The 72,089-nt window shown below is 38.8% G+C and overlaps 2 protein-coding genes across 2 annotated transcripts; one reads left to right on the forward strand and one right to left on the reverse strand.

The window, feature by feature from the left end:
* Positions 1-5,546: 5,546 nt before the first annotated feature.
* Positions 5,547-51,665, forward strand: HIBCH (3-hydroxyisobutyryl-CoA hydrolase; the record flags this gene model as incomplete). The annotated part of the gene is made up of 14 exons (XM_082001210.1): positions 5,547-5,578; positions 6,575-6,617; positions 7,404-7,544; positions 9,006-9,090; positions 9,993-10,073; positions 12,162-12,214; positions 29,265-29,343; positions 34,622-34,767; positions 35,700-35,786; positions 37,829-37,887; positions 38,678-38,759; positions 45,119-45,238; positions 46,455-46,488; positions 51,550-51,665. 14 exons carry the CDS (start codon positions 5,547-5,549, stop codon positions 51,663-51,665), a joined length of 1,158 nt encoding a protein of 385 aa, XP_081857336.1.
* A 5,651-nt stretch (positions 51,666-57,316) lies between these two features.
* Positions 57,317-57,658, reverse strand: LOC309406282 (small membrane A-kinase anchor protein; the record flags this gene model as incomplete). The annotated part of the gene is made up of 1 exon (XM_082001396.1): positions 57,317-57,658. The coding sequence occupies one exon, from the start codon at positions 57,656-57,658 to the stop codon at positions 57,395-57,397; it is 264 nt and encodes an 87-aa protein (XP_081857522.1). The 3' UTR covers positions 57,317-57,394.
* Between the last annotated feature and the right edge of the window lie 14,431 nt (positions 57,659-72,089).

Genomic DNA, 72,089 nt, shown 5'->3' on the forward strand with positions numbered 1-72,089 from the left:
GGCTGTTATTGCATCTCTTTGAATCATTACGGACCACATCCTGATATACGATTCTGCATCAGTAATATACGCGGAAAGTCTGATGCCCGTGAAAAATCTAGTCAAAAATAAATTTATGGATAGAGTTTTGGTTTGAGAAGAATGCATGTAACTAACGCAAGTTAGGACAAATTTGATTAGGATTTCATATTGCAAAACCTGTATTCCAGATAGCTAAGTCAAACCAAGTCAGAATATGAAAGCTGTTCTGTACCCTTGGTTCTTAGAGGTTATCAGAGAGATTTCTTAAGAAACAGCAGTGCCATTTTGCACTATATAGCACTAGTCTTACAAGTTCTGTTTTCCTATACTAGTTTCACTGTTATTTTCATGTAATACAAGCAAAGCACCTCAAATAACATCCTGTTAACATAAATAAGCTTGAATTTAATTTCTTATAGAAGCACAAATTTAGAGTAAATCTTGAATTAACTGGTATTCTGGGATAGTGCTATTTCAAGTCCAACAGGGATGGTATTTTGGAATACAAACCCACACTGTGTGAAAACCACATGCCTTTTTCTCTTCCTACATACAGGCAGCTCTGACTCTCACAGAATCAAGCACATACATCGGGAGGAGAACAAAGACGTGATGACACAACGGGATGCAATACAAGTACAATTTGCTAAGCAGACTCCTGAAGTCTTGTAGGCAAGCTTCCCTGAGCAAGGAGTCCTGGCTGCGACTGTACCATCACTTGCACTACCAGGGAAAAAGAAGCTCAGTTTCATTCTTTCCAGACAGGGAAACTCAACCTTAAGAACTAATTACACACCCAAAGACACCCTCAGCAGTAAGATATCCTTGGGGGATTTTTTAGGTCCACTAGAAGTAACTGTCCTACCAACAGAAAATTCACTTTCCTCTGGCCCCATTCCCATACACACTCCCTACAGCTATTTCCACCCACGCTACAGCTCTTTTTTAACTGTGTTTAAAAAGCTGAGAGAGAGAAATGTGCTGCTGCTGCTAGTGCTCCTCCTCCTCAGGTGGGCGGGTTGGTAGCTGGTCAGTTTTCTGCAGCATTTCTCATTGCTGGATGCGTGGGAGGCCGAGAGCAGGAAGGGAAGGAAGCGGTCCTCTTAGGAGGGGGGGCAATCAAAGCAAGTGGGAAGCAAATAGCCCCTTCCCACCTGCACATGTGCAATTATATGCAAATGAAAACCTAACACAATAGATCTGCAAGCAGAGCTCTCCAAGCTGTGGTCCTAAAAGGTATCAAACAGCTTGGGTCTCAAAGCCAAATGAGGGGTGACCAGATCTCTAGGAAGATGGCATTTTTCACCCACGAAGAAGAACAGACGCGTGGGGAGGGAAGGAGAGAGGGCGTTCCTTACAGTTACGGTTTTGTACGTAGGTGGAGGGTGGTTCAAGGGGAGGAGTGACAGATTGCTTGTGGCAGCAGGGAAGAAAGACGTAGGAGGGTGTCTGCCTAGGGTCCCGTCTCATCTAGGGGGTACTGCCAGGGTAGATGCAGCATGAGTGGTATGTTTAAGCTGAGGTGGTGGGAGGAACCCACTGGTGGATGGACCTTGCGTGGGGCCCCTCTCCCGGCCTCATCAACATGGCAGCGCCTGCAGCAGCACCCAGCCACCCCCACGCTTTCCCCAGTGCCCTCTGAGGCCAAAAGAAAATGGAAACTACTTCACTCGCACAGTTTCATTATGGATTTGCTTTCATGCTTTTCCAAACGCTTCTAGTTCTCCACTGATAAGATGCAAATTAACTGGTAAAAAAAAAAAAAAGGTGTTTTTTTTCCCCCCTCACTCTTGTTACAGGAGAAATTCACTACTGCATGCCATTAATTGTGCCCTGATCTCAAATCTATGATCTCATATGTTATTTGGATGCATTATCTGCGAAGTCTCTGACTAAAAGCCCTGGGGAAGGCACTCTGCTCCCATGAGATTACTCACGTTACAGACAGCAAAAATTTGCTTCTCCATATTACATATGTTTCCTGTGTTTCAGTCCTTCCCTGGCCTGGCCCATCGTTAGAGAGTGGAGAAAGAGATTAGTTTTCCACTTGTTTCAAGTCTACTTCTACTCCCACTGATGTCAATGGAAGACTCTCCACTGCAGTACTAGCACTTGTCCATGTTGTAGCAAGGAAATTTCAGCCTGTATCATGGGTGGAGGTGTTTTAGAATATTGTCAACTGAGACTGGACTAAGAAAAAAAAAAAAATTGAGGATTGCTTGTCAGTACAGTAATAACCAGTTAGCAAGGGATGAACTGGAAATTTTCTCATTCTATTCCTCAAGCCTTCACAGACTCATTTTTCCTTACCTTCATACACTGTAAGGATGCACTTACTACCCACACATACAGAAATTAGATGCTAGCTGTTAGACCAACAGAGGAAAAGATTAAATTTACAGCAAGACTGGACACAGGAGCATGGGACATGACGGAGTACTTGTACTATTTATTACCCAGTCTTGGTGAACTACACTGGGAACTCTCAGAGGCAAGTAAGTGTGAGGTACAAATTCATGATTAATTGGGGGTATATAGGTGGCATACAGAATGCAACTGAGCTGCTCTTGGAATCTTTCTTGGGAGCAAGAGCTCCCACATCCTGAAGTTATAAGTTTTTTTGGAAAAGAAACCAAAAAAAACCCAGAAACAAAACCTGAAAACATCTGCTCAACTCTAAAGTCCTCCTACAGTCTGCAATTTGTTTTCTCTTTCCAAACCTGCTGAACACACTGCCAGGAAATTTCTCCAATGGGAGGAATTACAGCGTGCCTATCCTTCTGGCTATTGCACTTACACTCCCCAAGTTCTTGGCTTGGTTACTAGGGGCGTATATCCAGTCTCCTGCAGCTCTCTTTGCTAATAGTAGTATCATCCATAAACTCCCAAGTTAAAGGTCATCTCATTCCGTTTATTCTCATGCAACTCCATTATTTTAACTCTTTTTCCTATTTTTACTTACAGAAGTCTTATTTACTTTTTAGAAAACATTTTCACTTTGATATTCCACTCTGCAGAAAATGAGGTATGCAAGAGGACTATTAAAAACCAGGATGAGTTACTTTTCGGACTGTATTTGAGTCACTAAATGGCTTTCTGTGAGAAAATTACATTTTCTAACACCTACCACCCCTTCCTGCCCCTCCACTCCCCCAAACTATAGGTAAATTCAAGCCATCACCAGCATGTTTTAAAGTGAAGTAGAATGCTTGGCTCAAGGAATACTGCTCTTCTGTCAGCACCTCTTCTTCTGGAAACCAATTAAAAAAAAAAAAAAAGAATTTAAACATTAAGCAGAAACTTAGTGTCAGCACTGTGGAAAGAAATCAGTAGCTATTGCAAGACAATGCTTGCTGTTACTTCCTTGTTTAAAAACGAGCAGGCCCCACGCTTGTTCTAAATCAGACATACAGCTGGATGACAATAAAGAAGGGGTCTACACCATTATTCATACTGAAGTGGGGGCAGAATAGATTGCAGGGGGGGACACAGATTAAAATCAGCGTTAAGTAAGAGATGAATCCGACCACTGACTTCTATTTTGGACTCTAGAAACAGACATCCTATATAATCGTGTCCTGATCACAGCCCTGCTTGTGTGCACCTTGTGCAGCTGGCATTTATTAAAGAGATTTCTAAGGGTTTCAAACAGCCTCCACCTGCTCTTACCCAAGGTTAGCTTCCACACACCAATTTCTTAATTTCCACAACACTACAAGATTACCCTGCAGAAAGATTCTGTTCATATTTGTCTCGGAAATGTATAGACTTTTAGACATAGGATATGAAGTACAAAAATGTTATCTGCTTATCAAACTCCCCATAATTTGGTTACACCTGGATGAGAGATTTCTGAGGATAACTGATAAGGGTTCAGATTTGGCAACTGTAATAGTTTGGTGTCATTTAGACTGGTTTAGGTTTAATTGCATGGTACTTGCTGGGAAACAGCATATAGGGCGGTACATACTCAAGATGACACTAACAGGCTGCATCTTTGATGATCACATAATCTGTAGGTAAAAAGCTTGAATAGTCTGGATTGCCTAGTGAATTCTGCAATTACTTAGTTCACAGTAGGCAGTCGCCCAATGCCTGCAAAAGCACCTCATGTCCTGTTCTCAGTTATTTTTTGTTCGCACCGTACAAGACTGAAAACTGAGACTGCACAATACAGAAATGTTCTGTGTCTTTTTTTTGTGCCCATTTAGTTTAAGATTTTTACAACTAAATTTAATACACCCTGAGAGTTACTGCAACGGAAATGCCAATACAGATGACGCTACTGTAAGCAGGGGCTGAATCATTTCTTGAAGAGCAAGGTTGCCCTCTGGAGACTTCTCTAGAGTGACTCTGAGAGGTGAGATTTTTCTGCTCCAGGAAAATAATTTTGCTACAAGGTTTTAAGATTTTTTTTTTTTAGTACAAATGTGAATCAAGACACCCAGTGCTAAGAACTTGCTACACTGAGAGATGATGAAGCTGCATCTCTACCTAATGCACTGTATTGTCATTTACTCCACAGTTCATCATACTTTTCGGTATGTCTCATGTGTCAGTCTAAAAAAAATCTGATCAGACATAGTTACTGAAAGAAAAGTGAACTTAGTATTATGGACTCCTACTATGATGTCCATAAACTCTCAAATGCCTTAATCTTCTATTGAAAAGAAAAGGCAGTTTTCTGGTTGCAATTTCTGAGCCCATTTACACTGAACACATGCTGTGTTTGAGCTCACAGTTTGGTCCCTTGCTACCGTCAGGGAAGTAACCACATTAGCTGCTTAATCCCAGTATTTACCTTCTAGGATAAGCAGTTTTTGGGTGGGATGTTACCTTAGGGCAGCTCCTTAATCCCAGCTCACTCATCTGTGTGTCAGTAGCTAAGAGGGCAGCACAGGTGTGGCAGCAGGTGTAAAGGACGAGGAGAAACGGGGAGGTCAGAAATTAAGAAACCGGTTTTGCTGCTGAAAACAATACATCGTCAAAATGCAGTTTCAGTCCACGAAGTTCGGCTCTGAAGGTGATCTGGCAACCCGGCTTTCTCCACCTTGGGCAGCAACTGCCATGGTTTATGTTATCGCTACAGACGGCATAATTTGCTTCACCAACAAAGGAACAGCTTCACCTCATGTCCTCACACCTCCCGGCCTCATCCAGGACGGGGAGCAGCGCAGCTTCAGCCCAAATCCTGTCAGGGTAAGGAAAACTCTTCATACAACTACCGAGCCAGGGGCCCGCAGCCTTACTCACAAACGCCAAGCCGCCGCCCGGCTGACCTTCTGCCTCGGTTAGTCGCTACGCTGACTGGGAAAGGGCTGTTCAAGGGGGCAGCCGCGGGGGGCGAGCGCCCCTCAGAGCAGGCCAGGAGCGAGGGGCGTGGGGGGTGTGTGTGAGGGGAACGCAGCCCGGCCCGCCGACCGCTCGCGGCCCCCCCCCGCGCATGCGCGCTACCCCACTCGCGGCGCCTCGCGTCCTGGCGTACCGGCATCCGATGACGGCGATCGACCGCGCCGGCTGCCGCCATGGCGGCCCGGGTACTGAGGCCGCTGCCCAGGTAACGGGGAAGCGGCGGTGCCCGCCCTGAGGCGCGGCGAAGCTTCTCCTGCGCTCCTCCCGCCGACGGGCTTTAAATGGCGTCGGGCGGCCGCGGCTGCAGCTTGGCGGTGTCTTGCGGCAGGGAGCAATGGTCCGGGAAGGCCTCTAGTGCCGGGTTGTAATCCCCTGAGCTGGTATAAAATATCATTTAGGCCGAGATTTGCCAGGCCTAGATTAACTTTCCCATTCTAAAACGAGCATATACTTAAAAAGTAGCTTAGGGCGCCGGGACGTTAGCATGTAACATGTTAATTGTCTGTGTTTTATAGCTGAAAGATAAAGCGGCTTGTTAATATTGACGCACGCCTGGTGTCAGAAGTCCAGCAAATGCCGTTGTTTACTGTCTTCCTCAATAGAGTACAGTGACAATTAATGAGTAACGGCCACATTACTTAAAGTGAGTAGCATGTTGACGAAAAGGCCCGGCATGAGTATCTGCTGTCAGCAACAGAAGCATAAGCTGCCTTCAAGCTGTTAACATAAACCCTGCGTAAATGTACATGCACACAAGGACATGAGGGCAGGCTTGGCGTAATGGAAACTTTGGAAATGCACAAGTTTTGACAAGACCATTTTTTTTAAAAGATGCTAGTATTTAAACATCCAGAAAAAGGCTGTAAATCCTTAAAAGACACACACTGCTACATATCAAACATATCCTCCAAACTTTTTGTCTTACTATTTCCAGGTTCTCCTTCTAACTTGAAATTGAACGCATCGAAAACAATTAGTAGTTGGCGTTGGTATCTGCTATCTATTTACTAGTAAGCAAAGAGGTTTCCAATTGTTCTGATATCAAAATTGAACTCTTGATTTTACTTGATTTTAAAAAGGAGAATGTAAAACAATTGTGTTCAGAAATTTTTCTAAGCGTTGCTTAACTCAGCAGTCATATATTTGGGGATTATGTAGCTGGTTTATGGTTTTAGCTGTCTTTTTAATGTTTCTTTTTCAGGCTGAAGCCATTCAACAGACTGCAAGTAATATTACAACATTTGGTAAGAACAGCATCTTGTTTGACTGAGTTGGAAGCTTTTAGGACTCTTAACTACCCTAAGACAGACAGTACATGCAACTTCTAATATGTCTGCTCACAGTGGTTCTGAATGCCATCATTTATTGCTCGGGCATAACGTTGCCCATGTCTTCGAGCACTTTGTTACAAGTTTCTATTATACTCTTAAGTTAAAGTTTAATTATTTTAGCCTTACCTACTTCTACAGTTAGTTTCTATCTTAGCATCTGTATATTCCTTAAATATCATTCAACCGTGAATTTGAAATCAATTGTGAAAATAGTTTAGTGATTTGTTCTCTACTGTTAAAAGTTACTTACAGACAAAGCAATGTGTGTGTTTGGTTTTGCAGTGTCAGAAACTGCCAGTAAGTACACATGGAACTGTCATTGTTAGAATTGTTGCAGGTATTTTCAGAATGTCAGTCTTAAAGAACCATGGTTTTGTGTTTTGTTGGTTTTTGGTTTTTGGTTTTTTGTTTTTTTACATGAACTCAAATGTCATTGTCAAAGAGTGTGCGGCTCAAAAACTTGTCTGAGGGTTATTATGCTGAAGGACTCAAACGTAAAGTAGTTTCAAAAGAACTGTTTAGGAAATGCAAATAAATCTTGAAACACAGTAGGAAAACCTTAGCATACAATTCCAAAATGCATGTTTTATGATCTTAAATAGTGCATTTTGAGAATATATTTCCATAGACACTCTTGCAAGTATGTTACTCAAGTTATCTAACTGATGACATTTGCTTTACTTGTTTTTGCATGTACAGAAAATGTCTAAGCATACAGATTTGACAGCTGAAGTGTTGTTGGAAAAGAGAGGAGGTGCAGGAATAATAACTCTGAATAGACCCAAGGCTCTCAATGCGCTAAATCTTTCTATGATCCAACAAATTTATCCACAAATAAAGGTTAGTACCTCTGTTTCCACCCATCCACTATACATATGTTATCCAAAACCAATTTTAAAATTCAGTCGGACATTTAGTGTATTGATTTAAAGAATGAAAGCCTGTGTGAGTGCATTGGCCAGTGAGCTCAGATTTATAGGATGGGAAAGAACAGACAGTTTCAAGCAAGCTAGAAAGAGGAGAAGACACGTCAAAGAAACAAGCTGTCAGACAAAGTTAACTTTAGCATCTGGGTAGATAAAGAGACACCCATATTAAAACCAGGACTGAATTAAAAGCAAGCAGTGTTTGACATTTATACGTCCCTTTTGGCAACACCCAGCTGGTCAGTTGGCATGCACAAATTCCAAGCTATACAGTGGTGTTGCCTTTTGATTGGGTGCATGTTTTGCAGGGAGGCTACATGTCTGAAATAAGACACAAATCATTAGCAAGCAAGGTGCTGTTAGTGTCATTCCTTAAAGAACTTCTTCACGGTTTTACAGGTGCTGTTTCTACAAGCTAGTGAAGTAATGTGAAATTTTAAGCATGAAAATAGTGCTTTTTAATTTAATGATATTATTTATCATATGCACAAAGTCAAATTTAGTACATACCAGTATTTGTAGGATAGTTGCCTGCCTTTTGGTATTTTGGTAGATGTTTGTGCTGCAAATTTATGCATTCTTTGAAGAACATTTAAAGAAAGAAATACTTAATCTGTCGTGCTGAGTACCAGGCTTTATTTGAAGCACAACCTTAAAAGGTGGCATAATTTTAAGTATGGTTGCAGGTATACAGAAATGTCTTGTCTGTCTTTTATCTGAGTACACTTACTTGAATAAGGGATTATATAAGTGTAGCTTAAAGGGCAGAAAAACCCTGTAAAAGGCATCTTTTTCTCAATATGGTTGCACCATTGCTGAAGTCTTGTACCAGTATATTTAATTCAGAACAACAAAAAAACCCAAACCCAGTCTTTGTGCTTAGCAAAACATCTGTCCACAAATTGATTTGATCCAGTCCTTGATTAGCATTGGTTGCAGTCATTTTGACAAAATGACAAAATCCATCAACAATTTAAATGCTGTTTTCCTTGCCATGCATCTTAAACAACTTTTATTATTTGCCCTGAAATGTTGTTACATCTTCCATATTCCCAGCTTTCTGCCTCAGCATTGTGTTCCCATTGAGATTTATGTCAGGCCCTGTTTTAGGGAGTGCTTCAGACATTGGGAGCTCTGCATAGGCTTTTTTGTAAAATACAGAAGACAACTTTGATGAGCTTTGACGTCAAGGTTGAATAAGCCACAGAGCCGGCTGAAAGACATTTAGCTCTCAAACTTCAGTTTAAGACAGACTATTCTAACTATGGTTTGATTTGCTTTTTGAAAAAGTAAAATAAGAATTATAGACAGTATACAGAAAAATATTTTTTTGCACAGACTTTAATCTTACATGAAAACATTTACTTCTTTTTAGACTTGGGAGCAAGATCCTGAAACTTTTTTAATAATCATAAAGGGAACTGGAGGAAAAGCTTTTTGTGCGGGGGGTGACATCAGAGGTAAGGACTATAGTCACTTAAACATTTGACATATCTTTGCCAGTTACTACTTTGCATTGATTTCCCTTATTTGGTGTGACTCAGGTAAATGGAGGCTTACTACACAACAGTAGAAAAGATTAGTTGTGCTGACTTCTTATGACATCTTGATGTGCAGATGCTATTTAAGTTATTTGTCAGGAGACAGCTGTTGGAACATTGTATAAAAGAGTAAAAATTGGGTTTTCTGTGAATAACTGGTAATGGCAGCCAGTCATTCCTGGGAAAGAGGGTTCTTGTCTCTACCTTCATCTTCCCAGATTTTCATTACTGACAGCTTCTTTACAAGAAATTTGAAGGGTCCTAATAGGTAGCTCTGTTACTGTTGGATAATTTGTGTCTGATGTTTGAGAGAGCTAGATACAGACAGCTGACAATGGTGATCAATGTATCTGTAATTATTTTGTAATTATGAACTGTAGGAAGTCTCCAAACTGTGAAAATTAGCAGTTGTTTTAAATCTTAGGTAAACAAGCAGCCCAGATTATTGTTAAATTATGACCAGCTCTAACTGACTTCTCATTTTTGTTATTCAGAGTCTTCAGTGTAATCACTTTTATGTGGCTGTTCTGAAATACCACAAACAAGACTACCAGACATTAGGAGGTGTTCCATAGCATAGAAAATGGACTGCACTCTCACAAGTAGTATGTGACAAAGTCTGCATCATAATAGAATTGACTCAAATTTGAAACTTTGTGTTCATATTTAAGTTTGAGCAAATCTTCTCAAATAAAATAAAGCAGGATTAAGTTGCTGTTTGTTTGCTGAAGGAAAAAACTGTTACGTGATTTTTTTTTTTTCACTTGTTATTGTATTTTCTATTAAACTTAGTTATCTTTAGAATTTTTATTTCTCTTAAGCCATCACAGATGCAGGAAAAGTTGGAGATAGACTGGCACAAGATTTTTTCAGAGAAGAATATATCCTGAACAATGCCATTGGTATGTTTAATAGCAAATTCTGAAGCAGTACGGTTTTCCTAATAGTGAGTTTGAATGTAAATTCACTTTCTCTCTTTGCTAACCTATAAAAGACTGTGATAACATAGTAGTAGTAACATAGAAGTAGTAATTATTTTTTGTTTTAACCAAGTTCAGTACCAGTAGTGTAACATACCTCATTTTTATACCTTGCATGCAGAATTTGCTTCTTGTGTTTAAGCTATTATGACAGCTACCTTATCCCATCCTTCTGGGTAGTTATCTTTGTGCTATGGATGAATTAAATCTTAGATGCAGACAGTGCAGTTCTGTTTCACTGATTTACTTCAAAGACGACCTGAGATAAAAATAGATGCATGGAAAATCAATATCACTCAGAAAGCAGAAGATCAAATAATGTTAAAGTTTTTCATTTAAATAAACTGCATAAATGAATACTCAAGCTAGGACTTAACTGCCTTAGTTTATGGCAAAGAACCTAGGAGTATGTGGTCTTAAAATAACTAACAGCAAAGACACTGGGTAAAATTTACCAGGGTAAAGGGTATTAAGAAAGGGTATTAATTTTGTAGGATAAAAGTCAAGAGTTGAATGTTTTGTTCAGAAGAAACTTCTCCAAACATATTTTAATTGAACACAGTTTGAGTTTTTAAACATCGTATCCAGTGTTAGTCATTACAGGAGGAGAGGTGAACATCTTGCGTATCAACTTAGGTTGACAGAAGAGCAGAAAGTTATTGGAGTAAGAGTAATTTCTGAAAAGTTATTTTTACTTTATTTGACAGAGTTTCCAGTTTCAGCATTTGTCATGCCCTTCTTGCCTTCATGAAGAAAAATAGCTTAAAGTTTCACATATGTATTACCATGGTAGTTGGACTAGATGATCATTGTAGATCTCTTCCAACTAACTATTCTAGTCTATTCAAATATTGTAAGGGTACATACTTAAAGTTTGGTGTTTTTTAAAGTCATTAGGGTGTTCTGTATCTATAATGCATGTAATTACAAAATCTAGATTAACTTTGGTATGATTGTATTCCTTTAAGACTGAGATTTCTGCCAATAGGATTTATTTGTATCTTATAATTTACAACTTAAAAATACACAGGAGAGCTGCTTTCACAACATTTGCTATTGGAAAGGCATGCTTCTGTAGAAATTTAGTTCAAGGGCTAGCATCTAGAGCCCATGCATTAGTTTATAAGTTCATGTAAGAACAAAGTTAAAAATGCAATTCTGTTATATTTTCTAACTACTCATTTGAAGGATTGAACTGCCTTTTAAAATAGTTCCTTTTTTAAACAAGGATCTATAGAAAGCTTGCAACAGAAAAGCTAGCAACACGGTTGCAGCACTTGTATCAGCAATCTGACTGAACAATCTGACTGAACTAAGTCTGACCTGAAAACACTGAATATCAGGCAGCAGTTTCATTCACAGCGAACTCCTGAATCTTTCCATGAATGGTAGTTGAAAGCATCATGTCTTCAGTTTTATGCCTCCTAAAGGCACCAACAGATGAAGTTGGTAGATAAAACTGTGGTACTTTAGGACATTATCATCTCAACCTGCCTGCGCCACATTCAGGGTTGTAACATACAACGGAGTTGGCAAGACAGAACATGTTTGCATTGCAGTAGTTTATTGTCACATTTTGGCTGAAGTCTACCAATTCATCTGGCTTTGTAGTAAAGTACTGGAGCGCTTGTACACACTCTGTGCTGTTAATCCAGGCTGTGAGATGGGTGAAACAAACTGTTGTGTTCCAGCATCCTACAAAGCTATTTATAATAGCCAGATGTGGCTAAATTGTCAGGTACTCACATAGCAAACAATCTTACATTTAATGGTTGTATAATGTTCTCTTACAACAGTCAGAATGCAGTAAGTCAGTAATTGGTGTTTCTTTTCATTGCTTAAGAATTACATAAACTACCTTCATTATAAATGGATATTTTACTGTTTAATTTACAGTTTATTTTCTGTTGCTCTTTCTGAAGTAAGACATGGGGAAATGTGTCATGTATACAGTTAGTCACAGGTCCACTCTTTCGAAAAAATGTACAATTTTTTTTACATTTCTTACAGGTACTTGCAAGAAGCCATATGTGGCACTTATTGATGGCATTACAATGGGAGGGGTAAGTTAAGTACCTTTGTGTGATATCTGATATAATTTGGTTTAAAATAATGTAATTTCTGTACTTGAGCTGAATGAATTGCACATGTAGCATTTCAAACATTTCAATTCAAGAACAAGCATCATAATCTGAACCTTTGTCTCTTGCTTGTCTTAGTAAATTGCTGCTCTTCTAGTGCTTCTGCTGTTCTTTGATAGCTAGTGCAACTGCTTTCTCTGAGGATCTGGTGATTGCATTGAGAAAAAGAGCAGAATCCTGCCACTGTAGGAAATACCCCTCACAAAGGTTTTCAAAATACTGAAGTGTGAGTTTGTAGATCATAAAAGAGCTGAGATGAATTTTCCACTCAAAGTGTATTAAAAAATAGAACTATATAAAAATACAATTAAAGGACAAATCTTTGAAAAATTGGAAAAATATCATTCTAAGCTATACTTTAACAGACATTCATGAGTTCTGTATTTTTCCAACAAATAATCTGGAAAGGCATCTACTTTCTCACCTCTGCAGTACTCCTAAAACATGAGTTACAAGATCCTGATTTCCCCCCCAAGGCCACACCTTATTACTAAAGCAACATGGAGGATTATCCATCACCTTGCTAGTTATACTCAGTGCTTATAATTGTTTCAGCAACTCTTGGCTCAAAACACCATGAGTAGGTAGGTAGAAGAGCAATAGCATGCTTTTCTACATGCTAAAATGCCGTTCTCTTCAGTTTGACATATGTTGGATATATTTGCACCATAGCAGGCAGTAGAATACAATAATCTTAAGGTCTTTTGAACAATGAGTTTGACAGTGAAGTCCATCTGCCATATTGTCACTTAGATTTTTATTGTTTTCTTGCATGTCAGTATGATATGGGTGTACAGTCCATTTAAATTAAAGTCAAAGACAGGATGCAAGAAGTGGAACACTATGTGATCCATCACCTGTCATGACTCTTACTTTTCCATCTTTTCTCACACATTTAATTTTGTCTATTTTGGTTGTGGTCTTTTCAGCTTGTGATCTAAACATGCAATTCTTCCCCTTTGCTTCTCTGCTACCAGCCCCAAAGATCTCAGCTAGATAGCCATTCCCTCCCTGCCCCAATCTAGTATACATAATTGTTTCCAGCATAAAGGGGACTAGTCTTGTAGCTCTTCTTGCAGAAAAAGTTTTTTATTTAACATAGGAGACCTGAAGTTTTGTGAATAAGAGACAGGGAGTCTATTTATTTTAGTGAGTTTTGAATAACTGCATGGATAGCTATGAAAGAGCAAAACTGCCCAGCAGCTGATGTCTTTTTTACAGGTCCTATAGATTGCTCATTATGATTGTGTCCTAAGCAGGAATAGAATTTTGTCCTTTTTTTGTCAGTATTTTTTTGGACTGAGCAGAGCATAATGCATTACTAAGATTCTTTATTGGTTTCCTTTCTTTTAATGAGCTTTTAAAAGACAACAGTTAGTCTGAAACTTTAGTTGGGTATCCAAATTTTAGTATAGCATGCCCAAATTTCAGTGGGACCTTGACTGTGTTTAACTGCCATTAGAGTTTGAATGACTAAGTTTCTTGCTTATCCTCAGTTTGATGATACTAGTAGCAGTTGTCTTCATTTGAGTGTAGGGAACCAGATTTTGATTGAGCAAGTATGCAGCTTAACTTAAGGGAACAAGCAGGTAGGTCTCAAGTTCCAGACTACTTTTAAACTTTTTTTTTTTTAACCTTGAGTGCTATTTAATTTGCACTTGTTCATACAGCTGCAGTTTACACTGAGATAATTTTCTTCCTACAGGAGTGCATGTTTTCATCAACACACTTCCCCCCCCAGCCCGCATTGGCAGTACATGGAAGTATCTGCTGATAATTTAACAAAGGAGATCACCAGTAGTATTTCTCAACACTGATTAATTTATGTGTGTGTTGTGTTAGTTTTGAGTTGTCTTCTATGCTTTTCCTTTCAGCCTCCTCCCCTGTCTTTAAGATTTGTTTTGATTCCTCTAAATGGGCTAATGCTTACATAGGAAAAGTGCATTAGCTCCCATCTTGCTCCCACCCTCTTCTCTCATCATTTTCAGCACTGGGAGCCCCATCACAACTGACCTTAACCAAACTTAAGGTTTGCAGCAGCTGTTCTCTATTGTGGTACAAATAGCTTCACTGCAGTGGTATTTTATAGATGAAAACCTCTAGAACAGCCCTTGAACTTGTCATGCTCATGTTGTTATCTTGTTCTGCTTGCCGTATGGAAGTACTCTGTCCTACTGTAATTATTCACTAGAACTGCATTCATATGAAGGAGTTATTCTATTCATGGTACAATTAGATGCTTTGTTTTAAATCACTCAAATGCTAGGTTCTATGTTTTTAACACAATCAGGTCATATTTCATCTATTTCAGATGCTCAGGATCTGGCTATCATCTTAGTCCCTAGAAATCAGTGGGAGCTAGAAACGTTTGTCATTTACGGACTGCAGTAAATGCCGTTAAAAAAAATACACATTCAAGCTCTTGGCTTTAGAAGCAAGTGATTTTACCTTGGACTTAAAAGTCAAGGGACACCTCTTAAACACTGCAATTTCACTGTAGACCATTTATCTATGAAGGAAAATGCAAGCAAGTCAATCTCAACCTTGCTTTAAAAAGCAGCACTATGCATATGAAGTGCTCTGTTGTTTTAATTTAAAATAATTTAAAAATCACACAAGTGAAACTCGGTTGTGTGCCTAGGCAGTAAAAGTTGCTGCTGATGCACAGATATCATTGATTGTGATGGTAAAACTTGGAATTGTATCTAAAATATTAACTGGTTCCACTTCAGCATTGCTGGCTAGATGCTGGTCGATGGCTTTCTTGAGAACTTAATTAGCCAACAGATGGGGCTGTGGAGCTTGTTTTCTGCACCATCTTGTCTATACTCCTGTAGTTCATCAAAAATTGATATTCAATATAAATGTATCTTTTCATCTTTTTGTGCTTGTTGAGAGCAGTAAGTTCAAGTGACAGGTATGTTTGATGAAGCAAAGATGGCTACATTTTACTAAAAAATAGTGAACCAAGCTATAAATACCACCTTTATTGCTAAAGGGTATATACTGTTGAAGGGAACATTAGGCTTGTGCTCTCATGTTGCTAAAAACTACTATTCAGATTATTTTAGTTGTCTCCTACCCATATATTTTTATTTCCTTGAAATGAAATATGGGAACAGTAGACAAGAAATGGCAGAGTATTTAAACACACTTTTTTTTTTTTTTAATATTATTGTCTGTAAATGAGGTCCTAAGTTTGGGCTTCTTGGTTCTAGAAAAGTCCCAATCTTCTCCTGACTTCTTTGGAGATGAATAGAAATGTGCTTTATAAGCTCAGTCTAAGTCTATGGTTTTAAATAGGGCTTTGGCACAAAATATATTACTGTGTCAGATACTCTCCCTAAAAGACTAAAAGAATTAATTAAAACGTATTTGAAACCTGTTTCAGAGCCAGATAAAGTACACTAGACAAATTTGAGTGGTGGCTTTCAGATGATTTGGCTTAAAATTCAAGGTGAATATTTGACAGCAAAAAAAATTACAAAAAAAATACAGGGCATAGCCTTTGGAAGTTAATGAGTGTGGTCCAGGTCACTGGACTAACTTTATGTAAAGCATACTTAAAACTTCAGTGGCATATATTGCCAAAGCGTAAGTATATCATTTTCAGGAGCAAAGGCCATTGCTTTTAGTTTAGGGAGGAATCTACAACAGCCTGTACAAAGTACCCTCTTGCTTCATATCATATTCTAGAGCATGCATGATGTAGAAACTTCTTGAGCTAGGCTTTATTTCAGAAACACGGTGCTAAATATCCATCAGTAATCATACTCACTTCTCTATTCATCTAGTATTTTTTGACATTAAGTAGGCTTGATCTTCAGAAGGGCTTCTGGACAATTATATACAGGATTTAATGCTTTAGTCTGTCCTTTTACAGAGTAGATTTGCTAAGTTTATTTTAGCAGGTTACAGATTTATAAAGGTTATACCATTATGTTACACTTCTTTCTTTAACAATTAATACCTTGAGTTTTAGGATGAGAAAACAGCTTCCTGTGGGGCAAGTAGATTTTAACTTATATGGTAACATGCAACATTTTCAGTCCAGAAATGGAGTTTGGTAGTTGCCAGCTGCCTTAAATCCTTTGCAAAGACCTGTACTTTGAGTTAATTACAGGAATCTTATTTTTGAATCTTCATGTTTAGGGAGAGTAATAGGAAGTGGAAACTTTAATATAGCTCGCAACTTAAAGAAATAAAGGTGACCCAATCTTATTTCCATCCCCAACCCCCTCAGATTCTAGGGCCGGTTTGTGAGAGCAATAGCAGTATCCAGTACTGACTGCTTTATTCTCTCCTCAGTAGAGAAGGACCTCGGGTATACGGACTGGGAGTACGAGAAGACAACCTGTTAATTGAGTCTTTGGGTTCATGAGTGGCTTTCTATTAGTTTTGTCCATGCACATAGCAGTATAGTTTTTTTTAGACAAGGTCTTAAACTGAAAGTCTACATCTAAGTTACTTACATTTTTAAGGTGACTATTAGAGAGTACAATTTTTTTAAAGAACTGTTTGAGTCTTAGTTACTCAGGTAGTAATGTCAAATATGTTAAGCTTTAGACTACACAGAAGTATAGAGCTGAGAGGAGCCTCAGGATTATTCTTTCGCACTTGAAGTGGGCTTAAAGAGAGCTAGATGACTGCTTAGCATATTTTCACCTAACGTGTTCAGAAGTCTCCAACAGCAGGAATTCTTTTTTTCTAGATATCCCACCTGAATGCTTAGTTATTCTTTCAAGTTAAGATTTCCTAGTGTCTAATTTAAGTCTTTAGTATGTGTAATCAATATATTCCTTAGTCACAGCTCTCTAAGAGCATTTTGAGACACTTGCATTCATTGCTCCCAGCCATCTCTCTTTAATAGGGATAAGGATAGTTATTCAGCCTTTACTGTAGATTAAATCTCTTGGTCTTCTTGCAATTCTGTAGAATCTCTCCAGTTGTGTACTTTACAGTTCATTACCAGGGACCAGACAATATTTCAGCTGCAGGACTCATCAGCACTAAGTAGAGCAGAATAATTATCCCCCATATATTACACAGATATTCTGTCACAAATAGCTCATGTAAATAGGAGCCTCTCAAAGCATCAGGTGCTAGGCAGCTTCCACTTCTAGTTATTCTTAAAGCTATTACTCTTACCTCTTTTCTCCTTGCATAACATGAACTTCCATAACAGTACATTTCTTTATCACTTACCTTTTACCAATTTTTAAATCATCTTCCTCAACCAGAACTTGCTTGTCAAAGAGTCAGTCTTGGTAGAGCTACCTTTCTCCTCAAAGACAAAAAAAAAAAAAAAAGAGAGAGAGAGAGAACTTACTTCCTACTTCAAGAAACCCAAATGCCATATCAACTGGCATTGCCTTTTATAGCTCCACCACATCACCCTGATGAGGCTTCCTAGCTGTATTGAATCTAGGCTGAGTGGGTATGCTTCAACCCTTTGGTGCCTGCTGGTAGAGTCTCTGCTGTAGTGTGATACCTTAAGTAGTTCTTTTTGCAACAGCATTGTATTATTATTTGTATTAAGTTCATGGTTGCTATAAACCCCTGAAAAATGTCTAGGCATTTGTTCCTTAGAAAACTTACTTCTAATGTCTGCATCTGATTTTGCTTTCTTAAGTGTAGTTCTTTTCATTTCATTACTTTCTATCTGATCTCCAAAGTGAGATGGTTTTGAATTCTGATCTTGCCCTTCAAAGTGTTTGCCTTCCTAAAAAGTAATCTGTAAATTATAGAAATCCTTGTTATTTCATCATCCAAGCAGATAATGAAAATATCAAATAAAACTTCATGAATGATTGGCTTCTCTATGACCTCAGCTAGGGTGCCCTCTCAGTTTGATTACAAATTGCTGGTAGCTCTTAATGTGCTTTCAGATGATTGTGCCCTCCATTTCATCCTGATATCATCTAGGCTATGTTTCCCTAGTTTGTTTATGGAGGAAACTATGCTCTGTGTGTGGGAGCATCAGAAGCATCACAGTTCAAAACATGAAGCTTTTTCAGAATGCTGCTTACTGAGTGACAATGTCATTTTAATCAGGGGGTTATGTAGGGGTTCCAGAGAAACAGATGCAGCCAAATTCCTGAACCTACTCTATTGTTTAGAAATATGCCTTCTATTGTGCATCTAACTGTGATTCCCTTCTGGACTACAGATTCAGAATTACTATGTCTTTTTATGTTGCAGCAGAAGAATGAACGGCGTACCTAATATTTAGCTTTACTTCTTTTTTGTGCCACTTCATTTTCAGCAAAAGATTCCAGAGGCTGACATTGTTAGAGAAATCCGATTTTCCCTGTAAATCAGATTTGCAGACCTGGTATGTAGGTCTTTAAGGCAGAAATTTGCTTAGTTGAAGTTTGCATCTTTCCTCTGTAATTATTCTCTGTTGCATCATGTAAAGTCCATTTGTCTTAGTAAGGGTTTAAGAAGATTTGACTTTTGGGGAAGGACAACATTTTAACCCTTTTCCAGAAAAAGTAGAACACTTCTCTGTTTTAAGCTTTTACTCTGCTTTAATCAATAAAGACCTGTCAAATTTTTAATTAATAATTTTCTGGAGGAAGTTTGCAGTGTTTTGTTTCAATATTAGCCTGGCATATTTGTGAAATTTTACCTCACAACATTCTGAAAAGGTTTTATAATTATAAAAGTTTGTTCAGTAATGCGTTGTATATTTCCAGTGTTAAGTCTTTATAATAATGTTCTGAGATGTATGAAGAAAGACTTGGTAGAGATTTACATCAGATGTGTAATTTTTCTTGGTAGCAAAGTTCTTCAGTAGGTGAAAGTAAATGCCTGAAACATAAAATATTAGATTTACTGCAAATAGTAGTTAAATCAATCAGCGGGTTTTGGAAATTGTTTTTAAAAAAATTAATCCCTTGTGCTCTTGTGTGTGTTTAGGGATGTTTGCTTCCAAAAAATGTATGTTGGCACGTCACAGTAGGAATTGGCCTACTTCCCATGGTTGTCCTGTACGGAAAAAATCATATTCTTTTATTTCTTAGCTGTTTGAGGTTCCTGCATGGAATAAATAGCCAAAAGCTGTGCAGGATTTTGCTCCAAAGATACCGTATGAAGTTGTCTTTTTTCAGGAATCGGTATTTCTAGTAGAAATCATTCTCAATCACAGAAATACGAAGAATTATGTGAAAAGAAGGCCAGTTCCTAAAATAAAGGAATATCTTACAAGGAGAGGTGAAGTCAATTTTCAGGAGTATTTTTAGGAGTATTTTTCCACTTTACACTGCTTGCATGTGATTTAAGCTGTATCATTTTTTTCTAATGCTTATTTGAATAGGAAAAAAATCTAAAAAAATTTCCCATTCAGTATTCAAAATATCAGTTGCATCTTGCATTTTTCTAAACTACTTAAATGGAAGTGTTATTGAAGGGAAGATGTTCTGTCATTATTTTGTTTACTTAATATATTGGTTATTTATTAGCATGACTGTATGTTAACTTACGTAACATAATGCCTATATACGAGTGCTCTGACAGATCTGGACCTTCATTGTGAAAGAAAATGAGGGCTTAGATATACAGTACAAGTTTAAGAGAGTTTACTGAGACTAGAACTGTAACTTACAGCAAACACTTTCCAACAGCTAACTTAATATGATGTTCTCTTGAACAAAGTTGCTAGATGCTTGCTTCGGGGTACCATAGGTATTCTACCAATATAGTTACAAACATCTAAACTTACACTTTAGCAGGGTTTGGTCAACAGTTCTTATTCCATTCATATTTCTTATCAAGTAAATTTGTAGTGATGCCGTAAAAAGCTTGTACATTATACATTTTAGTCAATAGAATTCCAGTACAGAAAGGAGCTAGAGTTGAGCAATAGCTATCCTTATGTTGTCCCATTTTTATTCAGATTGTGTGGCTGTAACTCTTTAGGAATGTTCATTCCACTACCAATATATATGTAAAATTTCTGGCATATGTCTGCAAATAACATTTTTTTCCTTGTTTTCTTCCAAAATATGTTTAAAAAAGTGAACATCAATGTTGAATTTAAATCACATATCTGTAAAATGGAATTATTTGGTTTTTTGATTGCCTGATCTTCTGTAGTCAGGGCCAAAGCAGCATAAGGAAAAACACACCTTTCTTACTGCTGCAGATAAAAACCACAAATAAAATTCTTTATTCCAAGCTTCATGAGTTAGCCTCTGAGTTACAACTAGCTGGGCTGCTGCAGTAGGTAGGAGAAGAGGGGAGGGAATGAACATCTCAAAGATTCAGTGGTCCACAGCCTGAATCTGCCCACTAGCAAAAACAGTTCCCAGTGATCTAAGAGTAGGAGAGAAGGGTCTGCCCTCGCTCTCTGTGCCTTTTGTGGGTATGGACATCTATGCAAAGTCTTTCCTTCTGAGCAAGTTGCCTGGTATTGCTGTCTATCTTTTCTTGCAGACTAGTGAAACAAAATCATAGTGAAGGTAACATCTGATGGTCGCCTGCTCTTTTCCATAAAAAGTAAATAAAAGTTGTGAACCTGCGTCTAAAACCAAAGTTAAAATCTTGTAAACCACTGAATATTGGCATTTTGATATGTTTAGCTGAAGTGACTCAAGACTTAAAGAGGACGGTGGGAAATGTAGACAACTGACCGCTTTACTTCATCATGATCTCACTTGAAGTATGAGCTGTTAATAGGGAATATGCAGAAAAAGAATCCAGACAAATATGATAGGCTGCAATAACTGCAGCTGCTACATGAATGTTTAAGTTAGGTATCTTCTGATACTCCTCAGGCATACAAAATATAACGGGGGGGGGGAGGAAGCTCCCGCTTTTCCTCCACATTGTAATACGTCTTTCCATGTCTTTTTTTTTTTTTTTAATTTATTTGCTTTTAGGATTCATATAAGTTGTGTGCATATATCCTTTATACAGAGGTGTAGATAGCAGCATTTGAGACTAACATTAAAAAACTAGGAAATATGAGAATTAACCATAGCTGAAAAATCTCACATTTTTTACCCATCTGTGATACAATTTTTCATTAGAGGAATGTGCATTCATGAAATGCACGGTGGATGTTGCTCACAGAGAAAAAAGCTATTTGTTTTTTGTTTCATGTGTGGTGCAAATTTTATTGCAAACTGTAGAAATTCTGCTTATTAGTTATTAATATACATATCATGTACTTTGGGTGACTAACTGCAGCATATAAAAGTTTATGAAAAATTATTTTACATAGCACAGCACTTCTATGCTGTAATGGACATTATTCCCCTTTTTTTTTACAACTAGGAAACTGGAACTTAGAAATGTCAGTGCTTCTTGGGACTTCTCTTGAGTCTTCTTTTTTTTATCTTTTTATAAATATGTCATGCCTCTTGTCAGTCTCCATGCTCTCAAACTTGAACATCTTTGGGTTTGTTTTAATTTATGCTCTAAAATCTTCCCTGAAGTGAAAGTAATTGTCATACTAAACCTAGATAGGATGCTTTCCAGTTCTTTCTCTTCCTCTTCCCCCTCCCTCTGGAAACTCATGCATGTGTACCATATAGAAGCTTGTGGCCCGTTTTGTGGCCGATGCTTCAAAGCTGAAGGCAGCTTTTACTGTAAAATAGAATACAGATTTTGCAAGTAGTTATTTGTTGCACTTTGAAATAAATCTTTGTGAGATTGACTTGTGTACCACTTAGCTTTTGTAATATAGGATGCTGAAAACAATGCTGAGGCACTACTAAGACAGGATTCGCTCTTTGCTGCTATTACAGTATATTTACCATCTGGCACGTTGGTCTGCTAAGCTCCTGCATATGATCCTAGGGACAAATGCTGCCCTTCATTTTGTAGCTAATCGGACTATAATATCAGCAGCTCTTGACATCAACAAAAAATAACCACTGAACGTTCAATGATTTGCATGTGATGTTGTTCCCCAAGTGCTTATCATACAGCACTGTCTTGAAAAGAAGTATTTTAAATTATGGGTCAGTAGTGGTGCAGTAAGTAAAACTCCTCTCCCCTCCTTCTCCCAACTCTACAACGACCGAGTTGTTTAATCATAGACTCATAGAATCGTTTGGGTTGGAAGGGACCTTTTAAGGCCATCTAGTCCAACCCCCCTGCAGTGAGCAGGGACATCTGCAACTAGACCAGGTTGCTCAGAGCCCCGTCCAGTGTACACTATGAAAAGGAATGGATGCCACTATTTTACGCTCAGAAAAGAAAGGCAGACTTCCTGAATGTACATTGTACAAATGTTGGTGTTATAAAATCGTACTGCACTTAGTATTTTAGAATTACAGAATAAGTGTTTGCATTCCTGTGCAATGTAATGACACATAGATCGCATCATAGAGCAAACATCACTTGTCTACTCTGAGACTAAAGTTGAAGTTTTAAGCTGTATTTTCTAGATTACTATTTTTTTCTGAACCTGTGTCTGTTTAAAGGAGGTTTTATTTGTGGCTTCATGGAAAGCTTTCCTACCCCTGCACTGTCGACTGTCATTGCAGAGATTTTTGCAGGCTTCTGCAGAGATTTGTTCTTACCATTTAACACCAGACTCTTTCTTCCTAGAAGTTCCACTGTTTTTCTCTAATTTTATGCCTTCATGTGGATGCCTAGTCTCATATTGAGAGTTATCTCATTATTTCCCTTTCCTTTGCTTTATTATAGATCAAGGAAGAAAAGTTCTGAAGAGAATTATCTTTGCCTGCTTCTCCATCCTTTCATATTTCTGCTAATTTTTCTTATTTCCAGAAGAATTGGAATGCTTTCTCCTTGAATTAGTTTTAATATTTTTCCTGAGAAACAAAACATGGTTACAAAATCCCCTCAATTCACTCTTGTCATCCCAGAGAACTGTGTTTCTGTTTAAATAACGTTCTGTTGCATGTGCCTGTCTTGAAGAACAAGAAGTGTTTCTTCAGTTTTAAGATAAAACCTAAAAGCTTAGTTACGCATGGATACAAGTTGCTGAAATGGGTTCCCTCCCACTTGCCTGCCCTCCCTGCAGACATTAAGATGTGGTGAGTTGGACATACAGATTTCTTGCAGTAGCTACATTTTAAAGTGATATAGATGGACAAAGGGACAGAGCCTGTCTTCCAGAATTTTAGAAATAATAAAAAACTACACTATCTTTTTCTGAACATGCATTGCCAGTTATGTATAGGGAAACGCTGTGAACAACATTGGAGAAAAAAGAATGCTTTCAAATTTAACCCTAGAAAAAGTTTCACTTGCTAGTAATTAATTAATTTTGCTATAGAGTTTTCAGATCTAAGTCTTCTTACACCTTCTCTTTTCTTTCTGTTGCAGCAGAAGTCTTGTGTCCATAATAAGTTCTGCTTCCTCTGACATGAAAGAGTATTTTTTAAACACACATAGCTGACTGTTGATGCCAGGAAGTTATGTAGGCTTACTAAATGTAAGTCTTAGAAAGTAATATACAGTAGTGAAAAAGAAACAAGGAAAACATTCTTAATTCTGGAAATAAGTTATATCAGAAAATTCTGAGTAATCAGAAGGAATTCTTGGTAGAAGTTTTTATGTTTGCATCATGGTTGTTGAGCTGCAGTGTCTGTAGGCCAGACTAGACCATGAGACCAAACTGTTCAACCTGCTGCTTTTTGCCTTGGAGGAGCCAACACACATGGAAAGGGAGGACATAAAGCTGCAGGCACTCAATCCCTGCTGCGGAGGCATGTGTTTAACTGCCACTGCGGCTTCTGCCAGGTGGGATGGCAACACTAGTATGCAGGGGAAAAAATATGGCTATTGCAGATAACTACCCTAATAAAAACTGTTTGACATCGTTGGTAAGTTTTGGCTGGTAGTAGAAACAGGGCTTTTAAAAATTCAATCAAAATTCTGTTGGGAAGAGACACTCATTGTAGCAGCATTGGTGCACAGAATGGCCTATGTATTTTTTTTTCCAAGTTTTACGGTAAGAAGAACTAAATGATTACTATTAATGTAATTGGATCAAATTTGTTTAAATAATTGGGCGTCAGGAGAACAACACTGAAACATCAGATATTATTACAGATCATCTATCTCCAGTCAGCTCATTGTGCTTCTGTATGTCTGTAGGAATTTGAACTGAGAATCTCTAATACATAATAAGTATGTGAAAATTAATATTTTATATTTAAATTCTATTAGATTAATATTTTATGTTTTAAAATACCATACTAAATGATTGAGAAGTTCACAAAAAGCACTGTTTTTTAATGATGTTTTTTAAATGCTTACATAGAGTTGATTTATGTGTCATCAACCAAAGAAAGTGATATTCTTAGTCCAGACTGATCTGTTATGCTGGATTGCTCTGGTTCGCTAAGTCATCTTGTCTGTTAGTATCTACAGATAAAAATGGATTATACTCTTTGGAGTGGTCCATAACATTAGTGACAAACAAAGATTAATTTTGATTCAGTTTTAAGATTTGCTGTGTCTGGATGCAGGGGTAATGCTCTTACATCAGTGGGTTTTGATCTAGCATAGCTATAAGCTCTTGCTGCTTCCTGAATCAATTCCACTCACTCACTTTGCCTACTAATGCTTTTGAAAACATTTTTGCTGCACCTTGGCCATTTTTACACATCTGTATTCAGATATATTTGCCCTTTGTTGGTTGCTTGCCACATTTCTTTTGTGGTCTAGCCCTACCAGGGGACTGTATTCTCATGCAGTTAAAAATTAGTGTAATCATTGGACGTGAACTGTCACAACAGGACTTTCACTGCAGACAATATTAATATTGGTATTTTCATAAAATTATTTGCTTGAGCAGCTAACAATTCTTTAATCAGCCCAGTGAAGATGATATAAGCAACATTCCTGAAGGCTTTTTCTGTTTGTATTTCTTTTATTCTCTCGCTTATGCTTTCCTAGGCAGTGATTCCTTTACAGTCTGAGTTACGTTATCTGGTAAATAGACAAGTGTGATTTATAGTTTTGCTGTGACACAGACCTACTTTTCTGTATGTGAACAGATGTTTACGTATGTCATTCAGGAAGGGCATATTTATTTTGCTCTGTATGGTTCTCTGTTGCGGTGGCCCTCAATTTCTTAATAACTTTCCTAGGTGTGATGAATTCTCTAATTTACTAATATGGGTCATTCTCAATTTAAGATAATAAAGCCTTCCGGCTACAACTTAACTTTTAAGATTAATAATAGCTGTATTCCATTTCTCCATTTATCAGTAATTTGCACCTTGTTTTTCATTAGAAAAATAGTTTTAATAAGGTTTTGTGTTTGTCATGAGAAAAAAAATGGAAAGCAACAATAAATTTTAGGTATACAGTCATGTAATGACTTCTGAAATATGGCATTGAGTATGAAATCATGTGTGTGGGAAGTAAAATTCAGATACTCTACTGGCTTTTTCAGAAGCTTGTTGAGAAATGCAGTCAGAACTGCCTATAATATTATGTGCCTCCTTGAGGTGCACTGAGTCTAATAGTGGAGTTGTAACACAGTTTTTAAAATTAATGTCTTAATATCCATGTAGTAATAAATCTGTAATTTGTAACCAAACACATTCATAGCCAATCTAACTTCAGTAATACATGGTCAGACCACCATTTCTGCTCTTACCCGTTTTTGATTAATTCATATATAAACCCTACAGAAAGATTGTTTAAATTGACTGCTTGTTAATTTCTTAACTCCTTAACTTCTAGCTTCATTCTTTAAGTATCCTTTACAAAATTCAAACATTCAGCTGTCAGTGGAAAAAAAAAGTTTCATTCCAGTATTAAGATAAACTATCTGGATTAATAAACAAGCCTGATTTACCATAGAAATTGATTATCTTGGAAAAGTCTGAAGGAAGACATTAGATTTAGTATATATCTTAGGATCATGGAAGGTAGGACTCTGACAGTGCAGGACATAGTGTATTTTAATAAAGATACAGCATCAAGTCTTGTATGTAAAAATGCTGGGACTATTTGGTGAAGTGAATACAGCCCAATTTCAGATATTTCAATAGTGGGAAGGGCCTCCTTAGGTGGGACTCTAGCTGGGTGAAATTACAGTTAAGTTTAAAAAAAATAAAAATACTACAAAATCCAGAAATGGAGGAGGAATGCATTTAGACTTCTGACTGGGAAGAGTTTGTTCTTTACACAGGATACTATTAAACTAATAAGCATCTGTCCTCTGTATTAGATGAAGAAGGTTAAACACATGTAGTGAATGCGTTAAAATAACCATTCGGGAAATTGCAAATAAACATATGAAAACATATGATCACCAGTTTAATAAATTGCTGGGGTTTGTACCCTCAAAGTATTAACTCATTTTTCTCTTGTAATTTTATCTTCAAAGAAGTAAGGACATATTTGCACTGTTTTCTTTATAATGGATAATAAGAAAATATAGTTTTAGTCTTTTAAATATACATCAGAAATTAAGCTCTTATCTATACTATAAAACTTGAAGGCTATCGAGCAAACAAATCCAATTATGGCTTAAGCACTGAAGAAAGTGAAATCTGATTTAATTACTTCTCTCAAAAGAAGATTACCTCTTTCAGCTTTTATTATGAAAACTCTACAGTTATTTTTATCACTATAAAAAAAATAACAAGCTTGGAAGAGAAGCTATTTTCATGGAGTTCACATTCTGGTCTTTGTTACTTAATACTCAAGCTGAAAATTTGAGTCCTTATACAAACTTCTGATTGTGTAGAAAATAAGCTAAAAAAGCGCTTTATGATAGATAATATTTGTATTCTTAGATATGGGATTAGAAAAAAATAATTTAAGCATTAGAAAGAGCAAAGTGGGCATGATTTTTTTCAAATTTCATTATCTTTATAAAAAGATCATCATTATTGCTGAACATACGTAAAAATAACAGCAGGCTTTACCAAATGCAGTGAAAATATGCTGTTATGATATAAAAAAAAGTTGGAAGTGATGAAGTCACATTTCCATTTCATTTAAGAGTTCTAGAGCTGTTTCAGGAGTGAATGTAGCTTTACATGTAGCTTTACATTTGCAAGAGAACAAAATACAGGGCCATTGCCCTTGCTGCTGCTCGGATGAGATCTACAGCCTCTGCCCAATCCTCAAGTGAAAGGGCTGAAGGACAGATAAAGGATGAGCGATAAGATTGTACCCTATGCAAATAAGATTCAGGTATTTGCTCAAATCCCACTTGCCTCCTTGCAAAGCGGTACTTCGTATGCATAGATGTGGTTTAGTCTCTGGATATAAAATCAGGCATGATAACCAATTACTTTAAGTGTCCATTTCTCAGGAAATTAGACTGGAATTGTAAAAACTTCATACATCTATATTAAAAACAGAGACTGGCAAATACTCATTCTACAGAAAAAACTTGAAGATATTTTCAAATTCAGTCATGTATCACCCTAATGGAATAAGCAGTGACAATTAATTTCTTGCTGGGCAAAATTGTAAGAGAGGCCAGGGAAGAGTGCATGAAGAATGGTGTGAGGAAGTGGATGTAATTTTTATTAAATTGAGATAACTTTTTAAAATTTTAATGTAAAACCCACCCAAAGCTCTCTATAGATAAGCGACATGAAAAGATATTCTACTATGTTCTACTGTCTCCTTAAAAGCCTATCAAATATATAATGCTGGTCCAAGCAAGTATCACCCAATTAATCCCACTGGTTTTGATGGAAAGTATAAAATGTTGTGAAGATGTTTGCCTTAGTTGGGTAAAGTGCCGTTATTCTAGTGTCTAAACAATTAGAAATGTTACTTAAAAATCTATTATATTTTTGTTAGACACTGATTTCTTTTGGCCAATGATATTTAAGGTATCTTAGTTTTGATAGAAAAATTGGACGGATAGAAGGACTAAGCAAAGGGAAATTTAACAGTGAGGAAAGGAAGTAAGCTGAAATAGTAAGAAGGAAGAGAGAGGGAGAAGAAAGGAAGAGGAAGAAAATACTTGTATGAAGAAACTCCTTGTGAAATATTCAGTAGGGAATTTTGTCTCCAGGTGGGATCTAACACACATTTCTATTGACACATACCATGTAGATAAGCTTTGAGAAGTGAGACTCCTTTACTCATATGTTGCGGTTGTGCCCAGTAATCCAAATATTTTTGGGTTATCTCAAATATTATAGCTAAATAGCAGCAACGTTGTCAGATAACCATTTTTCTTTAAATTTGTCAGTTTGCCTCTTGAACATTTATCTAAATAAAATTAATTTTGTGTGATCTCAAAATTCATATTTTTATTGGGCCTTGCTGCTGCTCACTCCCTAAATCAGAAAATCTGTGATAGACAACACCAGGAGCTCTTCTGCTCTTGAAGGAAGTGTCTCACCAGGAAGCACTGGTAGAGAAGAGGGCTAGATACTTACAAATTTGAATTCTGTTTCTGACTTGGAGAACAAAAGTCCCCAGGTTAAAGTGGCTTTCTAGTTACATACTTTGAATTTTAATCAATAATGCTGAAGGCTTTTCCTGCTTAAAATACTTCTGCATTGATAAAGTAGGTAATTATCACATTATAAGAATAGTTAATTTTATTTCTTTTAAGAGTATTATAATTGCAACTTTGTGAAATTCATGTATATTCCAAAAGTATTGGTGGCTTTTTTGTTGGTGGTTTGAAGCATGTGCAAAAATTGTAGATGGGGTAACATTAGCAAGAGGATTTCAACTCCCTTAGTAGTCTAATGGAGAAAATGGGGTTCCTTATTTCTGTTGCTGTCACTCCTGGGTTTTTGAAGTTAATCTCCGTGTGACTCATCAACCTTTTAAGGCATAGAATGCTATTTCAGCCAAATCATAAAAGTAATATGATGCTTTATTAGTGTTTAAACTCTAAAAGACCTTTTAATATTTGGTTGAGGTATGCATAGTAAATCTAATATTATTTAATTGTAGAGCAAAGCAAGAGGTGTGTTACAAAGGGTTATGGTTATGATTATTGTTACCAGTAATTTTATAACTGTGTCCTTTGCTTGTGCTCCATGTATAGGGAGTTGGTCTCTCAGTCCATGGACATTTCCGAGTTGCCACAGAAAAGACACTTTTCGCAATGCCAGAAACAGCAATAGGTAAGTATTTTACCAGATTATCACATGTTGATGTGTTTAAAGATTCACTGGCTGTGTAATCAGGATGAAATGTCTTTGTCTGAAAGCATTGGCAGTAATGAAGGAATTTTAGAAAGGAATTGGAGATGACCATATATGGAAGTATTTTCTATTAAATTAATAGAAGCTTATCTGTATTCTGGGAGGTTAATTATTGAGGTTCTTAACCAGGGGTTTACTATCTAGAATGACACACAGACTGTCAGGATACAATTTTTTAAAAATGGAAGTAGATCTGAGGAACTAAGTCTTTGCTACAGATGTAGACCGATAAAGTCTGAAGATCCTAGTGCAAGTATGTCAACTTTACATTTGGAACTCAGTATGAGTCAAACTGGCTGTACTGCAAGCTGATCTGCAATGTTAATGAGACAGATGTTGAAATTCCAGCTTTTCGTATAGATTATTATTGTAGACCCATTACAGTTACGTACAGATTGCATGCAGGCAAGATCAGTGTCGTCATCTTTTTTTTTTTTTTTAAATAGCAACATGTACCTTGTGTTTTCTAATGTGTGATCCTGCAGCTTCTTTGTCAACTCTGAGATGTACAAAAGAAAATGGTGCTGCGTCTCAGAGCTATATGAAGATGGTAGTATGCCTCAAGAAAAGTCAGTCAGATTAAAGTGAACCCTCTTGTGAAATCATTCATGCTTCCTTTCAAGACAGTCCTGGCACCTACAGGGTATCCACATTGAACCTATTATTGTCTGGCATATATACTCCACTAATGCTTTCATCAATGTCCAAGTCCCTTCTCCATGGTTATCAACAATGTTTATGAAGAGTGCTCAAAACCACCTAAAACCTATCCTGCATTTCTGTCATGCAAGATTTCTAGTTTCCACACCTTTCCAAAGCACGGCAGCTGAAGGATGATTGCAATTGTTCTTATCTTTATGTCCTCAAGCAGAAGAATGAGGGTAGTCTGTAACATGTGGCCCTGTTGAACACGTTTGTTCAGAACAGAGAACCTTAGCCGGTGGTTAAACAGCTTAAAAAGCACAGGACATGGTGCTATTAAGTTCAATCTTTGTTTCACCTCAAAGAATTGGTTCTAAGGAGTAGTGACCATAGTTTCCTTAAAAGAATTTCCAAACAGTTACGGAATGTTAAAACTAAGAAAAAATGTAAAAAAACCCAAACCAGGACTCAGTTCTGAAAACAGAATAAAAGTTATAATATTCTGCTTTTGTTGAGAATATTTAAAGTACAGTAATGTCATTACAACTGAAGGTAAAATGCACACTTAGCTAATGATAGGATTTTTGTAGTGACCCGTTAGTAATGCTTAAAAGGTCTAGCATTTTTCATGTTTTCAAAGGGTGTCTTACACATATTATCTATTGTTTATTGCTATCCAGCCTGTGTGAAACATGTCACAAGACTTATTCTGAAATTCTTAAGATATTAAATGAGCTGTGAGTGTCAAGTCAAATAAAACATAACCCCCCCAAATATAAGCAAGCTCATTATTATTTTAACTCCTGAAAAAAAAAATTAGAGCAATTTCTGCTGGCTGATAAATGTAATGTAATTTTTCTGAACAAGTAAGTTTGGTATGAGAAAAACAAAAACTATTGCAGCCCTCCAAATATTTTTCTCTGCTGAAGGAAACCTTAGTAAACTAAATAGCTCAAGCATTAATACCATGTGAATTTGCTAAACTGCTGAAGTGCATGATCAGTTGTTGTACAAGAAAATCATTTGAAGGAAACAATTATTTTTAAAAAAAACTAAACAGAGAGGTTCTTTGGCATATAAAATTATTCTAATAGTAAAGATACCTTTGCTTTCTTCTTCAAAGGTAAAGATATGAGTAGTCTTATATTAACAAAAATTATTTACTTAATTTATTGTGTTGACAAGGACTTATTAAACAAAAATAGACTGTGAAGACATGTGAAGAAAAAGCTTAGAACTTGTTTAGGGAAGCAAGTAATTAAAACCCTTTTAGGATCATTTAAAAGTAAAACCACTGAAATCTGTTTGGATTTAAGGGCTTAGCTCTTTTGATCTGTGGTGTATGTTTAAAATGTCTACCTGTCTAGATACTGTATTAATTGATTTTTTTCATATGTTCACTTATTTCAGTATGCATGACACCTTTTCTGTGAAATGAAAACATTCAGCTGCTACATTTTCACACAATTCTGCAGTTATACACCACTATAAACAAAAGGAAATAGATATGCCACTTTGCAAATAGAAATAAAAGGCAGTTCTAGATTGTAGGAGTTTGAAATGGACATAGACAGGATAAAGCACTGGACAGCAGTCCACACATAGGAGGGTGTGGACAAAACTGGTGACAAGAACAAAAGGCGAAATTATATTGTAAGAGGTGGGCTTTAAGGTGATGCTGTAATAATAGTGGATGCTTACTTGTATATCCCTATAAGTTTTTAGCTTTCTGTAAGTCATTTACTAATAAATCTCCAACCGCCTCTGCAAGATAAGGTAGGAATGTAGTAGTGCTACCTTTATCTTATGCTTGGCAACTGCAGAGTTTCAGAATTGGGACTACAGTGAAGCGTGTTGCATCTGTCTCGGAGTACAGACTGCAAGTCAGCGTTACAGGCATAGGCGTTTAGCCTGGTCAGCCCAGCAGACATTCAGTTCGTCTCTTATTTAAGTAGGGATTTGAGAAATAATTTGTAAATAATACTAAAAGGAAAAAAAAATAAAGTATTTATGGAATATGTTAAGAGAATCCCAGTAGCAAGCAGAAACATACGAGAAGCATTATTGAGAGAATTAAGAGGAATATATAGAACAGGGACAAGAGGAGTAAAGTTACAAGAAGAAAGGAAGACAGGGACCTTGAAAAGGATACAGTAGAAGCTATAGCAGACTACATTTATCCAACCAAGTAAGTTTAAAGTGGATTAATTACACCTTCACTAATCCTGTTTGTAAATTCCTTAATAATTAAAGAAATTTAGTTTTATTTGTCTCTAAAGCAACTTAAGCTAATCAACTTCAGTTTATTTAGAACTAATTTCCCTGTGTATGGCCATGTGGAAGGGCCCTGTAGATCCTTATAGGAAGATGGCTTTCACTATGGAAACTTACTGGAACACGAGGGGAATAGTACTTCAGCATCGGTATTTTAATTACAGCAAAGAGGAAAAGGTTGCGGCTATTGCAGCCCTGGTGGATGGGGGAATAATGTAATTGCCTTTTTGCTTTGGAGGGCATTGGTAAGATAAGTTTCATTTTGAAATGAGGGATTTTTTTTCAGTAGTAGGATATCCAAAGGGAGACAGATGCATAGAAACATAAAAATAAATGACAGGCTTGGCATAGATACAAAGGCTCAAACTGAGAAGGTAAAATGCAGAGTAAACTATTCAGAATGTAAGTACAGATGAAAAAGAAGGTAAGTGATGAATTGGGGTTAATACAGCTTAGGGCTTTTAAAGGGTTGCCAAAAAGATGTTGAGCATTTTAGGAGAAGAGCTGTATGTCTCCATAGCCTTTGGGATGAGGCATAAGTCAGTTAATAGCAATGCAGAATCACAGAATCATTAAGATTGGAAAAGACCTTTAAGATCATCAAGTCCAACCATCAACCCAATACCACCATGCCCGCTAGACCATGTCCTGAAGGGCCACATCTACACGTTTTTTGAACACTTCCAGTGATGGTGACTCCACCACCTCCCTTTGCAGCCTGTTCCAATGCTTGACCACTCTCTCAGTAAAGAAGTTTTTCCTGATATCTACTTTAATCCCACAGACATCAGTGGGAGTGGGAATAGAATCCTGCAACTATAACTGATAGGAAGTGGCTCCTAAAAACAACTTTGTGATGTATTAGAGGCAGCAGAACTACAGGAGGACCAAGAGGGAACCAGAAAAGAAGCTGAGAGATGAGTGAGAACATAAGGCAGTGATGAACTTTAAAGATTATTGAGAAGAGGAAAACACTGAAGAGAAGCTGTCTGAGAAGCTGCCCTTGATTCTACCTAAGGGGGAGGAATATTCAGGGACCACCAATGTCCCATGTCTTAAAATACTTGTAATAGTGTCTTTCTATAATACATACATTGACTCCTTTGTGACTGAAAGCAATTATTGCAAGTGAAAAATTACCACCTTCTATCAGCACCCCATTTAAACTCTTTATGTACATCTTAATCTTTCCAGTTCGTACCTCTGCTTTGGCAAGTTTTATGAGTTTCTTATTGCTCATTTGTTTTCTTTTTAATTTATTTTCATGTTCCATTTATTCTCTCAAAGTGAAAACACCACCACACCTTTAATTTCTTCAAAAGACTTTCAGTTTTATGAATGCACCATTGGTGATTATTTCAAAGTAGTAACTGGACACTGCTTCTTCCCGTTTCAATTTTTGAGACTGATACAGCTAAGCTTAAGTTTTCTTAAGTTTAAGTATGTTAAAAGTTACAAAGAGTGTTTGAATTTATTTTGTAAGTGATTAATGTATACAACAGAATGAGGCAGATATTGACAAAGTGATGATTTTAAATATGTAAACTTTTTTCAAAGTAGTTATATTTTTCAATTATAACTTTTTAAAGTATTTTAAATTTTATTCACAGCTTTGAATTTTTAAAAATTACTCTCTAGATTTAAAAGATATAAATGTAAGACCGTCACTAAACTGGAAAGTTTTATATTTTTTTTAAAATTGCAGGTTCGTCATAGTCCTGTCAAAGATCCAGGTATTAGGTCAGCATCTTATGCCTCCACCTTCAGGAAGACCCTGGCAATATTGTTGATCTAGTAATGAATTCTTAGCCTCCAAATTTGTTCAAACTTAGCTGTGCAAGAGGCACTTAATCATTGCTTGATATTTTATCATAATAAAAGATCTCAGAGAAAAAGCAGCATCCAGTTTGAGTTTGCACAAATTATTTCACAATTCTCTGTGTCACTTCTTTGCTGAGAGCATGCTTCATTCCTCAGGCATCTAAAAATGTCTCAAGTTGTTGGCAAATAAAATGAATACTATTGCCTGGTATATATTTGTAAATTATGTGCCAGTGGAAAGGATATAGTTTGGAAGGAGTTCAAGAGTTTGATTTTAGGAAGCGTTGTGATGACAGAGAAATGTTAAACAAAGTCAAGGAGAAACATGGGCAAGAGAGCCATGCCGAAGTCAGGGAGATGAAAGTGAGACAAGAAGAAATAGCTACTAAGTTACATGCATGATTAGGACAAGATTTTCTCCCTTCACTTTTTTTTTTTAACTTTGTTTTGTTTATTACAGGACTTTTTCCTGATGTGGGTGGAGGATACTTCTTGCCAAGACTATCAGGGAAGATTGGCTATTACCTTGCACTAACAGGATTTAGACTGAAAGGAAGAGATGTACTAAAAGCTGGCATTGCTACACATTTTGTAGAATCCGAAAAGGTAAGCTGCTAACCAGTGCTAGCAAGGGCACAGCCTACAACCCTAGTGACAAGTCGTGAGTTGTGTAGCACACCAATAGACTCTTACCAACTTGAGCGTATGCAGCAGCGCGATTATATTAGCTGGCTGTGCACTGTGAACAGGGATCCTAAGATACTCTCAAGCTGTTGTTATAACACTTGCCAACTAGTGACAGCTTTGCTTGGAAGAGGGAGCAAATGTTGCTGTTTTGATGATTCTACTGTTGAAGGGCATGAGTTACTGAGCATAACTGAAGTTGCTTGAAAAATTGTACAATTTAAACAACAGTGCCTGAAATTAGACATTATTTATACAGCTGCAAAGTTTTTAATCTAGGTGACACCCCATTAATGTGTTCTTTATCAGTGTCTTTAACAGATATCCTATTTGTTTCTTACAGTGGCTGTAAGAAAATGTAAAAATTAGTGTATTTGATAGTCAGAGTCATAAAGTCCCAGTAACCTGGATGGACATAAGTGAAGGAGAAACAATGACATGCTTCTCTGTGGAAAGACCCATGAGTGTCATTGTGGAGCTGGTTAGATACTATTTTGAGCAGAGCATGGTTACCAGGCTCCTGCTCTTTCAGACTGTTGTAGACTGGCTTTACCTGCATCGGGGCTCTGCTCTCTCAAAGAACTCTGCAGCATTCTTTGCTGATCGCTGCAGACATAATTAAATCCAGATGGTTCAACACTGAAAAGTGAGCTCTGGCTCCCTGTATTGTTTTTTGGGTACCTCTAAGATCTGTCCGAAAGTTTGGGGGCATGGGTGTGTGTTTATATATATATATATACATACACACACACACACACACACACATATACTATATACAGTACTATTACCATAGCAGTAATAATCCAAGTAGTACATTTTGTTTTACTTTTAATTAAAATCTTATTTTTTAATAGCTACCTGCCTTAGAGAAAGACCTGATAGCACTGAAATCTCCTTCAACAGAAAATATTGCAGACTTACTGAACTCTTACCATGTGAAGGTAACCTGATCAGTTACTGAAATCAAGCAGTTATTATGAAATCAAGCATATTGTTAAATATATGTAAATACAAACTGTTTTTTTATCCATGCTACTGATCATTTGTTTTATGGTTAAAAAATAATAGGTTTCCAAACTCTTTGCACTCTATAAAATACTAATTTGTAGCACTAATGCCTACAGTGGTCAAAATTAAAATTTAAGTCTTTCTTCACTTTTTATTCATTTTGGACACCCTCCAAATTCCTATTGTGATCAGCTCGCTGTCTTTCTATGTGTGTATATAAGTTTCCAGCCGGTAGCATGATGATGCAGAGAATATATTGCTGCTAAATTTTTCCTGTTATTCTTGGATTTCTAGCATGCTTTGCAGAAGGCAAAATAGATAGGCACTAGCAGACTGGGAGGTGTACATGATGGCAACTGCAATCTGGGAGTTAGCCTGAAATTCAGGGATTCTGACAAACACAAATGACAGCCTAGTCCACAGGCTGCAGAAGTTATAGTGCCAGTTATTAAATGCTATGCTGCTCACTTGGAAGTGAATGTTATATTTCCATCCCAGAAACTTTTTCTTTATTGACCTGAAGAAATAATTTGCTAGCTTCATGCATATGATGTACATTTTAGTATTATTTTGATGCAGACCATCTGCAGTCCAGATTTGAAGTCTGAATTTAAAGGCTCAAGTTGTTCCTTCAGTTTCGCAAATATTTTATGTGTTTGTAACCTTGAGATAATTGAAAGACTATGAACAAGCACAGCAGTTATCAACAGGATAAGTATTAGCAGAGTGCAGATATCACAGAATTATTACAGTTGGAAAAGACCTTTAAGATCATCAAGTCCAATCATCAACCCAACACCACCAATGCCCATTATATGCTGTAGGGGAAGCATCTGGGGGCTTAAAGCAATGTTTTCAGGGCAAGAAAGGTGCTGTTTTCTCAGTGGACAAAGCCATAGTCCTCTGTTGTCATTTTGGAGGTGAATGTAACTTTACTGATAATCATACATAATTAGTATTTGTATTATCCCTATGTAACAATGGGCATGAAAATTAAAGGCTTTGGGTTTACAGTCAGTTTATTCGGTGGCTATTTTAGCTGTTTTGATATGCATTGTACATTTATTTCAAAAGAAAGGAAACTTCTGGAGTCAAATGAGGATTCAATGTATTCAGTCAATCTGAGTATTACTCCCCAGTTTGCCTTTAAAATGAGAGGTGTCTACTCTTGTTGTTTCTGTTTTGGAATTACTAAGTTCATATATAAAGATTAATTAGAAAAATAAATGGGATACTGATTATCCTGACGAAATAGAAAGCTATGAAATAGGAGTGATTGTATGTTGCAGTATACTGCTTTACAAGATGACGTTTAATGGAAAAGGAAGCTGAGTATTTCTAGTTACCAGAGCTGAAGTGACAGGGAACCTTCCTCAGCTTCAGCTGCTGTTACTGAAACATCTGCTTATGTCCTAAACGCCTTAATGCCAGAAGATCTGAAACATTTGACAGCCTTTCCACATAAGGCCAACAGATCTTTCACACTCTTTAGTTGTCTAAAGAAAATTTTGTAAAACGACAGAGAAAAGATAAGGAAGAGAAATGCTCTTTTTTTTCTTTTTTTTTTTAAATACATATATACATGTCTGTACATTTTTTAAGAAAATCAAACTTTTTTCTAATATTCTTAGTTTTTTTAGTAGATTTATCTACACTGGCTTTTTTAGTGTATTTGATAGAAATGTATGGATAGAATAATCAAGATTACTTGTGTACAAGATAACCACCCAGTCAAATATACATACATAGTAGCTCAGAGAAAGCACTGCATTATGAAGTGACATCTTTGACATTCACAAGATAAAGAGAAAAGTTCATTTATACACATTGCAAAATTGTAATTAATTTAAAATGTCAGTGTCTTACAAATATTAAGTTAATGATACTTCTGTAACACATTATTGAACTTTTTCAGTACTGATAAGGTTTTCAGTCTAAAGTAACCAAGTAAAATAGGTATTTGCTTTTTAAATAGAGCAAAGTTGATGAAGAAAAGAAGTTTGTACTTGATGAACATATGGAGAAGATTAACAGGTATTCAGCAATCTTTCTTCTTTTTTATTCTTTTGGATAGATAACATGAAGTTGAATCTAGTAACAGTATCAGTGTTCCACAGATAAGGTGATAGAAATGACATTCAAGTTAGTAATTTAAACTTTTTTGTCTTTAGGGAGCTTTATCTGAAGCTCATTAAGTATTTCACTTGTCAGTATATTAAATACTTGAGCATATTTTCCTGATTCGTACACCATTATATTAAGCAACTATGGCACATTAAAATTTTCTATAGAAATTGGATGGAAATTTGTGAGAGTAATTGTTCAGTTGGACAGGAAATGTTACATAGCGCATTTATAGTCACTGGTATAAGGCCATTTCTATGATTATTTGGAACTTCTATGTATCAATCAAAAGGGGAAGGAAAAAAAGTGAGAGTGATAAGCATCAGCTAAAACTCTTGAAGAAGGATGGCAGTAACTAATTTTAGAGATTAAAGATGTTGACACCAAACTAGTAGAATGGAGCTGATAGCTAAAGATTTGATGTGTTATAAAAATACAGATAGGATTGATGGTAGTAATTAAAGTTGCTGGATAAATATCAGAATTTCTAAGTGAGGTTTATTGAAATGCTAAAGATTTGTAAAGGAAGAGGACTGTCAATTGAATTATTTAAAACTGAACAACAGGGAACACATTGCCAAGAATAGCCAAATCAGCTGGTTATGCTCTGTTTCCAATTTCTGTGTTACTAGCACTTCACAGGGAAGAGAAAGGCTGAAGTAGTTCATCCATTTATTAGCGTCTTTTTTTTTTCTTCTAGTCTTTTTTCAGCAAAGAGTATGGAAGAAATTGTTAAAAAATTGAAGCAAGATGGTTCTCCTTTTGCCATTAAGCAGCTGGAGGTAATGTCTTCTATGTTATTTTTGTTAGAGATTGTAAGTCTGGTTCTGTACTTTCTTATCATGGGGTAGATTTTAGTCACCTTATTAACGTAACCAATAGTACGTAACAATAGTAAGACATTGGACTGAGATCCTCAGTTTCTCATATATAGTCCTGTGGAATTGTTAGTAGTCCTACTCAGACAAGAATATTCCTCTATAAAACCACATGATGTGAATACCATCATAAATTGCATAAAATTGTAATCTAGTAAAAAAACCCAACAAAATCTCTTTCCCCCTCCCCACAATCAGGGGGCTGTTGGTGACAAAGGTTCCTTTTATAGCTTCTCATTTTATTGCCAAGGGTTGGAATAAAACAGTGCCAGACAGTGTTGCTCATTTTCTTCCATTCCAGGTATCTCATTTGGGTAAACAGCAAGCAATTTATCATCACAAAGTATATTTTGATCTTTTTATTGCATTTCTGAGTGTTGGATGTAGTCACTACTCAAAAAGAATACAGTGATGCTATACACTTAATACACACTTCAGCCTCAAAAGCAAGAAGCAACTTATAAATTAATATAAGTAACATGCGTATTTTTTCTTTCTCATTTTAAATATCTGTATTCAGGTGCCTTGTAAAAGTTTGTCTTGGAGCTATTAAAATATTAGTTACCATTGGATAGAACACGAGCATTTCTCCAACAAAAGCTTTGTTTCAACTTTAGTGACAGCTCACAGAAGAAATCCTGCTCTTATAATAAAACAAAACATCCATCATCTTTGGACTTTAATTTGAGCAGAAGGAATATAATTTTAGAATATAGCATCATTAACATTATGCATCCAGATACACAGATAGCTTTTTTGTTTTAGTTTTTAATTAAAGATTTAACATTTTGTCACTGGAACTCTCAAACAGTTCTTGAGAAAGGAAGTTTTAAACTTATCTTTGTGCCAACTGGTACACCTAGTACATTGCAAGAAGTTTAGCATATGCATTACAAAAGCAAAATTGAATGAAAGGGAAAGCTAATTTTTCTCCCCACTTGAATACAAGTTTCATTGAATAGTCAAGTGAGCTAGTGATAGAACAATAATTTTATGTGTTTGTAGACCTGAATTCTACCATAGGCCACCGTTCATGGTTTTCCCCCAAACTACACAAGCTGTATGATTCAGTTCTTCATTTTTTCCCCTATGTTATAGATGGCAGGGAAAGTACTTACATTAAGGTCTATCGAGACAGTTTGATAGCGTGTTAATAGCAGGCACTTTTGGTAGCTCTTATTTCTTTATAGTATTGAGTTACAAGGCAGTATTTTATTTGTAGATTTTATGAAGTTCAATATAATTCTGCAGATATACTATATTGATTAGTTTCAGTGGAGGTTGAAAACAATCCAGAATTATTTGCATATAGCTTTTCTAAAGTTAATTTCATACGATTATGACACTTGAAAACATAATCAGACCTAGTGGAACTTTTAAAAATAGCATATAGCCTTTAAAGGGTGCTTTGTTCAAAATACAGTTTCTACTACAAAAGATGCAAGGAGCCTGGAAACACTTTGTTACTGAAATATGTTAGCTAGATAAGTTTGTTCTGCCATGTTTGCTCTCGTTACCCAAACCTGCTCGACTGGCTTCCTTCATTTGCAGCCTCATAACTCAGATCTCCCCTATTAAATAAATAAACGTATGTTCTTGTTTCTTGTTGTTTAGGGCAGTACATTTGTTTCATATTTTTAATTTAGAACTTAAAACTGTCATCTACTTCAAAGTTACGATTTTGTGTCACTGATTTTTTTTTTTTAATTCCTGAACAAAAAACACAGCTCTTTTGTTGCTTTTTCTTTTTTCTTATTTCATGCCTTTAATAGGACTTTATAGCAGCTTTATTTCTTTCATATGATTCGTAAATGAATGACTGTCCTTGGAGTTGACAGAAGTTCCCGAACAACGGTCTGTTCTGTTCAAGAAATGGGACTGTGTTAATGGGAGTTCTTCTGTCCATTCTGTCCACATTTTCCAGCAGGTGCAAGGCTTATTAGTGTGAACAAGTAGGTTAAGTTTCAGAAAAGTTTCTAACAGTACACATTCTGTACTAAGCAGTAGGATTAAGTAAGCTTGTAGGATCAGATACTTAATTTCTTCTGTGAAAGATCCACAAAGCCAAAGGAAAGTGGGGGAAAAAGTTAAAAAGGGATTTGGGTATAAATCTGGCTTTCTCCAGGAAATGCTTGCCAGTTAAACTGGAGGTTTTGTTTTACTAGGGAAGCAGAATTGTAATTAAACTTAATTGTAGCTGGAGGAAGAATGGTAGCTTGCACCCTGGCAGTTGAGCACTTTACAACACCTGTAGACGAGCATACTGGCCTGCTGTCACATCGCTCGGAGGAGCAGAGTTCAAAGAAGTGGTTAGAGCAGGGAACGCCTAGCAAAACCGTGACAGTCTGAGATTATCAGACATCCTTGATAGCAGTTTGCTGACTTGTGTGAAGCAAGTCATTTTCCTCATCAGTAGTATCACAGTACCAAGAGTGTGTCCATAGATGATTGATAGTTTCCTGTCACTTTGTGAAACCAAGGTTTCACTTTAGTGTCCAGGTACAGGAACAACAGCACATTCAAATGATAAATACAAAGACTGTAAAGGATTCAGTAACAGAAATCTGTATGCTTATTTTCTTTGTTTCCCTGTACATTTATTATGATATGTATTAGTAAACTTATTGAATAAGCCCTAACTGAAAGTCTAATAGAAATAACCTAATTTGGAGGTATGCCTTGGTACATCCACACTTTGGATGTACAGATACCTTTTAGAGTTAATAAAATGGAACTACTAGTTCTGCTATAATCCAAGTATGCTGTGAGCCATGCTATCCTAGGTGTCCTGTTCTGTTCAATCTACAGTACTTCTGCTTTCTACTCTCAAAACATGCCTGCTTGGCAGGCTTTCACATATCTGATACTAAACTGGTTTGAATGAATAAGAAGAATGTAAAGTTGTTAAAATTCTACTTAAGAATGGCTCCATGATTTAAATGGCATTTTGAACCCAGTTACAAATAGAAAGCTAGAGTACTAAAACACTTTTTGAACTCATAGTAAAACTTTTTTTAAAAAAACTCTTACTTTATAGCATTACTTTGTTTTCAGGATTTATATGAGCCAAAAAACTTTAATCTGAGTGACAGAAGTACCACTTCTAATTGGATGAAGTAAGCATGTGGGGTCAAAACCTGAAAAGTATTAGATCATAGAATCGTTTCGGCTGGAAGAGACCTTTAAAGGGCATCTAGTCCAACCCCCCTTAATGAGCAGGGACATCTTCAATTAGATCAGGTTCCTCAGAGCCCCGTCCAACCTGACCTTGAATGTTTTCAGGGATGGGGTGTCTACCACCTCTCTTACCAATCTCTGCCAGCGTTTCACCACACTCATTGAGAAAAAATTCTTGCTTACATCTAGTCTAAATCTGTCCTCTTTTAGTCTAAAACTATTGCCCCCTGTCCTATCGCAACAGGCCCTTTTGAAAAGTCTGTCCCCATCTTTCTTTTAAGCCCCTTTGAAGTATTGAAACACTTTGGTTTTCACATGATCCTTTCTTACAGCTTTTTTGGCAGGACAGTGCACCTTCTGAGCACTGATACTTCATTTAATAGCCTTCATTGTTACTGAATGAATTCCAGTGTAGTGTGGAAGACGCTGCAGATACTAAGAATTACAAGACATTACAAGAATTACAGATCTACTGGTCAGGCTGGGATGCAGACACTGGCTCCTGAAACTTTAAATGGGTATGCAGCGAGTGTGTGAGAGAGATAACAGGAATGAAGCTGGATGGTATCTTAGTAGTGTTGAATTCAAGTAAAGCAGCATCCTGAAACTCTATTAACAGACCAGTAAGAGAGTGATAAATCTGTCCTTAAGCAGCTTTCCTGTGGTGCTTTGGCTAGATGCTCATACTTTGTCAAAGCTCATCCAGAACCATTGTTCAGTGTGGACAACCAAATGCTGTAGTATCTCAGAAAGTAAGTGGTGGCTGTCTTCATCTGTTGCAAGGGAAGTGATACAAAAAAACCCCTCCCAGAGATCCAGTGTTTGTTTAATTTAAAGAAGGCCTCCCTCAAGGACCCTCAACAGCTCAGAAGCTTTAATGGACCCTGGAGACAAAAGATGCAGCCACTACCGCAGCTGTTACTCTTGTAAGGGACTCCAGTGAGTCAGTGCCACTTAATTCAGTCACTTTCTGATAGTATCATATTGGAATTTGGGTCTATTGCAAATTCAGCTTGTATCTTTCAATATCATTATGTGGAAATCAAGATGGTCTCAAAGATACCGTAATAGATGTCAAATACTTGTGTGAAGACTTCCTTGCATTTTAATACTCCCCACTTTGGTCTATTTTATCTCCTTTTCAGGCTTGTTCCCTAGCACCAATCCCCTCCTCCTCTTTGTACAGAGAATTTATTTATAGATACACTGGTGACTCATTTTTCTGCAATTACACCTACCCATTTTCTTTCCTTGTTCGTCTTCCTTCAGCTTGATTTATGGCAGTGCCTCCTCCTCCTTCAACCTCATTGATATGCCAGGATAAGGCAGCTGCTGGATGCACTAGACTAGTTAAGTGCTGTTTTCAGATCTTCCCCATTTCAATGCTTTCTTTGACCAGAAAGAACTTGCCATTACCATTTCACCTATGGAGCCATCTGGTTGCACTGTGCATACCATTTAACCTGCTTTCTAATCTAGATGACAGAATGTGGAAAGAAGAAAAGGTCCAGTTCAAAGGTAAAGCCAGCAAGAGCATATTACTGGAAATAAGAGGTCCAGTTAAAAGTTGCTATCTATCCTAGACATACCCAGTGATGTAATTAGAGGTATAGCCGTTTTCTTTATCTGCTGAAAGGCAGCTTGTTTTTAGAGAGCTTTACCAGAACTCGGGAAATGTGCACAGTTTGAGCCAGCATTAGTTCCTTCTAAACCAGCTTCTCTCTCAAGTGAAGCGGTCAACATGCAAATGACAGAATGATAGAACCAGTGCTTTTAAGATTCAATTGCACAGTCTCCTGCTTGTATAGCAATTGCATGTTTTCCAGCTTAACTAGGCAAAATGGGTCACTGCTGTATCAGCTGGTGTCTGGAGAGGGATGAAGAGTAACTGGGAGCCAGAAAAAATGATAATGTTGATGACTGGAAACCTGCCATTTCAGTCTGTGGGTAAGGAGTCTAATGTCTGCAATGAAAATAACGTAAAGAGGCAAATCTTACCATCTGCTGCTTTTCAGTAGTGGTAAAAATGTCCTAATTAACAGGAAATGTCTATTGTATTGTGAATAATACAGAGCCTTTAGTTGGGTTTACAGGGGAAGAAGAGTCTTGTTTAGAGTAAGAAAACAAAGATCAGCAACAGTAAGGTTTAGTTGCTTTTCCCCACAACCCTGAAATCTTTAAAGCTCAGTTCTGTTTTCTTAACTAGATTTTTGTTTTCCTCCCCACCTCTCCCTACTGTTTACTGGCGTGCTGTTAATTGAAGGATAGTCATGAGAGCCAGATTTACAGCATTTGTTTGTGTGCCTTAAACAGATCCTGTCTGTTGCATAATATTTATAGCCTGTAGCTCTGTCAGAAGGCGGCAGGCAAGACCTCCAGGCTTCCAATCAGCAGAGCAATGTAGGGCTAAATTATTGCAGTATCTGTTGATCCCAGACAAGAAGCCTGGACGAAGAAGCATTTACGTTTGATTTCGTTTAATATTTTTTTCTTCCATAATATTCTTCATTGTATATTGTCTAGTCTTTGCAGATGATCATAAAACAACTACTTAAAGTTTGTTGCTAATCTCACTATTATTACCTTACTACTCTGACTGTTGTACCAAATAAAATGTAAATGCTCTACAATACTAATATCAGCTACAATATCAGTAACATCTAAGGGCAACTCAGACTATATATATGATATTCAAAAATGGAATATAATTGCTTGTAACACTTGCCTTCACTTTTCAAAAGAATCTGTTTGGAAACAGCTTTCAAGCTGATACTGGTTCTCTGGATAGTAGCAATTGATAATAAATGATGTGACCTTACGAGTTCTAGGCTTTCAACAAGTGATGGCATACATCCCAGAGATCTTGCTGATAAAAGTTTATGCAAGCAAGTTCATTTAGTATGAACATTTTAGAATGTCATTTTAGTATGACAGCATGGTGGAAGGGAGCAGAAGGAATAGGTATCACGTAAGTGAGCTTGGGGAGTGCCATCATTTACTTCACAAAGTTTAAAATGCAAAAAAGACAGACTTGCAAATGTGTCTAAATTGAAGAGAATAAAAATAATTGTTAATATCTTCCCCAGACTATTAATAAGATGTCACCTACATCCTTAAAGATGACTCTCAGACAGCTCAGAGAAGGAGCTTCCATGAGCTTACAAGACGTACTCACAATGGAATACAGACTGAGCCAAGCGTGCATGGTAAGCAAGCGGCTGAGCCCTTTGTCTCTTTCCAGCCATAGAGCAGTAGTAAATTTATCAGAGACTAAGTTTTATACAGGTTACATCAAGGGCTTACCATTTATAGGTTTTAATTTTTGATATCTTCTTTGTGTGTTTGTTAGGCTGTCACTTTCTTTTTTGCAGCTCCATGTCTTTATGTGCAACTTGAAGAAGACTACATTAATGATGGTCAGATGGGAATGGTAGAGGGCTTTTGTTAAGAAAACTATGCTAATGTTACAATATAGAAAGCTTTGTATTTGGGCCATAATTTTAAAACTTTGCTGGTCTTGAACAAATTTCCTATTAAAATTACTTAGTCCTCAGTACCTCAGTTCCCATCCGCAGGATGGGAATAGTTGTATATTGCTGCCTTTCAGGAGTGCTGTGAGAAATTTGAAGAAAATAAGATATTTTAGTACTATTTGTAGTAAGGGCTGAGTACTTGGATAACATACAAGGAAGTGATCCTTTCCTGGAGTAGAAAAGAGTTGCTAACTGAATTATCTGAACAAATTCCTCCAACCTTCCCCATGGCATCCTTATTATTAGTTTTGCCACATTTTAAAATAATATTTTTATGTATCTGACTAAATGATTTGTGAACCTTAAAGTAAATACTTTAAAAAAAGGGTGAAAACATACCTAATTCTGATACGTTGTAGTGCCGGACAGTACCCTTGCCATATCTTTCCTGAAACAAGTATAGTTGCTCCATCAGTAGTGAAGCATCTTTAGGGATTTAAATGTTACGTTTAGCTTTATAAAAAAGTACCTGGATGTTTCCAGGATTCCATTCAACTGCAGAGTGTTCCAAGTATGCAGAATACATCACAATTCCTGAAGACTGGCCTTTTTCTGAAGAATTTGTGATCCTACACACCTTTAGCCCCACATCATGCAAAACTCTTTAGAAAAATCTAGGTGTAATACAGAGACACTAGAGGTGTAACTCAAAGAGAGGGCTTGCACTGCATAAAAGTTGGCTGATCAACTACAGTTCAACAGAGTGATTTTAAGAGTTGTGGCTACATTTAAGCAAGAAGATACAGAGCTCTTTAATAAGTAAAGAGAAAGTAGGACTAAATGAGAAGTGGGATTTAACTGAATCTGGAGAACTTGCAGAAGCAGGATAGGGAAAGATGGGATCAATAGAATCTGTCATGTTACAGCTTTGTTTTTGTAAATCTTTCAGAGAGGCCATGACTTCTATGAAGGGGTTCGAGCAGGTAAGCATGCACATCAGAAAAGTTTCTCAAACTTAATAATATGCAAACTCACTGTTGTGTTGTTTCTCTGGTGGTTAAGAAAAGTGCATGCAGCAACAGTCCAGAGAATACTTTGCAGCTTGCTACAGTTTTGCTTATTAGACTCCTGTATGGCCAAAATTCATTATTTGTTCCAAAGTACAACAGCCATGTTGTTTCCTTTATGTAATCTCAGTTTCCTAACGTTATTTTCCACCTGGTAGCACAGCACCTTGAAAAGGCTTCATCAGTTCATTAGAAATGTTCAAAATATATTTAATGCTGACAGTAATGAGTACCTATGTGTATCATTTGTATGTCCCAGTTTAGCATTGCCACATAGCTGGTTCAGCCAGCTATAAGATGGTTTAAGACTCAAAGTCAAGAACAACTATTTGTGTAGAAAATTGTTAGAACAGAGACTACTTTCACCCATGTCCAAAATATCTCTACATATATAGTTTTTTTTAATACTATGACATCTCTATATAAACTTAATGATAAATAATTCCGCACTTTAAGGCATTGGTTAAGATAGGTAGTGGTAAAAGTAGAGCAATGGCTCAGCAAGTTCATTTAGGGGACAGACTTTGATTCTGTCCTTGATTCTACTGCTGATTCACTATGCAATTTGTCAAACCCAATGTCACATCTGTTAGAAACTGTAGTAATTATTTACGTACTGTTCAGAGCAAGATGAAGTAAAGCACAGGTATTTCCTTTTCCAAGGAGCTTACAGTACAAGACATTTGTATGAATAACACTTTGGGGTTGAGGGAACGTGGCTTTTAATTCACACAGTTATACACTCAAGTATGTATTATCACCTCCTCCTCATTTCTTATATCTGTCTTTATAAAGTAGTTTAAAATCCACTTGAGTAATGGATATTGAATGTTCACTATTAGTAATACTGTCTTAAAGATATCCTTTAAGTGATTTCTTTGGAGTGAGAGATGCAAAGTTTGTTTGTACAGCATAGAAGAAGTTTCTGATTTTAATTAATTAATCTTTAGCACTTATTAGCAGAGACTACTTTGAAGAATTTACCACACATGTTGAGAAGTACGTGGTTTTCATTGTGTTGGTAACGGTACAAGGATATCTTAAAAAGAATATTCCTAGGATATATTCTAAATCACCATATAAGCTGATCAAGTGTAGTTATCCAGGAAGTGACAAACTCAAAGTCAGAGTCAGATGAACACCAAACCAAATTCTCATTTGTAATGCACAAAGTTATTAAGCCATCTGGGGATATGGTAGAGGACAAAAGCAAGTAATTTATCAGTATGGCCAGTAAAATCCACAAACTGCTTGTACAGAAAGAAGCTGCAGGAACAGCAGTTGGGAAGCTTCTCTTTTACATAGGATGATGTAGCAAAGGCGTAACTTTTGGGGAATTAAAAAACCCCAGACACCAGAGATCCAGCTGCACTGAAGGGATTGCTAATAATAATAATAATTTGTTCTTGAAGCACTTTTGCTCTCTGCTTACTGCATATATCTTGTTCTCAGATTTGTCTTCTTAAAATTGTTTCTCATGTTTAAGAGCGGTGCAGAACCTGACTCAAGATAATTTTTGTAGTTGGGTCTAACCTTATAAAAATCATTATCCAACAATGTGCTGAGCATCCTTTTTAATAGGAAGTAATATTATTAGGTACTTCACAGGATCAACCGTAGTGAATAAAAATGAAAATGATAAAAATGTTAGTGTAAGTATCAGCTTTTTCTTTATTAAAGCATTACATTCCAAGCATTTAAGAGCCAGCTGTTGACCCTGTCTACCACAAGAGGATCTACCACAAAGTAAAGATACAATAATCATATTTTAGTTTTTGAAGATTGTTTTTCAGCAGAAATGGCCATAGGTCAGGTTTTAACAACAGCTTTTATCTGCTTCAAACCATAATTTTAATAGGCATGCTAGGGAAGTAGTTTGTTTAAAAGCTTTTTAAACCTGCTTTGACCTGAGGTCAAAATTTCATTTTTCTTTTAGCCAGTTTTCTTTCAACCAGACTGAAAATCATCTGGCAAACAGTCTTCCCCATGTATGATGCTTGTAATTGGAGCTACTAAAGAAAAGCCAAAACCCTTAAAGCATAAAACACACAATCCTATTTCATCAACATGTTCCCATATAATGGTAAATGTGGTCTTTGAACACTTTAGGCATCCATTTTTCACCTTGATTTATATAACACATAAACTAAGAAATGCATAGCTCTGGGTAATTTCCAAGAATTTTGTTTTTTAATTCTTACTGCATAAGAAAAGTAATTTTTGGAGTCGGTGCTCAAACACATCCAGGTAGACTACAATCTCAGCAGCCCGAGGGGACAAAAATCTGTTAAATTAGCCTCCTAACTATTTGTGCAGGAATGGGCACTTCAAGTGGAATTGTAAAGGCCTTCTACGACCTTGCTGATCCTGCAAAGATCTTATTTCTGTATGGCTTTTGCCCTCCCTCCTGCAGTGCTAGCAGCTGGCAGATGTGAGCCTCACCCTGGGCACACAAACCCCTTGCAGTCAGTGAGCAGGTAGAGAGATTTCATGGCAACTAACAGAATTTCAGGTGCTTAGAAGTATCAGTGTTTTGACTGTGCTGAATGAAGCTAAGCAATAGAACACTACTTGAAGTCTGGTGAAATCACTGCTACTGAACAGAGGGGGTTGGATTTAAAAAAAAACAAAACAACAAAAACATAAAACACAAGAACAAACCCTTAACACAATGTCTATGTTCAATTACTTTTATCTTATTGAACTTCCCTTAGCCTACCTTAGAAGTCTTCAGAATTTTTGTTCCATTCTTGTAGTGATTGGTATCTTAAGCTGGTAAAACACAAAATACACAGAAGTTAATGCAGAAAGGGAATATTTTCACAATACTATTAGAAAACAAGTATTTTAACTCGTACTCATTTAAGAGTAAAGATTTCATTGGAGAGACCATTATGATCATTCAGTTTATCCACCAGAATAAAACTGGCCACAGATCCAAACAGAAAGATTAACTCGATTACACAGTAGTGCCATAGAGTGGAGAATTATCAGCAATTACTACTGTATTTCAGAGTTGAAACTGTAGCAGTAGTACACATATGGCCTTCCTTCCCCTTCCCTGTAATTTAAAGCATCTCTAGTCAGTGTTGTCTTTTGTGGATAAGAGTTGAGATTATTTTGGCCAGATTGTGAACTTCAGTTAAGTTGAAGAAAATCATTAGATAAGAACTACTCCCATGGAATATAGTTGATTTGGGACTATTATGTATTTTGACCTGAACCAATCAATGGCTTCGCATCACAGTGTTTAAAGTTAACTTGTAGGATCCTAACTTTTCAGTAAGTTACCCAGTTGAATCACTTAGTAAAATAATGCTTTTACAGCACAATTCTTCAATTGCCTACAGGGATCCTACTCTCTGTGGAGTTGCAGCTTCTGTCTATATAATGGGTTTCTTTTTAAAATTAGTGTTCATTTATATCCAAGGAGTCTTTAGTCCTGTATTTGCAGGCAAATGGATGCAAGGCTCCGATTCTCCTTTCTCTTTGGAGATGCAAGCTTAAGAGTTGTAATGCCTGTTTGTCTTTAGCTACAGAAATATTATTTAGTGCAGTTGTCATTTGAATGATATTTATTTTCTAGGCATTTTCTAAGTGCTGGTTATAGAGGGAGAAGTTAGTTAAGAGGTTTTCAAGCCACACTTTTTACCACAAGCTGCCATAATGCCTGTCTTTTGATAAGACACAATCTTTAGGTGGGCATTCTTTCTACTGAGCTTAAAATCCAACTCCTTTCCACACTTATCCTGCATGGTTAAAGTTTAGTCACCAAGAATGAAGTTTGCTTAGAAACACAAGACAACTTACCAAAAAGCAGCTGTTACTCTTCAAAATATCTGTGAGCATCTTCTTTTCACATGCTTTTACAACCATCCTACCCTGAAGTCTTTGTCAGAAAGAAAGAACAAACAAACAAACAAATTCCATTCTCAGCAGAAGAACTTGAGAGGTGCTTCCTGCCAGTCCCCCCATGGGCCGTGTTGGTCAGGCGGTCTCCCAGGACACAGATGCATCTCTAAATCAGGTGCTGATGTCACACACCTGAAGGGAATGTGTGTTGAGGAGGGATGTTGGGTAATCAGTGCATCCTATGGAACCACAGTTACTATAGCTGTTCTTTTTTGTAAAAATATCACATTTTGAACAGCACCTTTGCAGGTTTTCTTGGGGCCAGAAAACATGCTCTGGAATTCCATTCATATTGATCACTTTTACACACAAATAAACTCTCTCTTGTCTTATTGTTGCTTGCTAGCGCAGCTGTTCTTGCTGACGTGCCTTCAACATTCCTGTCATCCAAGGAATGCTTTTTCAGACTTGATAATCTTCTTGTTACACTTTTACATGTGATTCATTCACTGAAGATTTTATCTTCAGTGATGTACTTCTTAGGATACAGCATAAAGTATACATACTAAGATGATACAAATCTTCACAGTTAAATCTACATAGGTCCGCAGTTATCTGTCAGTATTTACAAATAAATATTCTTGATTTTCCCAGAAAGATACTCTGCTTTACTCTTTCCTCATTAGTTATTTCATTATTAGTTTATAAGATGTGTTTGTATTAGCTGTAGGCTTTTAACACCTACTTTGAGTCAGCTCCTATACTCTACACCTTGTCCAAAAGGAGCATTGTGCATACTGTTCCCGGTTTCATATGAAAAAGAAGTCAGGCAAGAGTAGTAGGTCTAACAGAAAACACTAATTTCAGGTATATTACTTCAAAGCTTGGGCTACTTCTGAAGTGATCCACTGTTCCTTGTATCATCAGGCACTTCCCCAGATATGTCTCTAGACAGGTCACAACTCAAGAATTTTTATTAGAGTAGGAATACCTGTTATAAAAACTCTTGTCTTCTCCAGAGCATACTGATTTTTCTTGCCGATGTCTGTCTTGATAGAACCTGAAGTCATCTCAGTTAGAGAAAGTTCACAAGTAACTTTTGTGGTTTTATATTCCACCTGACAGTGCTGATTGACAAAGACCAATCCCCCAGATGGAAGCCAGCTGCTCTAGAAGAAGTCACTGATGAATTTGTGGACGACTGTTTTAAGCCATTAGGAAACAACGATCTCAAGTTGTAAAGATGAAGCCTATTGACATCTTATATATCTGCTCAATTATAATTATATCTGCTTGATATAAAAATTAATAATAGTATGGTAAAGTTTGACAGGACTCTTTCAGCTAGCCTGAGATTCGTAAGTCTACTTTTTTGCATTCAGGAATATTCTCTTTTGTTATGCTGTCATAATGACAAAATAATCCTATCTTTGGTTAATAATGGGAAAAATTACTTCAAGACTAATTGTTATTTTTACTGCTTTACACAATGATTAACATTTCATTTTTTGCATCAGCCCTTAGTTTAGGAGGAACCTTTGGGGGAGACAGCACAGTTAAGGGATGACCAAATATGCAAGAAGTCAGGAGACCTTTGTGTTCTTGGCTCTATCACTGATCTGTTAAATTTGGACTGTGCCTCAGATTCTTCTCTATACAATGGAAATAAAATATACTTAAAGCTTTAAAACAGTCAGAGCTACAAAGGAAAATGCAAGACATGCTAAATCCATGGTGTTAAGTAGCCTTTTAAGTAAAAGGTCAGACATTATTAGTCTGAGAGAAAGAAATTGTTTTATTGATTTAACATTTGGCCAGTATTCAGTCTTGCTATGTGATGTAGCTATTGTGTCATGTGTCATAATATTGCCAGAGCCTAAAGCACACTTCTGTTTGCTTGTAAAACCAATTTTTAAACAATGCTATTAAGTTTGATTGAACTGCATAATTAGGTTTTTTTCATTATTTCAAAAATAGATAGTTTTTCCTGGTCTTACAGTGGTGAAGAAATAACTGTCTCAGCCCTTCCTCTGAACACCAAACAGCACATTTCCTGCTGATGCTAGTGATTGTCTAATGATTTTAATGTTAGAGGACAGCCTGGCCCTAATACCGCAAGTAGCAGGAGTTTATCTATACCAACTAGTCTGGGCTCCTGTTTGCTTGTGCCCATGAACATCCCGTCAGCTAGGTAGAAAATTTGTGAAAAGTAGGGGCAACGCAGCAATATGTACTGAAGGTAAAGAATAGGGGAAAATGTGAAATACCTGCTGTTACATGGATCGTATAATTTTTAACACAATATAGCCTAACAAATGTATTTGTTGGGATTAAAATTTAAATATACATCAAAAACCCCTTGTACATGCATTAAAGGTTGTTGGCTTCTGATACTAATAATACTTGAGGTTGTATGATATAACCAGAGCCCCTTGGTAAAAGTATAGTCTTTTTGGGGGGTAAAATTATTTTTTTCTATGGTGTATGCAACGCATAGCTGCTATTCTTTCTTCAACATTAAGACTACATGCTTTTTTATGCTTACTCAAATCATGTATCAGTATCTCTTCTTACTTGTTTCTGCAGTTATAGGCAGGTCACAAATACAAATTTTACCTTCTCTGAAGATGAACCACTGAGACTAAAGGAAGAAAACTTTTGTTCAAATAACATAGTCAGTAATCAACACTGAGGAATCAAAAAGTCAGAGCTACAGCAGAACTGTTATGGAGTTTTCAACATTGGGCAATTTTTATTACTAATAGTTAACAGTCTACACTGGCTTAAGGCTCCTTCCTTCCTAGAAGCTGTTGCCTGGAGACAGAGTCCAGGAAATACAGGCATCAAGGTGAACTACTAGAGTGACTTTCAAAGAATCAGAAGTGAGCAAAATCAAGAAAAAATGGCACCTTGCTTTGTCACTAGAATCTTTAAGATAAAATTGTTAAAATTGCAGCTGCGAGTTAATGTTACCACGCACATATTTGTTACGAGACAGTCCTTGAATTTATTTTCAAAAATAGTTGAAAGATTTCATTAATACCTTTAGGGTAATTCTGAAAATATGACTTGAATTTCTACCTCATGGTTCTGTAAGAAATGAAACCCACCCCCTTATTTTTTAAAATTATTATATGTTTTAGATTCTTAAACGATGGCTATTTTTAATTTGTTTTTAAAAAATTGGTTCATTCCATTATTTTTGTACAAAAGGAGCAATCTTCAGCAACTACATTTAATGAAAAACACAGTAATCCCCAGGGAGCAGCGATCATGCCTTCTCCGATTGAAAAGGCCTTACAACCTTTTAGCAAGTGTATACTTCTGAATCGGTAAACTTTGACTTGCGTGTTCTGTTGCTTCCAAAAATTATGTGAACAGGAATTACCCCAAACTCATGGTAACACGATCCTTTCCAATCTGTGCATCTTTATCAAACAAAAGTCATACAAGCCGATGGTAAGTTCCATTTTATTTGGTCCACAAGAAAATATTTTCCACAAAAAATATTGTAAAAATATATTGTAGTGTGTTTTATTTGGGAATACTGATGTGTCTTACTCCAGAAACGAAAATTTTACAAAGTTGTGCTGCACTTAATGTGTTTTGAACCATAATTAGACTATCAAGTCAGTCACATTGTACCCACTCAGACTATACTTATGTTCCCTGGAGAAAACATAAAACAAATGTATTTTTAACTCCTAAATAGAAGTAAATGGTTTTGCAGAGTATGCCAGTCCCATACTGGAGTGCCTTTATTTCACAAATCAAGTCAAAGGATCAGCGGCAACTTAGCTGGAAAGCCACCATAAGTGGCTTTATAAGACTATTGCACAGTTTAGAGTAATCTAATGGTAAGTAAATGGATGTAATTTTATTTAGGCAAAGAAGTCTTTATTTTTATTATGTATTACTATTGTGCCTATTAAAAATACAGCAGAACTCTGGAAAGAGGTCTGCTTTGATCCCTTACCAGACTGTAGTATTGAACAGATTTTAAATTTTTTTTTTTTTTATTAAGGGTAAGTGCATTATTTATTAAGGACAGCATCTTGTAAAAGAGACTATTTTCCTGGTGAGAAGCTGTCTCCCTGTTGTTTGTAAGCTTGTTTGCAAGCTTGTTAGCTTTCCATTTGCTGCGTGCTTTCCCTGAAGTGCCAGTGTCATAGAAAGCATCGTAAACCCGCTGGAATTGCACTTCCAGCCATATTGAAGCTGCTGTAATCTTCAAGCATTAATGAGGGAAGACAAGCTTTGCGGTTGCAGGTAAGTGACTGTTTGGACATAGCAAGCAGCAGTCACTGTCGCGTTTTGGGTGGCTCTCTGAGCAAGCAGTGCAGCCATCCCACGCAGCACGTACTTCAAACAGAAGCTCACTGTGATGCATGTTTAATTATACCTAGGTAACTTTCTCCTTTGGGGAAATTTATCAGTACAGATGCTATGAGGTAACTTTAGGCTATTTTATATTATTTTATAATTCTGCCTGCTGTTGGACTGTGCAGTGGCAGCCTGCCAATGGAGAAGCTGCTTTCAAAAGTCCATCTGGTATTCTGACTCCAGAATAGTGTCAGATGCTCAGGATACACCCCAAGAAAGGATTTGAGACATTGCAACAGCAAGCACTGCAGCAGCCACCAAGGTATTTGTAAAATGGTCCAGACAGATATACCTAAATGCACTCTTGAAGTCGAGTGCAGTTTTCTATGTGCTATTCACCTATCTGGCAAATAGTGTCTGTAGAGTTTGGGCTTTTTTTTTTTAATTACTGTTTTTGGCAGCACTAACATTCTTGAGTCAAGACAAATGTTACAGAAAGGTTGGCCTTTTTTATAGTAAACCTTTATTTTCACTATAATAATAGGAACCTTTTAATACTGTGGTTAAGCAATATCCACTTAACAGGTACAGATCTGAACAGTGTTTTGGTTTAGCTTTTTAATTTACCCTAGTATATGGCCTGGAGGTTTTTTAGATAGAGCAAATGTAGGGGATGAGCTAGTGTTTTGCATGCTTTAGAGCTTCAAGGAACATCACTGTTAGCAGTAGAATTTGCATGGGCCATAATACCTTAGTCCCACTTTACATATGGCTTCAAAGATGACTACGTTACTTCAAAGAAGATGACATTACAGCTTAAGCAGATTTTGTTCCCTTTTCAGCAAATGCCCAAGAACAGTCTTGGTAGCCGGGTCTAGTCTGGTCAGTGTCAATTAATGGCAGTCTTGTGCTGCGTTAACAAAGAAGCCTTTTTCACACTTTACTCTTGATATAACCACTTCCCCATAGGTGAATTTCAAATAACTAAGTTTGTGTTGTAAAGTTTGCAAAACAGCCTAATTCATAGCCTGTCTGAGAATAAGCTAAAAATAACAATTGAGATGGTCCTCTTTCTGCTTGCTTATCATTGCTTGAAAAAAATCACGCTTTGTATCATTTACTAGAACTACAGTACCTTTTAAAAATAGTAACAGTCCTTCCCAGTATAGAAAGCATTTTTCTATGAAATGAAAACATAAAATGGAAAGCACTTCGATCTAGGGAGAAAACCCTACATCTTTTAAACTGGCCATAACAGAAAAAGAAACAAACAGGTGCTAAAACCCCAAGCTTCTACAAGGCATTGACTTTGTATAAAATGTCTGCAAAATTTTAGCTTTAAGATGACTACGATTAATTCATCCCTTTCTTGGTGTCTCAAATGCTAGTTATGAGTACAGTAGGTCAGGCTGCAACTCCTGGAGAAGCAGGGTGCAATGTATGGATGCAAGCTAGATAAAATTGGTAAAGCATGTAGCCCTTTAGCTTGGGGCCTAAGGCTTATTCACTAATTCAGTGCACTGCTCAGGCTTTAGGTTTCTGTAGCTCGTATTTGCATCGCCATACAGAGTTTTAGCAATGGGTAAGCGATGAGCCTACAGAAGCCAAAGGAAGGCGTACTGTCCCAAGGGTGTTAGAGCAAAATTTTAGTGTGATGCAGCCATCGTTCCCATAAAACAAACAGTCCTACAACATTGTTACAGATTTAAAGGTTCATTTCACTGGTGAGCATCTGTGGTTTTTGCAGAACTATCTGGGTTACCGTGAAAAAACCAAAAACTGCCCCCCTCCAAAACCCAACACCCTAACACACACACGCATGAAAAAACAAACCACAAAAAAAACCCGAACAGCTTTGGTCTGAACACAGTGATCGGATGTAATTAAGGTATCTTACTTTAGAATTTTAGAGAATAGCCTTCATTCATTTACAGAAGCCAGAGCATCTGTTAATTACAATGCACTGTTTATCAATATTGTAATGTTTCTCACTGGTTCACGTAATAATGGAAGTTGAATAGTATCATAATCCATATGGTTCCCTGAATACTGCTTGGTTTTATAAAATGCTTCTCATCACCTTCATTATTTTGTGGGTTACAGATTTAGTCAGGTCAAAGAATCAAAGTAAAATTTACGACAGCAGTTATCTTTGCTACACGTAGACCTTGGTTTCACTTTAGCAAAACGCAGACAAATTTACCACGCAGAGAGTTTTTTTCTCTTTTCACCTACAAACAGGGCACTGATTTTTTATGCAGTACATAAAAATAATCCAGGCTTTGTTCTTAAGCATCTTTGGGACTGCTGTGGCAGTACTTGAACAATTGCAAGGCAGCCACATTCTTCTCATCCTCTTTTTTAACACTAATTTCTGATCACATTCAACACATACAAAGACAGAATATACTCAGCACACGGCTGATAACAAATGACACTTGATTAATAGATTCTACTGTAATCCAATTAGTTTCTTAGCAATATAGGTTAAAAGGCAATTTTTTTTCAGCCTCTCCTTGCAAACACATTCATATAATGGCATTATGCTCAAATCACAGCTGATTTTACTTTATTTGCACTAGTACCAAATACAAACTGCTTAACAGACAGGACACTCACTGTGAAGACAGTCCTTGCCAGTCAGGGCTCAGGGCACATCACTTTCAATGTAAGGGATGTCGCTGTATTTACTTTCAGTCACAGCCCACTGTTTCACTGCCTGATCAAGAATCTCATGGGAGAGACGGTGTGCATAGTCTAGCACTATAGTGCTTGATGGACCTTTCTCATCCGCCTTCACGGCTATCAGGGATGATTTCTCCCCAGTGCATCCTTCATTACCTTCCCCGATCCTTTCATCCTGGATAGCATTTGAACCTGGAAAGGCATCCTTGGATTTGATGCATCCCATGGTACATTTGAAAACACAGCTGCAAAATTCAGTTCAACAGCATGTTTTGGTAACCTGGAAATGGCTTTCTTGTTTGATGCCCAGTGTTGCTGCTTCTTGCCAGTGGTTCCAGTTATTTTCAAAGAACAAAATGTCTCCTTTTGTGCTTCTTTACTTATGAAGAAATCTGTCAAAATAGTGTTTGATATAAACACAATAGTTTACCATTCTCAGTGAGCCCAAAGGAAAGCTAAAGTCGCTACAGATGCTTGTAGAAGCAACTTTAATAAATCTGAGTGGTGTGTGTAAAATGTTTTTATCAGTAACATCCATCTACCACAAGTAGGCAAAGCTTGACCTGAATTCATGTTGCCTTTAAATGCAATTCCCAGTACATGATGTATGTTATCTCAGAACATAAAGGTCTTAGGAAAAAATAAAAAAAAACCAAACCTCCGTGTCTTCCAGAATGACAATGCAGTGCTATTTTCCTGAATCTGTAAATAAATACCATTTAACTCCAGTGACTGCTGCTGCTGAAAAAAATGAAAATAAAAACAAAAACCACCCCACAGAAGCACCACACAACCACCACCTAACAAGAGCCTTGTGTCACGGCTGTTGTACACCCTTTGGGCAGGAGTGACACTAATTATCAGTGTCACTCTGCTGTTGCTCAAGGAGTCTTGAGCGCACAGTCACTAGAATGTATTCATGAGAAACAAAGAGCTGCTTTTTGTTTTTTCCCTTGCAAGGTTAAGGGAAGCAGCAGCAGACTGCTGTATTCAAGGCAGGCAGTTCTGACAGACCTAGAGCACCATTCTTGCTAAAGCAGGAGAACTCTACATCGGGAGAAGGGAGAGTGAGGAACGAAACACCTGACAGGGTCCTTTTGTCAAACTCCTGAAGAATCAGAATTGGTCGGCTCAAAATTCTGGTATATGTTTGTTTTTCTTTACTAGCCTACAAAGCTGTTTCTCAGGCTTCTTTATACTGGAAAGCAGAATCTCGTGATGTGCCTGACTTTGCTTGGCATGAGCTTACCCACTTACCAGAATTAATAGACCACCAGCCAAAATAAAGACTGGGCCACACAGAAACCAACTGTTCCTACAGCTTCACCCGATGACGTTGTACTAAGGTCAGCCGAAGTTAAAGATTTTTTTGTAAATAGCCTTTGAAAACATAATCATGGCAAAGATGCTAAGCCTTACTTATTTATGTACTGGTGGAAATAGGGGCTCCAATCCAGTAACCTGATCATAGGCAAATATTTGCAGAGGAAATCGATCCCATTTGCAGGCAGATGGTGCTTCACAGGTAGGATGGGACCTCCCCAGTCCAGCAGCTGACTCATGAGAAGCAGGTTCATGGTGACAAGTTTCTCTCCTCTTTCTACTAGTTCATAAAAACATCACTACCTGTTTAGAAGGGCCAGCACTCGGAAGTGGTGGTTGGCGTTCCTGGCAGAATATCAGACCTAAAGGGCTTCTGAAACCACGAAGTATGTACAAACGTTTTCATACCTTTGTATCAGAACATTTTGGTGTTCTAGAGAAATGTTTGTAAATCACTTTAATAAAATTCACTAAGTTTCTTTTGTGCGTAATCGCATGCTGCAGCATGTGCTGGTGTATTTTAAGAGTAGGCAGTATGCTTAACAAGCCTGTAACATAAACCCTGCTGCTAGCATTTGTTGTTTTACTCAACACAGAGGAGAGCTAAGCTAGCAGTGAGATTTTTATTGTAAAAACTTGTTACTAAACAAGTAAAAGGAAGGATTCCCTTAACTGCCCAAGAAACCACATTTATGCCCATGGAGGTTTACAAAAAACCCATGAGCTTTATACCCATGTCTATCAACTACATGCACTGATGAAACTTAAACACTTACAGAACGTGCTTACAGACCAGAGACCAAGGAGATGTCTGAAAGCAATTCAGACATCTGAATAATTTAAAACTTTTTAATAGTAATATCGTGTGCGTGTCTAATTTCAATATCTACCATTAATAAAACATTATTAAAATAATTTCCACTTGCTCTTCTGGACAAATATGTAGCTCGAAGTATCTAATATGGCAAAGAACCACTAATAGCATCTAGAACCCAGCACTGCTGGTACCTCAAAGCTGCAGCCTTTATCCAGCCAAGGTAATGCATAAGCTTCACTGGGAGGTACATTGCTGTGCTGTCTAATCCCTTCTTACCACACTACTGGTAACAATTAGAAGTTTTACGTTAGATATTGTGTCGTCCTTAGGCTTAGCCAGAAATGTAAATATTGTAGATTTAAACCTCAGATTCCCCAGCCATACAAATGCTCTACGCCACAGCTGATAAAACAACGGATTTTATCAGAGTTTCATCCCTGACACTTTATTTAATGACTATTCAGATTTGGATTTTTCATCTAAGTTTGGAGCCATACTCTTTTATATATTATCCTTTTCCCACTTTTTAAAAGAGGTCTGTTAAGTGGTACCCAGCTTTAGTTAGTATTTTATCATTTTTTTAAGATGCTTTCTCCTACAACTGGAGATTTCCTTTCCCCTTCTGTTAGGGGTCACCAGCAGATGAGGGAGTGTCTAGCAGAAGGAAGGAGGGAATGTGAGTAGAGGGAGAACAAACATCTCCTAAAGCACTAGGGAGAAATTCCCTACATCAGCATCTTCCTCTGCAGGATTTACCTCTGTTCCCGCGTTCTTACCTCTGCCTTTTCATTTGGGCTAAATCAAATATCTATCTGACTGTCCTACGCAGAGGAAGGGGCAGGCTATAAAACTTCCAGATAGCAAGGCATGCAAGACAACTAAATTGCTCTAAATTGATTCCTAGTTGAGCTTAAAAGCAAAGTTATCAACCCTAGTTTAAATTCTCGACTGTTGCTCATTTCATTATTTATAAAGCACACTACTTTCCAAGTCACTGCAGTAAGTTTTATAGTTTGCCCACTCTACTTGAGTTAATAATTGTTGGCACATAAATGATTGCAAATGAAGTTGCCCTCAATCTTCCAACTGATTTCTTGTTATTCTGACAACCATTGTTTGCACATACATGGTAAAGCACCGTTTAAATCTCCTCTACCTAAGTAATTTCCAGAGTGTTAACTTCTGACAGGAATCTTAACGTCTACAGCTTTCCTCAATGCTCACACCCTCAAAGGGGAGGAAAAAAAAGTTCATTTTACTCCTGGCATGATGTTTCATTCAGTAACTGCACAAAGCAAAACTGTCTGATAGCAGTCTGCTCCTTTCAGTGTCCAAGCTGTGCTCTGTTGCCAGTTGTGTTTCAGAAACCACTGCATAAATGGGTCGAGGCTCAGGCCAAACCTCAGCAGATGCAGTTCCTCACATGACAAGCTGCTGTACTTAGCTGCAGGCAGATGGTAAGTGAGCTGCAATCTGCTTTGTTACACCGTCAACCAGCAGCTAAAGCAGTGCCATCACAAACCTTAATGCATCTTCTCTCTTTAAAGATCAATTTTGTAGCGAGATGTTAATTTAACTCATCTTAAAAATACAGGTTCCTAGCTGCGCTCAATTTCAGTGGACATATAGTCAATATGCTTTTAAATACCTCATTTAACTTTGATACTATAAACGCTGTACATTGTTTTGAGAAAGGTCCTGAAAACAATAGACTCCCATATCCCTGGAATTTGAAGTTCCCAAAAACAAGTTCAGGTGTTGCTTCACCTATTAATGTGATTTACTACACGGGTGCACTGTGGTAATACAGGGAGAGAGACAGTATCAAGGGAGTTGTACCACACAACTGAACTCACCTTGCATGAGAGGGCTAAGTGGTCTCTTTGCCAGCCTTGCTAAGTATTTCCTGCCAAGGTAAGTTCATTTCTAACCACTGAAGGAAACAAAACAATAGTAAAAACATGCCTGCAATTCACTAGTATACAATACAACATACAGGAAAAAAGCATTAATAGCGTAACTGCAGCTTTATTTAGATAAGTAAGACTTTTTAAGGTATTTAGAATCATCAATAAGAAATAATTACAAAAGGATGAAAGTGAGCTATCCAAACCCAAGAGTTTCGCCCGCCTCTCTGGAATACATCTTCATATGATGAAGACAGGCATAAGAGAGAGAGTTTTGCTGTTACGCAACTTCTCTAGCTATCGCAGGCAAGTAAGTTCCTGCTACCATTTAAATGGTTTCTATCCGTAAGACCTTTAAAAAACCCCTCCGAAGTTCAATGCAATACTGCAAGGAATAGCTTTCCATAACACTTTCTGTTATAGCAGTCACCGGATTAAAAATAAGTCATACTTTTCAAAATAGCTTAGTGCTGCTTTGCCCAGTTGAACACAGCGAGTAATCTCTGCTGTCACAGAAATTGCTGTGACAGAGCCAGGCTCCTCACTTTCCAAACTTCTGGGTTCAAAAATGACTCCCTGTAACCCTCTTCCAGTCAGGGAGGCTTTTAGCTTTTTCCTCGGCACCCACAAGAGAAGCTCAGTGTGCCACTTACCAACAACGGGTCTGCTTTTATCAAGTTGTCCCTCTTGTCCCCAGTACAGCACAGACAGCTTCACGACTGGGACTCTGCAAAGGGAACCAATAAATAAAACTTAGCGCTCATGAAAGATGTCAAAGTTACACATTATCACAAAGTTAGATGAATCTGTAGTGCTGGCCTTGCAGAAGTCTGCTTGCCTATTCACCCGGCGTATCTGACTTTGTCAAAGGTAAAAGGATGATACAGCACTTATGTGTAAGTGCTATCAAGTTGAAAGACACTATCTGTCTTTCAACACAGAAATTAGATTCAAGTGCAGGCTGCAACGATTTATACACAGCACCTAACCCCGGCTGTACAGTGGGGCCACTGCAGGATGCCAACCTCCTTCCACAGCAAGTCCAGCTAAGGATCGTTTCAGCAAGGATACAGGAAGGGTAATACATCAGGTATGCTGCACTTCATCTTTTGCCTAAGCTTAAAATGTCCCTCCTGTTTTTCCTTCTCTCTCTCAGAGCTTCTGCTGAGACCTGGACCTTTATCATCTGAGTGCATACGGAGAACGCTCAGATAATCTCAGCGATGTCATTGTCGTGGGAACAATAAACATTACTCCTTTGTAACAAAGACATTCAAACTCAAGGCAGGTGACCCAGCTGACGTACCAGCAGAGGTAAGCCAAAGAGCATTTAGGCATCCAGACCTCTGAAGTGCACCTAATCACATTAAATATTTACATCCGCCATGTAATAATGGAGAGAAACAGAAACCCAGAACACCCTATGTCTGCCTTTCCTCTCCCTAAGAAGGTGGGATGTTATTCACGAGGATATATGATATTAAGCCCTTGGATATTCTGCAGTTTTGAACAAAGCAATGGCAGATAAAATGGCAGAGGGATGAATCATTCAGTGCACAGCATCGCCTCCATCACTGCAGGGCTCAGAGGCTCCCCGTGCACAGCAGCCCCAGGCAGGGGCTCTCGAAGCAGTCCAATCCACCAGTTTTGTATTTCTGCCTCTCCTTAACATCCAGTTTTCTTCAAATCCTACAGAGCAGATGCACTGTGGTAATGTTTATTATAACATTTCCTTCTAATCATAGGAAAAAGAAGCTTTAAAAAGCTATTGTAAGACAAGCACAATTCCCAAGATCCAGCTACCTCAGGCAATCACTGAAATACGTAAGAACACTGAAACAATTCGGGCAATGAAGAGCAAAAACAGAGCCCTCGTTCCCCACAGAACCATCGCTTTGCTTTCCCTCTCCTGTCGCTTACTGCCAAGAAGAGATAAGAGCTACAGATTGGAAAGGGCTGGATGCAGGAACCGAAAACAACTGCTGTGCAGGATTAGCGTATAAATGGAAGTCTCTTGGTTATCTGTCTCGGGGTACACACTGGATTTCTAAGGCTTAGTTCTACCCTCCCTCCCCTGGCCAGAATTGATAAAACTTCTTCAGGCTTCTAAGCCAAGTTGTAACTGAATGAGGAAACGACACACTTACTTTTCAGAATCGGGGCACAACCTCTAGCTTACTTTAAAAGGCGTTTCAGTAAGAGGACTGTTGATGTAGGTGAAATAAAGGTGAAATACAGCGAAGAACCTTTAAGTGAAAATGCCACTAGCTCAGAAAACAGCAATGCCGGTAGGTACATAAGCTTAGTTTTCATCCAGGAAAAAAGTCTCTTTAAAAGTAAAGAACATCGTGTGCTTGGTAGCTGTCTAATTTCATGAAAGTAAAACTGTACCCAGTCAGCTTGTCCTGAAATCCTCCCTCCTCTCTCCACTACTGTAGTTTATTTACCAGAATTGCATGCTCAGAGAGCAGCCTGAAGGCAAGAGAGGAAGAAGATGCTGAAGACTTCTTGCAGGTTCTGCTCTCATTTAACTTAGCTACATGTCAAAGCAACAGTATATACTACTATTTCGGTACAAATCTGGAGAAAATATGTACAAGATACTAATTCTGCTTGCTTTTTCAACACCTAGTGTTTTTTTCCCCAATGTCTCAGCATACAAGTAAGCAGATGTGTATCAGTATAGACACTCTACCAGACCATGGGCAAGGGAAGAGTCAGTAACTTGATGTGCCCTCACACAAACAAGAATGGAATAACTGGATGAGTAAGAGGGGACCAATGGATGTCCTTAGCAAGTGAGGCCTTAGAATGAGGTCATAGAAGAAAGGGCATGAAGAAGATGCAGAGCTCTCAGAAACTCGGTCTGCCGGAAGCCTAGCCAAAATTGAAGGAACTCAACTACAAAAATTGTAGAGGAATGCCTTGGTTCAGAGGAAGGAAAAGCTAATAGACATGGAGGAAATCTGAAACTCTCTAACAACCCAGACCCAAATACAAAATAATGCTCAGAATCGGTGGGTGAACAGAGACCAAACATCACAAATGGATGTAAAGTTTTTAACACAGATGTATAGCTGTTTCCTTGCCCTGCCTAACATGGAAAGATGCAGCTGCAACATATCTTTCAGCAAAGGCCACAGTTACTGCAATTATCAGCCCACCCCCCATATGTATTAGCTGTAAATCTACAGCCTGGAGAAGACCCCCCCAGACATTTTCCTCACAGCAGAGGAAAACGCAAGGTGTACCACCAAAGGGTGTCAGAGAATCTGGCCAAGTCCCACACTGAGGTTAGACTGCTTTAGAGCACGGCACTGGATCCTAACGAAGCAGCCTGTTGGTTTATTACAGTGCCATGATGCGATTTTGAATGAACGAGAGCAGAGACTGGTATCTTCCTACATATACCACAAAGCTTCCATCCCAACAAGTCAACTGTGGAGTCACAGCCTACCTATTCACAGCCCACCTTCAGCAACACGTTAAAACATCAAGCTACTTATACTCTGCTAAAACTTAGGATCTAGCCTTGTTTGTAAGTATATTCCTGTCCTCCACAGGACTCACCAAAGACAGACTGCTGCAGACAACAAATGGGGATGCAAAAATCCTTACAAGCAAGAAAGTCCCTCCCTCTGCCATCTCTGGCTGCTGCCCAGCCCGGGGATCCTGCCAGCGAGAGCTGATGAGCAGCAGCAGGTAAAACAGTGGATCAGTATCTCAGTCTGACAGGGTCGTGCTTTATTGTAGTATCTGTTACAAGATTCAGCTACGAACATATGGAGCTATGGATCATAAGGAATGAATGAGGTACATTGGTTTGCTTTGCGATGCCCTTACCAAGGCAGAGGCCCCACCGGATTAACAGAAACGAAAGTCGGAAGGGAGGAGATGGCCAGGATCTGCCCAAGATCAACCAGAGGAGAGTACAAGAAAAGCAGCACACAACCCCCTTCTGTTCTTCAATTTCCCTGTACAGAAGCCAGTTGTAAAATTGGGAATCAGAATTAGAATTGGGAATCAGAAACAAAGACCCATATTTCTATGTCTCACACAGAAATGTGCAGGAAAACGTTTTAAAACATTTTAAAATCACACATTTTAAAATCACAACTACGTTACCAACGACTGGCAGACGTCAGCCGAGGAGCAAGAGAACAAAGTGAGGAGTTAAGAACCAGATGCTCCAGCTGTACAAATGCTGCCCAGAATTACAATAAAGAACCGCGTCAGCCTTAAAAATCACTCTGTCTCACGGCTCTCCCCCGGTATTTTGCTTGAATTTCATCGCTCCTAACGTGCCAGCTTCTACTTCTAACGGAGTTGCTGCCTTCGCGCCCGAGAAGCGGGGTGGCCGGCAGCCAGGCGAGGCACTTGTGCCCCACGCAGCCTGGCGGCACCGCCGGCTCTGCGCCACAGGGCCTGCCCACGCAACCACCTTGCCCCCAGACACACGAGCGTTGTGAGGCTCTACCCAACTCCTTGTGCAACATGTACGAACCAAAGCGATCTTAAAGAAAGAATTTTCTCAGCAGAACATAACGTTCCGAAGAAAACAAATTTGTACTTGAAGGTTAGAAACGCCACTTTGCTAAAACTATAGTATAAAACCCTGTATTTTTCCTTTTTTTTTTTTAATTACTATATTTAGAAACGTAATTTGGACTGCTACCGCCTGAACGATGAGAAAGCATAAGACGTTTCTAAATGTTTTACCATTTTTGCCGTGGCTGATCTTGCACTACTGAATCCGTATTTTACAACGTGCTAGATGGAGGTAACCTGCCCCGCACAGGTCCGTGCTGAAGCCTGTTAGAGGTGCTCCTGGCAGAGCAGGGCAGACAAGAAACGCGCACGCCGCCTCGGCCACCAGGTGTGGTTATCCTGTCTCTTCCCCGCAGCAGGAACGCGGCTTACAGAGACGCACCCACGCCGTTTACCAGCCCACTCGGAATCGCTCGCATCGCTTTATGTAGAACTGCCTCTTCCCGGGCGATCCCACGGGTGCCCAACTGGAGCAGCACCTCCGTGTCGCTCGGTTTTGAGGACTTCGCAGCCTCACGGCGAAGGCGCTGGGAGGAGTGCGGCGTCACCACCGCCCGCCCTGGCAAACCCCACCTCAGAGCCCAGCTCTTCTTCCTTTCCTCCACGGCATAAGCTCGGGGTGCTGAAGGCTGGTCCTGCCCACGGCCACCGCTCGCCCCACGGGCACCGCGCACTGTGACGGGGCGGCTGCGAGGGGACGCAGCCGAACCCCTCCCACACACGCCGCCCTGTAGCACGGAGCGAGAGGAGATGCGAGCGAGGAGCCCGCCCGACGTACCAGCGCGGCGGGGGCGGTTTGAGTGCAAGCGGCATCTTGCCCACGCGAGCCCGGCGGCGTGCCTCCCTGCGCCCAGGGGAAACTCCGGCGGCCCGGCGGGGCGGGCTGCTCCGTCCTCCAAAGGCGCCCGCAGGATCAGGCCCCCGTCCCGCCAGCGCTGCGCCCTCCGCGTTCCTGTTCGCAAACGACAAAGACGCGAAGTCATCGTCAAAGTCCGCTTTGACGACACTTTCGGAACGCTCCCCGCCAGCGCCGCCGGCACCGCGGGGCTCCCGCCGGGCAACGCCCGGCCTCCGCCCCGCCCCGCCGTCCCCCTTCGCTGCCGCCGCCGCCGCGTCGCGACCGCGCACCCGCCGCCCCTCGCGGGGCCCTCCCGGCCGGGGCCGCGGGCGCCGCCCCAGGCCCGGCTGGCGCGGGTGGCGGCCGGGGACGGGCCCCGCCGCCGCCGCCGCTACTCACGCCGCGCCGCTCCGCCGCGCGCCCTCCGCCCTCCCGCCGGCGCCGCGCTGAGGGGCGGGGGGCGGTGCCGGGCCCTCGGCCGCGCGCGGCCCCGACCTGCGCCCCGCCCCGCGGCGCCGCAGCGACACCTGCCGCCCCGCCCCGCCTCAGCGCCGGCGGGGGCCTGCCCGCGGGGACGGGGAAAACGGGGGAAAACGGGGGAAAAAGGGGAAAAAACCCAGAATCGCCCGCCCCGGAGCCGCGGCGAGCCGTGCCTTCGCCTTCTTTTAAACGGGGGGAAGCATCTTTACTGGCCGGCGTTCCCGCGGTGAAAGCTTACGGTGATCGGCGTCTCGCGTTCGCCCGAGCCCTTCGAGGAAAGGCGCAGCGGGGAGTGGCGGAGGGCTGGCGGCCGTCCGAGCGGCGGGAAGGGCGAGGGCTGAGGCCGGGCGCCCCCTCCCCTGTTTCAGCCTGCCAGGCAGCGGCGGAGCACGTACAACTACGGAAACATCCCAGTTACGCCAGAGCTTGCGTTAACAAGCGCCCGCGCCCCGACGGGAGCGCCCTGACTGCAGGCGCTGCCTGAAAGGAGCGTCCGCCCCGTGCGGCCGGCGTGACCGCCCGGCCGCGCCACGCGGCGCTGCCCTCGCCACTTGCAAGCGGTCCGTCAGCGCGTGAAAAAGGAACACGCGTGTCACTAATTACTGCCCCCGGGCCCGGCGAAAGCACTGGGCCCGCACGCGCTGCGCGCGGGGGTTGCGCGCACGGCCTTTGCTGCGTCGTTTAATCCAGCCCTGACGGGAACCACGCTGCCCGTCGAGACCCGAGGGGGAGGGTCTGGGGCGGGGGTGCACACGGGGCAAAGCTCGACCCTCCCCGCAGCAGCAGCTCCCCGAACAAACGGCTTCGGGTACCAACAAGGGCTGCGGTTCCTCGCACGTGCGAGTTTTAAGCCATGAGTTCCCCAGCCGGGCGTAAGCCCCGTGGGAGCTAAGCACACGTACGCCAGTGTCCGCAGGAGCTTGACCCAAAGCCTATTAAAGCCGGCGGCACTGCAGCCTTTGATTTCAAGGAGCTTTGACTCGGCCCCCCTGACCTGGGCAGGTTTCAGAGAGATGTTTTTATTACTGTTCTAGTTCGCCTCTGGGCGGGCGGAGGAGCAAATCGAATAAAATCATAGCTCTCAGAATTAAAACAAGACGGAGTACTGGAAAGGCGCGGTCACCTTGCATTAACACATGGTGTTATTACAGCAGTGATTTTTAAACTATATACGAACAGTTTTTAAATAAGAATTTCATCACTAAATCATTAATATCTTTGTAGCTGTTTATGGCTACTGTGCTCTTCTTCATTCCAGCCTCCTTTCTAACACAAGGCTCCACCTTGAACTTCAGCTTTTAAGTGAGTGCTGTTCCCACTGACCAACTTTGAGACATGGGGCAGGCATCGCCCAGGCTGTCTTCCTCTGCATGGCCCAGGCTGCGAGTACATCGCTAGCGCCCGATTCGATCACTTCGTCACATCCCAACAGATAACAGCCATACGGCACTTGTGCCCCCCTCGCCCCCCCTGCCACGACCCAACAACAAACCGTTTAGTCGGAGCAGCAGCACTTCAGTGTAAAGCCGGAGGGGGGACAGGGAGTTAAGGAGAGGGAGGTATGTGTGATGAGAATTTCCAGCCGGTATTTATTTCTAGGTGCCAAAATGTATTTAATATTTTATTAGCTGTGGAGTATGCAGGACAGCGTATTATGTTTGGCTCAAGCAAAGCAGTCAGTCTTTTTAAATGTGGAGCATCCATTTGAAATTACTACCACCAGGCACATGACCAGGCAGTCGATGAAATATTTAGTCTGTAAAGCATTTCAGCGTGAAAGGCTGGGGCCAGACACGGGTGCTGTGATGTTGAAAACCACAATGCCCAAATCCGAGGTACCCCAGCCTCAGCATGGAGGCCTCAGAGGTGCAGCAGTCACCCAGAGGGCAGGGCTGCGGGGTCCCCAGGGTACCCTACCGCCCTGCCAGGGCGCAGGATCCTGTGCTGCGCAGGGACAGGTTTGGGAGGACACAGGCACCAAAGCCTTTCCTGGGACTCAGTTTCCCAGATCATGCTGCCTCTTGCACCCCTCTCCCCAGTTTGAGTGTTTGAAAGAATTCCCTAGAGGGGTAAGGAAGGCACCCTCCGTCTGGAAGAAATAGTTTTGAACCAAGGTTGACATTTTTGCTGTCATAAGATCTGATATTTACTTTATTAGCTATTTTTATTAGTTATTTACTTCTTAAAGTTTGCTAGATCTTCCCGTGATATAGTCCAAACCCTAAATGCTTCGCACACCCTGCTCCTCATGCACATGTTCTCCCTGGCAGGGGACAAGTGCTTGGATGTCCCCAGGGTGATACAAGCACTTTCTGATAATAAAACGCATGCAGCGTAAACACATTTGTAACAGGAGGAAAATGGTGCAACCTGAACCACAGAAGTTACCGAATGGTGCTAGTTTTGGCATTGCTGGAACGGTGACCAGCTGCCAGACTAGACGATAGCCTGAAGTTCCAGAGGAACTTCAGTAAGAAATTGCTAACCTACTACTTTTGGTGTAAAATTTGTCACCAACCTCTGAAACCAGATGTCATTTATTTTAACTTAACAAGTTTGTCCAAGGGTAACAATAAATGACATCTGGTTTCTCCCTCCCTTTAATACAGTTTCACAGTTCCTGTCCTTATCTTTCCACCTGCTACCTGTCACAGCTTTTCCATGTCTGCAAACCCTTCCGCTTCCAAGCCTTCAATTCCTCCTCTCTGTCCCATAAACCCACCATATCCTATGCTCATTTCTGTACTACTCATACCCTCTTCTACTTGGCAATATCTCAGCTCCCTCCTATTTCACCTGTGCCCAATTTACAATAACCCCAGCTTTCTTCCACATCTTCTGACCTGTGCAGTTTGGTTGTCTAGGTTGGCAAAAAGTAGCACGTGCTTTGGTTTTGACTAGGTGCTGCCCAGATGGCCAGTCCATCAATACTGCACACCAACAAACCCTGGGTCAGATTCTCCCTGCCTTTCTTTCAGAAAGCAGAGAAAAAAACCAAATCCTTTTCCTAACCAGTGCTTAAATTAATTTAAGATCTCATTGCCATGGGATGTGGCATTCAAAAAGGGCTACAAAACTCCATGGAGGAGTACTGGATCTGTCCACATCCAACCGCCAGCTCGGTTCCTAGTCAGCGGTTGCTGGCTGAACCACTTCATACTTGCTCTGTTTCTCTATTTTTTCAATTTTTTTTTTTTTTTAACATACACCTGTATTAGGGAGGGCTTCATGGAGACATATATTCTAATTCAGTCGAAGAAGGGAAGCTAGGACAAGGATTCTCTGCCCCAGTAGCTCCCCCCCGGCATGCCCACGGTCACATGGTGACTTTACAAAATCTATTTATACGTGCAGTAATCCACTAACTGTATGGGCTGGAAAATGTTATGCAGTCTGAAAAGAATCAATATAGAGTCTGAAGAGCTAAAAAACCCCCAAAGTTTCCTCATCAGCTAAAATCTCCCAGTAATCCAAAAGCCGTAGAGTTTTACCCAGCGTGCTCCGACCACCTTGCAATAAGGTACTTTGGTAGCATTTCAAAATCAAAGCCATGATGCAAAGGTCTACCTCACTGCAACGACCGGCTTTATAGGCTAAATAACTGCCTTTTAAATAAGTGCTCTATTTTCAAAAACTTTGTTGATGGGAAAGGTGTTCCTTTCCTCAACTATGATTTTTTACTCTCTTTTTTACCTAATCCTGGTTTTATTATGCATTGCTGTATTCTGTGCACAACTGAGATTTACCAAAGCCTTTTCTCAGAGCTCATATTATCTTAAAATACTCCCTTGATGTTTTCAACCGCATTGGTTAACAGGAAGGACAAGTATGATTAGAGTATGCCCAAACACAAGCCACAGAAATAACTCAGTGCTGCCCAGTTTTCAACTCTCTTACTACAAAAGTACACTGCAGTGGCGATGGCACATTTGCTCCAAACCTTTAGGGCACAAAATTGATTTCTAGATCACAATTATTTTTGGAACATCCCACCCTCCCACTCTCAAAAAAGGGTTTGCTAGATTTTAGCTTTACGTTTAGAATATAAATGGAAACCGTAATTCCACTTTCTTGTATGAAGATACCCTGAATATTTAAAATATGTTTAACCCATTGCTATTAATTTGATTTTTTTTGTTTGTTTGTTACTTGAATGTGCATCTACTGCTATAGCTCAGAGGAGAAAAACAACATGAACCATCAGTTTGTTCACTGAACTTTGCACATATTAATGAATCCCCGGCACCATGTGAGAATAGCTGACTGTTATCGTCAGTCTTCATCATGATCTCAATGAGAATATTTTTCAAAAAATAGGTTGAAATACCCCATTTAGCAGCAGAACTTGAAGCACGTGTTCAGTTTTACTCACGTGCTTACACTTCAGTGTATGCTGCAGTATTTCAGTGGATAGAGGCTGAGTTGCAGTAGTTAATCTCATCCAGTCACCAACACCTGTGCAAAGACATTTGGAACTATTTAAGCCATGATAGTCACAAAATTTTCTGTGAAGAAACAACATTATTTACTTAGAACTTGTCTAGATACTTACAAATGTGCTAAAAAGTTAATTATGATATGACAATATGTTACACTATAAACACATTCTGCCCAAATAAAATGAGATGTAATGTGTGGGTATTAATTCTTTTCTCCTGTAAAACAGCTATACTTATCAGTAATAAAAAAGAAGAAACCAGAAGAGTGGTTATGAAATAAATTACACGTTTCTATACAGCCCAAA

This window comes from Phaethon aethereus, assembly GCF_964289735.1.
Source record: "Phaethon aethereus genome assembly, chromosome: 6".
NCBI lineage: Eukaryota > Metazoa > Chordata > Aves > Phaethontiformes > Phaethontidae > Phaethon > Phaethon aethereus.